Genomic DNA, 71182 nt, shown 5'->3' on the forward strand with positions numbered 1-71182 from the left:
GCCACCGTTTGGGCAACCCTAAACCAAAGAGGAATTGTCATCCATTTTACCTTAGGAGCTAGGTGTATTTGCCTGAGATCAGCTTAAGGTAAGAACGATTTTCTGTTGACTGATTTAGATTAAATTGGATGATAGTAAGAAACCCAGTTGCCAATTAAGCAATCCATCCCCATCCTGGGCATCATCTGAGTTTTCTAAACTTTGATGAGTAATGTCATCAACTCTAATTTCATTCATTTCTACCTCTACATTAAGATATGTCATGAAATTAATGTCAGCCATTATAAAAAACATAAATTTTCTTTTACCTTATAATCATCCAAAAACAGTAAATTTTCATACAGTCATGCTGAGATGTTTATTAATTATATTTCTAGATAAGGATTATACAACAATCTTGGAGGCTAATTTACAATCCTTAAGAGTGCAGCATGGATTAATTTTGAGTATACTTTTAGTTGGAACATGGCATTTTCTATGACAATTACATTAGCAGTATAATATAATGTAGCATGTTTTACATTTAATTTTTGGGATTTTTTAAAATAAATTAATCATTATTTTGGTTGCTAAACCCTTGGGATGACAATGCACAGAATAAATAATTGAACAAACAAATCATGCAATTAAGTTTATTAATTTTAAAAAAAATATAATTTCTTAGGTAGCAATTTTTCTGTAAAAGTAAATGTAACTTTTGTAGTTTTTATACAGTTTTCTTCATTTTTTGTATTCTTTTTACATGAGTTTAATCTATAAATACTTCTGTATTTTCATCTTCTTCATGTTGATCTTCATCATTATTAGAATTCTCAAGTTTTTCACGTATAGCATTAATATCTTCTTCTAGTTCTTTATTATTGGGACATAATTTGAATGCCATTTCTAATTCTGCTAGACCTGCTGTTAGCATGTTTAATTGGCAGAGTGCTGTACCACGTCTTGCATGGCATAATGATCTTGAATTTGAATTCATCTCTACACATGGGGTCAGTAGTTCTAATGCCTGTAACATTTATAAAACAAATATTTTTATGATAATAATGTGAAGTATTTAAACATACACACACTTTGTGTTATAGTTTTTCTTTAATAAAGTTGGGTTATAGAAAATTATGGGCAAGATAGGTATCAGAAATATCAACCAATGCACACAAGTAAAAAATTTAGCTTCAGTTTAAAATTTGTAGTGTTGTGAAAATGACACTAAGTTTCCTCTGAAGTACAAGTAGTAATGACCACAGTTGCCCAGTCTGGTTGCAGTCTTCCTTCAAATTACTCAGGTTGAACCATGGCCATGAAGCATATAATGCATGCAATTTTATATGTTGCACAACAAAAAATTACCACACCTTGAATCTTGCTTAATTATTCTCCCACCTACAAATGCTAGCAATAAATTATAAACAGGGTAGAATTGCTGATTTTTTTTCTCTAATTCAAAAGGCCAAAAATAAAGTGAGGCTGATATGACCTAGTACTGATGAGGTGTTACATTCTCCAGCCTGACCAGTCTGTTTGGAAATGTGATAGAAAGTGGTATGTATAGGGAGGTTGGGGTCTAATTCTATCAACACACTTTTTGAATGTTGGGTATGCGATCCAGTGAATTACTATATGTAGGAGGCAAATGGAGATAATTAGGATATGTTTTTGGGCTGGTGGTGAAAGTTTTGATATTAAGATAGCTGGTAAACAAAAATTAAATTTTACTTAATAAAATTTGATCTGAATTCCACCACCCAGACTTGTCCAACATTAGAAATAATATTGAAAACAGTTATCTCTATTATTAAACATATAATGTTAGTGACAGTCTCTCAAAAAGGTTTTTTCTTATAAAATTAATAAATTTCAGTTAATAAGTTAAATTCTGCAGTTTTTGTTTAAAATACAAAAGGTAATGCTACCACATATTAAAACTGACTAATGAGGATTTTTATCCAGTTATTGTCAGTTCGCACAAATCCTTGTAATTTTTTTCTATTACATTGTGGAGCTTCCAAACCAAGAGGGTTTGTTCTGTAAATAAAGGTTAAGCTGTAACTAATGACATATACAAAATCTCAGGTTTTATAAGTACAAGACCGTAGAAGTGTTTGTTTAGAATGTGGCAGTGTTCTAGCTGCCTAGATATTATGTTTAAATAAAGTTAATCCAATCAGTTAATTAATATTCTATCTCAAACAAAGTTTAATACAATTAAATTTAAGTTTTTCTGAAGACCTTTTCCTGAGTAGCCTCCATCTTCTCAGTATCATTACAGGTTTTTTCAACATCTATTGAAAACTTTGCTAAATTCTATAATAAGAGTTTTTACTTTTAAGAAGTAATTACTAAAGATTGTTAGTTAGTACATGGTTGGCTTTCAGTCACAAAACATGATTCAAATATGCATTTGAGAAAAGTACTTTAGTGAATGATTTGTTCAGTAAGTATGATGTAATAGACTTAGAGTATTTTTTCCTTTGTATAAGTTTTCTTTTCCTGCTGTATTATTCAGTTTCCATATTTAATAACTTGGTGTTATTTGCACCTTATCATATTGATTGCCGTATGACTTATTTATGTGACAGAACACTAGATCAGTTATGTTTATCTAGATCAGTGTTCTGATCTAGATTTTATTTGATTATACTTTTTTATATTATAGTAGCTGTCAGTATAATTTTTACAAAATTGAAAATTATCTATATGCTATTATTTATTTTCTACAAATAATTGATTTCATATATTTACAATAGATGCTGGTTCACTTTATGATTCAGTATTAAATTTTTGGAAAGATGGATTCTACAGGAAAATATCAACATTGGCAGTACTGGCAGACCTGAAGGCCGCTTATGACACTGTCTGGTGGCCCATGTTCATACATAAGCTTGCTGGACAGGGAATCTCTGGAAACCTATTTAGTTGGGTAAAGTCATTCCTGTCCCAAAGACAGATCTGGGATCTGGAATACTGTAGGTATTCCAACTGCACATCAAGATTCGCATTCAACAGCAAGGACTAGCACAGGGAGTTGTCTTGAGCTGTTCTCTATTTAATATCATGATAAATGATATCCTGGGTGTGGTAGGAAGCGTGCCTGGCATCTAGGCACTCCTTTATGCAGATGACTGTATTTCTGGGGAAACAGTGGATCCATCTCTTCATTTGAGGTCTGTTTAAATGAGGCTCTGATAAAACTAGAACAGTGGGCGAGACAAAATGCAATGACAGGGAATGCATCAAAAACCATCTTTCAGCTTTTCTCTCTGTCAACAAAAATACCACCAATCGACCTCCAGTACAATGGAATAGCGCTGGAGGAAAGCAATGCATCTGAATATTTAGGGGTTCAACTGGACAGATGTTTATTGTGGAAGTCCCATATCGACCACTGTGAGGAAAAGGCGGTAAACAGAACTCTCCTACTAGGAAGACTGACACCACAGAGTGGGGTACAAATCAGGATGTTCTCAAGACTGTCTACAAGTCATAAATAAGACCTGTACTAGTATATGGGAGTGAAGTGATGGTCACAGCCAGCACTAGCACACTACACTAAGCAACCTTGACCTTGTTCGAAATACAGCCTTAAGGGTAAATCACAGGTGCTGCTAAGTCCACCCCTATTGTAGCCATGGAGGCACAGACTCAGTTTGAGCTCCTACAATCATACTGAGAAAGGGTAACATTGAGATTCTGGGAGCATTTCAGGTGAGTCTATAAGCATCAATGGACCAACTACCAGCAAGCTACTTCTAGGCTGAGGCATGAACCAGGACTTTTTCAACCACTTACCTTGAGCTTGCTACAAACTCGAGAACCATTTGTGGCCAAAACACGCCTCATACAACATGAATTGAAGCAGCTAAACCTATAAACTATCCACGAGGAATTTCCGGAGGACGGGTGGATTTACATCTACACTGATGGATCTTCAATTTCAGACTGTGGAGAAATAGGGGCTGGGTACTACTGCCGTCTTTTTCAGGAACATATAGCAATAGGTGTCTCCCTTAGCAACTATGATGTCGAAGTTGAAGGAGTGCACACCGCTGCGACAAAACTGGAAAAAGCTAGTTTCTCCTTTGAAAGCAGTGTTTCTGGTCGAATCCTAAGCCACTATACATAATCTAAAATGCAACACCCAAACGGACTGCCAGAGGATGGTTGAGTGTGGAAGAAGAGTGAAAGCCTGGGAAATCGTGGGTGGACACTGATGTTTCAGTGGAAAACTAGACATGTCAACATACGTGGAAATGAGGAGGCCGATAAACTAGCCAAGTTAGGGACGACTCTACCCCATCCTAGTTGCCTTGTATCCTTGCGTTCATCCAGGACACTGGTTGATGTGGTGGTCAACAGATGGAATGAACAGTGCCTCTCTGAGACAGCTGCTGTTAGGAGATGGGATGCTTTGGTCACTGATGGTCCTATCAACCCTGGCTTCTCGCATGCGGTCAGCGTAGCTGCCTTCCGACTAAAAACTGGCCACGACTATCTTGCTTGTCACCTACATTGCATCAATGTGCTGCCATCTCCTGACTGTCTGCTTTGTGGTTGCAGGACAATGAATGCTGATGACCTGAGATATTGTCCGGGCTTGGAACACACCCAGCTGGATGAGAGCCCAGAGAAGCCCATCTTTATTGGTCAGTGCTTTGCCAGACGGCTCAACAGCCAAAAGTGGCCATTGGCTAGTAAGTGTTAATTTTTAATATGAAAAATTTAATTACAGTATGAATAAATTTTTATAAAATATCAAGATCTCTTGCCATATGAAAATTTTATCACTTGGAAAAGCTACTGTCACATTGTTTCTGTGTAAAACCACATAAAAAAACTGTGTTCTTTCATGAAATAAAAAGTGTTGTTGGTCTTATAATGGTGGTTTTTGGTATTTTTAAATACGATAGTTGCTTTCAATTAAAAGAATATTTAAAGTTAAATAAAAACTGTCAACAAAGTTTTTGTACTTTCTTGGCACTAGTTATTTATTCTTATATAGTAGAAAAATAATGATATTGAAAAAAATTTAAAAGATTCAAAAAATTAATATTTTTTACTATTTTCTGCTTCCATCCTCAAAATCACCATCCAAAAATTTTTTTGTTGATTTTTCTACATCTTCCATTAAATTAGAGAAACAAAAAATCCATTAAAAATGTATAACCAATAAAAAGTTATCTTAGATTTATTTTTTGTGGGTGGAGGTGAATTATGCCTGAACTTTATTGTAATATTATTTCTAAAAGTTTATTATTCGAATTTAAATTTTTAATATGATTAAAAGCTTAAATAAACCCAAAACATTTTAAAAAATGCAAAAAACATTTTTAAATTTTGATCGGCTCGCCACTTCCAATATTGTCCTCACAATATTTTTTTGTATCACTTTCAGTACTACTTTGCCCAGGAAGATGTTAAAAAGAATTTGTTAAAATATATGCCATAAACAGAAAGATTTTTGGGTAAGGGGGAAAAATTTTAGGGCAATTTTTTTTTTAAATTGGTAAAATAAGCATGCATGCATGTACTGAGCTTAAATAACGTGGGGTTATATTAGCAAAATTTTGAGAAAATTGACCACCAATCCCTTCTCCACCATCTCAGAAATAGCAACCCCAAAATTTTACCAATAAATTTCCCCATATACTTGAATCTCTATACAAAATTTGATCAGATAGGTGTATCCAGTCAGAAGTTATTAAGCTTCAAACATGCCTACACACGTTCGTATGACGTATGTACTAACATTACCCCAATTTTTTTTTGTGTTTTAAGGTCCTTGGTTTATGAAATGTTAAGAAATCAAAAAAACCCATACCCCATTTTTTGACTGATTACTATATTTCCTTCTTGCAGCATAGTTCTAGAGCTATGATGCCAGGAAAGTAAGATGGATGCCGCAGTATAATGGCCTGCATCTGTTAGCATTCCAGAGAATATCAATTTCGTCAGAATAGTGTTGGAAAGGAAACCTGGTAAAAAATAGAAAAGCAGCAGTAGGAATATTGATATCTTGATAATACATATATATGCAACAAATTTTAAAGAGAACTGAATTTTTTTCTGTACAAAACATCTTTTGCCTAAATCTACTAATCAACCAAACATCAAAATATTTGCTGATTGGACTTCAAATGGAGAGGTTACATTGAACAGTGTTTGGTTTTCTGAAAAGCACACTGTTAGATAAAATGACAGATTTATAATAAAAAGTAAATTTTTAGAGGGATTACATAATCTACATGTGCTTTTTGAGAAGATGCACCATCTCATGGTTTCTGAATGATTGGGCAAATGTTTTTTGAACAGGTTTTTTTTGCAAAATGAACAGACTGCACTGTGAGGATCAATTCTGGTTTTCATCTGCAAGTTAATTGTAAAACCGCAAGGTAATTGAACATATTTGCTGGCTTTCTTGCATTATAGTTTGTATTGAAGACGTTACCAGATGTAATAGTGATCATATTGAATGCATGATTCAGTAAATCTTCTGGTAATTTGTTGCATTTTATATTTTCTTACCTATGTTGTGATAAAAATATTCTATAATTTTGTACACAACTCAATACATTAACTTCTGTTACTGTTTTTATTTTAGTATTTTTACACAAATTGAAATATAATTTTCTATCAGCTAAATCATTTCTATAAACAAACCAATTAATTTAATGTTAAAATTGGGCTTCAACAGAATCAAATGGCCAAAAGTAAATAGAATATTCCTTTAGGAATGAATGTGAAAAATATATTGTCCCTTTTATTATGAAATTGATAAAAGTAAAATACATGAATCTATTTTATGTTTAAAATGAAAAACATATGATGACTTAATTAATTAATGGAGGTAGTTTGCAAATATTGCATGAAGTTAATATTCTGTGAATTTTTTATTACCTTTGTTGTATCTTGTACGACTCTGCGTAGGTTACCTGCTGCCAAATGTGCTGCTGCTCTGTTTGAATAAAGGGCTGGTAGTTTTGGATTCAGTTTTATCCCGTGACTATAAGCGCTGATAGCTCCAAGATAATTACCGACTTTATAAAATGAACTGTAACAGATTATTCAAAGTTTTATTTTAAATAATGATACAAAATGGTCATTTTATCGTAATATTCTTAATATTAATATACTGCCAAGATCAGTCGGTTTATATTTGTTAATATTTAACTGGTTAGTAGTCTTGATTATATCTAGGTTTTTTTGTAAAACAACAAAATTTATTAAGAATTATGGATGCAAGAAGGAGTTAGGGGATGCATGAAAGAAAACTAATTTTCATTTTTTCTTTAGAAAATTTTTTTCTTTATTTAATCTTTAGATGTACAATTTCTCAAAAACTATTAAGTTGTTTTTTCCTACTATCTAGATCAGCTAATGAATTTGAGAAAGTTATTAAAAAAATGTCTTTACCCAAAAAATTGTTAAACCTTAACCATTGCAGATTTGCAAACTAGCCCGTTCATCATCATAAAAGTCTACGTACTGATACATCTATTATCAGGAATAATAAGGCAATGAAATTAATTAATAAGGCTATTAATTAATAGGTAATTCATTAATTTCATCATGTGATTAATAAACACATGCAACAAAAAAAAAATTACCTTCATACTGAAATTCTTGTGTCCAAAACTAATTTCAGTAACAAATTCTTAGTATCACCATAGATTTTAGATAAACCAGCACCGTTATTCAATTAATAAGTTCATTTTTTATTTGTACTGTGATATTTAATTAGTTTTGAAATTAAAGAAATTATTTTTACTTGAATAATATATTGATACTGTATAGAAAAAAATTCATACGTCACTAACTCTACAATCTTTTATTATATTTTTTATGAAACAATTCCCAAAAAACGTAAATGCATATAAATATATGTAAAAAAAAATAAATTAAATGAAAGGTTCTGATTAGTTTTTATATTTATTCAAACATAAGTTCACTTGACATCTTTCACAAGGTATAAACATATAGCTCTTACACTAAGTTTTTCCTTATATGCTGGCCAAAGTGCAATCTACCTTTACATCTTTTATGGGAATTAATGATCCCTTAATTTCTTTCTAGCGTCTTCTAAATAATTATTTTGCTAGGCCTTCCCCACATCAATGTTTTTATACAAATGCGACAGAGTGCTTTTGCTAATTCCCTCTGGGCCATATTTTTATTTTCTTCCTTGTTGTTGGTAGTTTCAATTATCCTTCTACATAAAACCCAAGAATCTATTATAGTCAGGTCTAGTAAATGATAAAATAACCGAAAATACCATTTCATTGATTTCATTTTTATTCTACATTGCTTGATGTTATTCTCCAGCAAGTTAACATTTCTGACATTCTGATTGTATTTAACTGACAACATGGTATGGTAATATGTTGACCTTTTTGTAATTGTGTGGTTAATCGGAACTCTGTGTGGGAATTGGAAGCTCTCTAACATGGGTAGAAAAAAATAACACATTCTTATATTTGAGTAGCTCAGAAGATACCTTACATCATCAACGTATGAATACTCTTGTGAATAACCTCTTAGTTTTTTTCATTGTCTCATCGGTGGAGAATTTACAACTGGGAATTCTATTCCGCATAACTATGCCAACAGCCCAAACATTTTCAAATGCACAATCAAATTCAATGAAGTACAATATCGATCAAAATAAATCTTATAATTTTTATACCTGAGAACTTCCCTTACTAACCTTATCATAAAATTTCTACTAGCTTCAATGCCTGGTTCATCAACAGCATGAAATCTAGATTCATTCTCCTGACTGCTGTATATCTCTACACTTATGAGGTTTATCTTTCATGTGAATTTTCATCTATTATGATAACTGATTTTAGTTGTGCAGACTTGTTTATCAATAGAAAGTTAATCACTAAAAGGAATAGTAAGAAATTTATTGTTTAAATAATCTAATGCTGGCCTCAACTTGAACAGCTCATGATATGAATGTCAGATTTCAGTTGTTTTGAATTATCATTGGAGGGAGTCTACCCTTGATACAGAAAAAAATTTTTTAATTTTTTTTTGTAATTTTTATTCTACAGAATGTACTCTTTTAAACTGTGCAGTTATTTCGTTCTCCGTTGATCACAAAAATTTAAATAAAATATAAGCCTGTTTCCATGGCAATATTTTGTATTTTCTCCGTGTAAAATACAAAATTCAATAGCTTGTACCTCACGAATCAAAAATGATAGAAATATGGATATTTTGCCATTTTAAACCTTGTTCTTTATTCTATTTTCTTTCATCCTGTAAGTTATGCCACTTTGAATTTCATAAGACATTGCTAAAACCAAGTGATACAATTGGCAGGTGCTGTGGTAGATTGCAGTCTTTAATCTCTGTTTTCCGAAAACTTTAATTTATCTGTTTTGTTAACACTAAAAATATCATAACTTTAGTTGTATTGAGATAACTGCATGAATTTTTTTTACGTTGTACAGAAAATATTTGTGTAGATGCATGTGATAATCTTCTTGTATATACAATTATGAGAAGGGGTTGAAATTAAAATGGTGATGATTTTTTGTTTAAAAAATTTATAACAAAAATTCTGCAAGATGTATTTTTTGTGTATACACAAGGCACTAGACACTTACTTTCTCTTTTGGTGTTTTTTCTAACCTTTTATCTTTAGTAAAAAATGAGATACATTTATTCTTTTAAACAGATTCATACATTTATTCTTGGGAACTGTTTCTACACCTCAATCCCTATTTTAGGGGTTGAGGTGAAAATTAAATTAGTACTCTTCACTGTAAGTTAAATAAACTACCAAGAATAAACTTCTATTCCCAGTTCTAAAGAAAAAAATCTTTTTGGGTAGACTCACCCCTTAAAATGCAAAATGTCTAATTTTTTTCAAATTGTTTAATTGACAGTGTTTCTGTCATAGTATCTACTACTGTATCAACACAAAAGTCTCTAATGTTTGTTTGAGAACAAACTGAATTTAAAATACAAATATCTATAAACTTTTGAAAATCAGCAATAAGCAAATTGATTCTTTTTTCAATATTAGTTTGACAATTATATAAATATGTCTCATCAACTAGTTTTGTTATTATCTATCAAAAAATATTTGAAGCAGTGATATAGAGCCTAATTGACTGATACAGTCCAGTAAGTTTATGGAACCTTTAAATTAATTTTCCTCCATGGAAAAATTAGGAGGTATATTTTTCCAACCAACTTGTCTCTTAGTGTAGTTTGTTTTAGATCTTTTCTTCATATTCTTATTACTAGTATTTCCACTACCACTGTTAGTTTCATTGATTGCAACAGTATTTGTAATTGATTCATTTATTATATCAGGTGGTTCAAAAGTAGGAGCTACAGATTGCTGTGTAGAGTTTGTCAAGTTTGATTTAAATTGTCCACTCATATTATTATTATTACTAATAATTACATAATTAATATTAAGTTTCATTTATTGCATCAGACATCAAATATTCAAATGTAGAAACCAAAGCTAGAGACTCTTGTGCAGAAGGACCAGATATGTGATATTATGCGACATAGTGTTATATAAATCCTTACCTTTCTAGCAGAAAGATTTTATACCACCTTGATATAATATGTGATATCATCATTTTCTCAATTCTGTACCATTTAACACAACGTTAATGTCCAAATGATATGTAAAATAAACAAATTTTGCCACCACTGCAAAAACTGACACACAATAAATCACAACGTAACCTAGAATAACACATCCACCTTACAAATACCTAACTCGGAAGCACACCTGTGTAGATATACAAAGTCCAATTATTATCAGAGTATATTATGAAATATTCTCAACTAATCATAGTTCTAATAAAAAAAAAACAAACATTTTCATGTTAAAAGATATTTTCTTCAAACAAAACTTAATATATATATTAAATAAACAGTATCCAAAAATCACCTACATTTGTTGTATACACACTTATGAAAAACTAAGAAAAACCATGTGTTTTTGTAACACAGAGGCATTTAACGATGATGTTAGATGCCTCTTATGTTTTCTTATCGTTAGATGCCAATGATGATGTTTTATACCAGATCCATTCCTTTGCAGAAGTGCAAAGCATAAATAAAGTGTACAACGTAATTTAACAAAAAAATGTCTTTTTTAAAAAAATTGATGACATATTTTAATATAAAATTGATTTTATTTCTGTTAATGTTCAATATTTGTTTCGTTAAGTAGAAATTTTTCAGCCTATTGATTTGTAGTTACAAACCATCAGGCCAGAGCTCTGTGTTCATTGAGAAAAAATTACCACTGTTGGAGAGAGCCTGGGCCATCACATTATATTAACATTTAAGGTACAGCATTCTCTAAATCTTGCATAAATTCGTATATACATATATACTTTGTGCAAGTTGTCCAGCTCATAATTGCCATGCTTGCAAAATGAAAGTGTGTACCTTAATACACACCCTTTTCTTCAAAGGATAAAATCCATGAATTTTCTTTGGAATAATGTGTGTAATTTTTCTGTGATCAAAAGTTGTGTACTAAATGCTTCTTATCTCCTACTGCTATGCAGTTCTTACATGGAACCCGTATCTTAGTTACTAATCTGTAGAGAGAGAGCCCTTCCTAATTGTTGGTTCTCTAATATGAGCATGTTTTAAGTACATAAGTACACATATAAGCAAAGATTTGTGCCTGACATTGCAAAATGTGATAAGTCTATCTAGTGATTCCATACTTTTAAGATTCATCATTTTAGACTGCCTGGAGTTAGGTCTCATTCTTGAAAAGTTAGTCATGTACATCACCGTGCTTATATTTGTTAGTAACTCTACCTAACAAAGAGTATGTTCTGTTGAAGCGTTTAATTATGAACTCTTGTTTCTATAAATTGTGGCCAACTCTATGCTAGGGTTCTGTTGATGTAACTTTGATGTGCTTTTAGAAAACATATACTTCTTTAACAGATGGCTAGTACTGTCCTTTTTTATTCTCTCATTGCTCTCTAAAGAATATAAATAGTCTTAACAGCTTGAGAGAAGTAGTTAGATGTGTTACTTTTTGTAAATATGCATTTGAGTAGATTATTATGTTCTCCTGGAGACAGATGTTTGCTAAAATTTATTTTTTAATACCTTCGCCATAATTATCTCCATCTGCTAATTTACTCAAAGACTGTCTTGTCTGATTGCTTCTTAAAATATTAAAATTTTAGTTTTGCAAAATGTAATTACTGATGATTGAAAATTGTATGATTCAGATATATTTTGATTTAATAAGGTTTACTGGCTTTTGTATCTACGGCATGTGGATTTTTTAATAACCAAGACATGTGTTGATCTTTTCAAAAAATTAAGTTTTACGTTAGTAAGAATACAACAAATAGAAAATATTTTCAAATTAAAATCATGTTAAAAGAAGCTAAGAAATCAGGTGAAATTATAAACCCTTTTTTCTTAATCAGTAGACAATATAAAAGACAACAATGATATTTATAGATTATGTAAATTATACAAACAAACGTCCATTCATTGTAATAAAATATAAATAGCCTAACTAATAGAACATAAAGGATCATGTTTAATTACCATTGGAAATTATTTTAAAAAAAAGATTTCTAATATTGCTGAGAGACTTTAAAAACAAAATATTATTATTAATATAAAGAAAATTTGCATATTGGAAATAAATATTATTCATTCTTATCGATTACAGTACACTTAAATTTAAGTGTGACACTCGATTTATGTCACACTTTACCTAAGCCTAACCCAGGTTTCATTCTAAAGGGTTGTTTAGATGCTGAGATTAGATTAGTCTTTCCATGCTCAGGTTTGTCTGTTCATTGGACTGCATGGGTTCAGTCTTCCTTCACATTTTCAGACTTCAGCGCAGCTAACACAGACTGAAATTAATATTTTTATTAAGCTTTCTTTCTTTCTTTCTTCAGCTCCCTTCAGTATATAATCCAAATATTATTAAATCTTTTTACTACAGTTTTGAAATCTATTATAAACTGCTGTTTTCTTATTTCAGTCTCTGTTGTCTTTTTCCTTTTTACCTTTCTAGCTGGTTGAACTGTTGCTTTAGTTATATATATGTTGTAAAGTATGCATATAAGAACGAGAAACTTAGAAGTTATCCAAGTAAGTTAAACTTTTGTCATGCAGTTTGAGGTATGAATACAGAATAAACACACTATCAAGAGAAGAATGCGCTATCCATCTGCAGAGTAGCTATTATTTGTATTGCCTATTCATGAACTTTCTGTAGATCATTTGTATAAATTTGAGCTCCACAGACCAATTATTTTTTGTCGACCATTAACATGCAATGACATTCACTTTGGTTTGTCTTCATAAACACAGTTTGTGCAGACGGACCGACGCATTTATCTGTATGTATAAAGGGCCCTTAGATCAAGCTTTTTCAGATATTGTAATTATGAAATTTTGAATGTTATTGTTTTGATAGGTTTTGAAGGATATTTGTGTTTGTAATGCATAAGAGTAGTAGTGTAATGAGTAAGAGCAATTATTGTGTCGGTTCATTTAGAATATTGTTTTTATGTATCTAATTATTTTGTATTGCTAAAGTGTGTTTAGTTTTCATACTGCATCACTTATGTGCAATATTTTTATTTTGTTTATCTGTAAATATGCATGAGGTGAATTTGTGAAAGTGGATTCATGTGACGTGCTTTTATGTATTCTTTATATCATTATAAAAATCTGTCCTCTGATTGCTATTCTAGAAAGAATTTCATTGCAGTCAAATTTGTAGATTCCAATAATTAAAATTGTTTACTGATTGTGCCGGTTTTTGTTTACCAGTGTGTATATAGTTTTATTAGTGGTATGTGATTCTGTACACTGCTTTTTAGAGTTCAAGGTCAGTTTTCTCAAAGTTAGTGTGAATTTAATGAGTTTATCATTTGCCTTACTCTGTATTTGTTCTGAAATCTATTTTTGAGTTCATCTGTTTGTGTTCTGTTATTCTGCAACATAAGCTGGTAGAGGTACATCAGATTGATTGGCTTTAACTAAATATTTTTCTGTTTTATTCATCGTGATATTTTTTTGAAAGTTGATTTTTTAGTAGTCTTTATATCTTGTTTGTTGAAAGGCTGAAAGTTTATCTTGTGCATGATGATTGTAAGAGTTGTGTCAGTTTAGTAGGTGTTCTGTGTAAACAATGAATTTGTTTCTGTGTTCAAAGATTGTAATTGTGAGAAACAAAAAATTTATGCTTTTATTTTATATTCAAAAAAATCACTGTAATAACAAATATGTTAAGTATACTCACAAAATAAAAACTTCTTAAATTTCAACAACAAATTCTACATGTTAGTGAAGCCCTGTATGGGTTCATCTATTAAAGCTTATTAGGTAAGATATTTTATATGCACTTAAATAAGAATCTTCACAAACACTGATTTGTACAAAACAATAATCTGTTTTAGTATTGGTGCACAGATGACATAATTTTCCTATATTGAGAACACCAGACAGTTGAACAACTCCCTTATGCTTACCAACAAAATTAGCAAACATGTTAACTTCATCACTGAATTAACTGTAATGTTGTATATTGGACAGACAAACAATTAATAACTTCTCAGAGATACAAGCATATAAAAAAATCTAACAATAAAGATCTTTCTGAAGATAATCCAAATACCACAATGTCATGAAAACACACAGCTTTGTTGGCTATAGTCACTGAAGAAGCTTGATCTAGATTTAAAAACTTTCTCAAATATGGGTAAATTTAAAAACCTGCTAAATTTATAGCCGTGTAATAGTCAAATTAAAATATAATATTCTTTTTTTTAAGTGAGTGTTTTATGAATACCTGAATTCAAATTAAAATACGAATACAGTAATGACTTTAAACTTATGTATCAGCACTGTTTTACAAGATCATTTTTATCAGTTTGTTGATAAAACTGTCTTCCATCTTAACCATGCTTGAAGTATTTATACAAAAATAATTTATTTAATTGAATGATTTTATGTACTTTTTAAAATAATTGTTGACAAACACAAAATGATGATTAACATGAAAAAGCTGTCAAAATGAGTATTGTTTAATTTATTTGGTGGATAAAATATTGTATTATTTATTCAATTATTTGATAAAATAATAAAGTTTTTAGTGAATTTCCAAAGAATTTGGAAATCACTGTTTTGCCCAGTCATTTTTATATACATATGTATGTATGTATACAAATGTTTCATCAGCTCTACCAAACGCAAATCTTGATTTTGTTGATACTTGGTGGGGTGTTGGGAAAACAGCTTTATTGATTTTCAAGCAAATGAGTTTGCAAGAACTGCAGTTAGAGCCAAAAAGTGGAGTTTTTGGGAACATTTTCAAATCCACTTGGTGCAATTTTTAACTAATTTTGATGAAATTTGATAGATGATTAAACCTTGTAAAATAGAACCCTGTTGATTTTCGAGCGAATCAATTCACAGGAATTGGAGTTTAGAAGCATAACACTGGACTTGGGTATGATTTCAAGGTTAAATAAAACCAGAAATCTGTCCTGACACACTTGCTGCAACAGAGCTTTTAAAGTTACTAAAATATGTTTAAAAATTGATATAATTTATTTTTTAAGGTTATTAAATTTTTTTTTATTTAAAAAAATGTAATTAATTATTCTGATACATAAGTTTTATCTATTTATTTTATATGTATTTCAAAATATGTATTTATTAAAATTTTATGTAACTAGAATTTTGATTTTAACTAGAAACATCACTAAAAAACAAACATTTTATGTCTTTAAACATAGTGTTTATTCTTTTTCATTAATTTTCAAACTATTATGATGTTTTTCACTATCTAGAGCTCTGCTTTAAAAAAAATGTTATTCAGCTTTTGTTCAGATATAGAAATAATTAAAAATAGTAGTTGAGGATGATCTAAGAACCATCTTTTGTGCATATACAAAAACAAAATGTTGTAAAATTACATACTCTCCTTTATCTTTTAACCAAACAGGATCATGTTCTTCTGGTCGAAGATCCTCAATTACAAAACCGATTTTTCTTCTGGCTTCTGCCTGTTTTTGTAGCCACTAAAGAAAAAAAACTGGTTTGTTAGTTTTCCATTCATCTATCCATATTCTTAAAATGTATGGGTGAATACAATATTTTAGTGATTTTCTACTGTAACTCATGTTAAAGTTATTTATGAAAATAATAAAAATGATCATTCATAACAAACAAAAATGAGAGATTACTGTGTGTAAATTATTCACATAAAAAGCTGGCAAAGAGTTGCACAGTTTTCCTAGCTTTGAATAACTTTGTGTCCATAGTCCTATAACTTTGAATAAATTATGTTTTTTGGTCTTGTAACGTCAAGATCTACAAAAAACCCTATCACATAAAATTTGATTTGATTAGTATACTTTCCTTTGTACAACTATAGAGTATAACTAAGTAGGCAGTAGAATAAAAGTTTGTTTGACTCAAAAACGTTACAGTTACATTTTTAACACTACATACTATTGAGAAATTTAATTATCCATGCACTACTCACTTTTAACTGACCGACTCTGAAACAAAATCACACAGATTTTTTTAAATATGTGATCTATTTTAGCCAATAAATTTTTTTTTTTTTTGTCTTCAGTCATTTGACTGGTTTGATGCAGCTCTCCAAGATTCCCTATCTAGTGCTAGTCGTTTCATTTCAGTATACCCTCTACATCCTACATCCCTAACAATTTGTTTTACATATTCCAAACGTGGCCTGCCTACACAATTTTTCCCTTCTACCTGTCCTTCCAATATTAAAGCGACTATTCCAGGATGCCTTAGTATGTGACCTATAAATCTGTCTTCTTTTAACTATATTTTTCCAAAATGCTTCTTTCTTAATCTATTTGCCGCAATACCTCTTCATTTGTCACTTTATCCACCCATCTGATTTTTAACATTCTCCTATAGCACCACATTTCAAAAGGTTCTAATCTTTTCTTCTCAGATACTCCGATTGTCCAAGTTTCACTTCCATATAAAGCGACACTCCAAACATACACTTTCAAAAATCTTTTCCTGACATTTAAATTAATTTTTGATGTAAACAAATTATATTTCTTACTGAAGGCTCGTTTAGCTTGTGCTATTCGGCATTTTATATCGCTCCTGCTTCGTCCATCTTTAGTAATTTTACTTCCCAAATAACAAAATTCTTCTACCTCCATAATCTTTTCTCCCCCTATTTTCACATCCAGTGGTCCATCTTTGTTATTTCTACTACATTTCATTACTTCTGTTTTGTTCTTGTTTATTTTCATGCGATAGTTCTTGCGCAGGACTTCATCTATGCCGTTCATTGTTTCTTCTAAATCCTTTTTACTCTCGGTTAGAATTACTATATCATCAGCAAATCGTAGCATCTTTATCTTTTCACCTTGTACTGTTACTCCGAATCTAAATTGTTCTTTAACATCATTAACTGCTAGTTCCATGTAAAGATTAAAAAGTAACGGAGATAGGGAACATCCTTGTCGGACTCCCTTTCTTATTACGGCTTCTTTCTTATGTTCTTCAATTGTTACTGTTGCTGTTTGGTTCCTGTACATGTTAGCAATTGTTCTTCTATCTCTGTATTTGAACCCTAATTTTTTTTAAATGCTGAACATTTTATTCCAGTCTACGTTATCGAATGCCTTTTCTAGGTTTATAAACGCCAAGTATTTTGGCTTGTTTTTCTTTAATCTTCCTTCTACTATTAATCTGAGGCCTAAAATTGCTTCCCTTGTCCCTATACTTTTCCTGAAACCAAATTGGTCTTCTCCTAACACAATTCTACAGGTATCTAATTCTACAGGTATTCCGTCTATTCCAGGAGCCTTTCTGCCATTTAAATCTTTTAATGCTCTCTTAAATTCAGATCTCAGTATTGTTTCTCCCATTTCATCCTCCTCAACTTCCTCTTCTTCCTCTGTAACACCATTTTCTAATTCATTTCCTCCGTATAACTCTTCAATATATTCCACTCATCTATCTACTTTACCTTTCATATTATATATTGGTGTACCATCTTTGTTTAACACATTATTAGATTTTAATTTATGTACAAAATTTTCCTTAACTTTTCTGTATGCTCCATCTATTTTACCAATGTTCATTTCTCTTTCCACTTCTGAACACTTTTCTTTAGTCCACTCTTCTTTCGCCAGTTTGCATTTCCTGTTTATAGCATTTCTTAATTGCCGATAGTTCCTTTTATTTTCTTCATCACTAGCATTCTTATATTTTCTACGTTCATCCATCAGCTGGAATATATCGTCTGAAACCCAAGGTTTTCTACCAGTTCTCTTTATTCCGCCGAAGTTTGCTTCTGCTGATTTAAGAATTTCCTTTTTAATATTCTCCCATTCTTCTTCTACATTTTCTACCTTATCGTTTTTACTCAGACCTCTTGCGATGTCCTCCTCAAAAATCTTCTTTACCTCCGCTTCCTCAAGCTTTTCTAAATTCCACCGATTCATCTGACACCTTTTCTTCAGGTTTTTAAACCCCAATCTACATTTCATTATCACCAAATTATGGTCGCTATCAATGTCTGCTCCAGGGTAAGTTTTGCAGTCAACGAGTTGATTTCTAAATCTTTGCTTAACCATGATATAATCTATCTGATACCTTGCAGTATCGCCTGGCTTTTTCCAAGTGTATATTCTTCTATTATGATTTTTAAATTGGGTGTTGGCAATTAATAAATTATACTTCGTGCAAAACTCTATAAGTCGGTCCCCTCTTTCATTCCTTTTGCCCAGCCCGTATTCACCCACTATATTTCCTTCCTTGCCTTTTCCAATGCTTGCATTCCAATCTCCAACTATTATTAAATTTTCATCTCCTTTTACGTGCTTAATTGCTTCATCAATCTCTTCGTATACACACTCTACCTCATCATCATCATGGGCGCTTGTAGGCATATAGACGTTAACAATCGTTGTCGGTTTAGGTTTTGATTTTATCCTTATTACAATGATTCTATCGCTATGCGTCTTGAAATATTCCACTCTCCTTCCTATCTTCTTGTTCATCACGAAACCTACTCTTGCCTGCCCATTATTTGACGCTGAGTTAATTACTCTAAAATTACCTGACGAAAAGTCGCCTTCCTCTTCCCACCGAACCTCACTAATTCCTACTATATCCACCTTCATCCTACCCATTTCCCTTTTTAAATTTTCTAGCCTACCAACCTTTTTCAAGCTTCTAACATTCCACGCTCCGACTCGTAGAATGTTATTTTTTTTAGTTTTCTGGTGACCCCTTCCTTAGTAGTCCCCTATTTTACCAAGGAAGGTGCCTCCATTATTGTTGTGTAAAAATGCAGAGAGCTACATTTTCTTGGAAAAAAAAAAGCTGTAGTTTTCCATTGCTTTCAGCTGCGCAGTACTCAGAGGACTGAGTGATGTTGATATGGCCGTTTAAGCCAATAAATAAGGAAATTATATAAGAAATCTTTTTTTACCCTCAACCTGTTAATTTAGGGTCCAATGGGACTTTCACAAACCAAAAGTATGAGTGTAAGGGATTATGAATTATGAAAAAAATTATTCTGAATTATTTTGAGATACAGGACCCTTGGTGGGCCTATCTCCCCATTCCCTTACTCAATTGTAGCCAAAATTGGCATTTTAGTAACCTGTAATCACAGTCATCATATGAAATTTCATAAAAGTTGGTTAATCCAGTCTGAAAATATCAAGCAAAACAATAACTGACAAAAAAAGCAAAAACATAAGCGCATTCATATCCAAATGAAATGACCCAAATTCATAAGTGTCATACTAATGTAACAGAAGTTCCAATTTGTAAAAGTATGTAATTTTGAGTCCAGAAATGATGGAAAAGAAAAAAGTGATGGAAATGGGTTTTTTGCTGTTACCCTTTCAAGGTTTGAATAAGACCACACTATCAGAAAGTATCTAAGCTACATAATTGGCATTAAGTTATGTGAAAAAGTTTACATACTCTTTCAGTAAAATTTTGCCCACTTAGTTACATAGTTATATAATGTTTCCCTGCCTCTTGGCCAGTTTTGACTGAAATTAAATGGCATCAATCCCTCATACAGAAATTGTGCCAGTTTCATTCAAATCGGTCCATCCAGTCTGGAGATACCGAGCAAAAAACAGATCAACATAGAAGTGTACATAATTCTAGAATTTTTCATTTTTAAAATTAGGTTTTTTTTTAGTTGGAGGAGGTCTTGGAACATCAAGATCTGAAAAAAACTTGACTTACAAAATTTTACCTGCATATTTTCTTTTATTTAGTATACTGTACAGCTGAACAATATAACTAAAGCCTTGAAACTAAAAATTATTATGTTTAAATCATAAAGTATATTTTATAATGTTAAATGTTATTGTGAGAAAATTATTACTTAATTTGATGCTAATTTACAATATTAGAATTAACAATAAATAAAGCAATTAATATTTAATAGAATTGATCATAAAGTGGAGGACGTGAAAAGATACAAAATTACATCAATTTTCTGCCGTAACTTAGGTATTTGTTAATAGATTTAAAAAATATAATTGTTTATATTTAAAAAATATAATTAATTTTGTTCAAAATAAAAGGCTTACTATTTTAGCATAACATACATTTTTATAAAACTTATATTTATAGAGATATAATGGATTGAAAAATAAAAATGGCTGCCATTTTGTAATTTGCGAAGTTAATTTAAGTCCTGATTTTTTGCTAATTTAAAAATTTTATTACAAAGATTCTCACAAAATATTAATGTGATTTCTCTATCTGAACTTGAGATATAAATTTTTATATAAAAATAAAATGGCGGACAGGGGGAGAACGAAGGAAAAATTCCCATTTTTCTTAAGGATATCTTTTGTTTAGTTTTACAAATAGAATCTGAAAATGTTTAGATAGCCAGCTCACCATTTTAGAAACACTCTGTATACATTTATTTTCATTTTTTTAATACATATTGCATTTCTTCTTTATGAAATAAAGTTCTTCTAACTAATAATCTTGTTATAATAATTAATATAATTATTGAAAGAGGATATCAAAATAATTAAGTTAATGTTTGGAAATTAAGCAATTTAATCCAGAATTAACCACCTTTTTCCCTGAATAAGCTTGAAGCTTATTCTTAAGAATATGGATTTGAAATTAAATATTATATGAAAAACTCCAAACCTAACTAACATTTAAACCTAAAAATTACCGATTTAAAATGTTATTACTGATTTGAATGTTATTGGGAGAATGGTTGTGATGGTACCATTCTGCCACAGAGATTGCCGCTAATTTATTTATGTTTGCTTGAAATAAAAATTATTTATTACAAACTCTTCAGTATGCCATGGGCCAATTACTTTGTGATTCAACCCAGCTGTTAAAAATCTATCAAATACCGTATTAAATAATTTTAAAATTAGTAAATGATTTGATGTAGCAATATGTTGAATTTGTGAAAGGATAGCAAAATTGACTGCAGTAATAAAGAGGAAGTTGAATAGAAAGGAAGAAGAAAAAGAGACTGACAAAACTGATGTATGCTACTTATATCAGGGCAGTTTGAAAATAAATAATTATGAATTTTTCTAATAATACGACAATCATTCAATAAGTAAAGAGACAAATGGCAACTATGTAAAAACTACTTAACAAAATAAACTGAAACTATCTGATGTTCAAGTTGGCACCCTGACACAGAAAATATCTGCTGTTCAAAAAGAAATCAATTATAACAACTACTCTTATTTATGTCAACATGTTGGCTCCACTTTGAAACATGTAGTGTGGAAGTGTGCTGTGATAAGATTTTTATTTTCAAAGGTGTAAAACTAGCTGAAATTCAGTTACTGATGTTAAAGCAGTAAAAATTATAACCTTGCAAATTTACAAAAGTTTGTTGAACTGTATTAATGGGGCAGAACAAGTTCCAGATTTTCATCATTGTGGAAAACCAGTGGAAGTTCTGACTGATGTTTTGCAAAATCGCTTTAATGATATTTGCAAGCACTGAGATTAATCTCAGTGGAGGAATAGTAGTGCATCTTAGGCTTTCGTCCAGAGGTCCTGTGTTCAAATCCCAGTCAGGTATGTAATTTTTCATATGCTACTAAAATTCCATTTCCATATCCCACAAACAAGCTTCAGCTTATATGGTGAGATCAAGTAACAAATAATTGTAGTATGAGTATTGGTGCTGTTTGTTCCTTTATCCATGATAAGCTGAATTTTCACAAAATCTTTTCAAGGTGGATTCCAAGACCATACTATGATTTTGGGATGCAAATTAATATTTATATGGGACTTAGTTTTCAGCAGAAGGAAAGCGATGGAATAACCATACAAATAAGATGCATAATGATAAAACAAAATAATTCAGAATTTGATACCAGATGGAAACAGAGGGATGTCATCCACAGTAGAAAATTTTTTCTTCTACACAAAATTTCAAATTTTTATATTGCATAATAATTTGTGATGAAACTTGAATTCATTTTGAGCCGGAATCCAAATGTCAGAGTAAGAAATTTAAAATCTGAATTCGCCCACCAGTAAAAAATTCAAACCTATGCATCAGCCAGTAATGTCACTAACTGTGTTTTGGGTCTATAAAGCCCCAAGTTAAGGAAGATATTTGAAAGAACAATGTAGAATCAACAGCGAGAACTATTATTACATGCTAGAAAATAAATTCTGCAATAGGTAGGAAATGTTTTAGGTTTAGAATGTTTGATCCTCTTAAACAGTTTTTATGTTGCACCAAGTTCTGTAACAATGAGGGGATCAAAATGCAATAAAAAAATGGCTTGGACACTGAGATGAACAATTCTTTACTACTATAATAAGGAAACTTATAGAACAATGGGAAGAGGTGCCTAAATGTAACTACGGATTATGCTGAAAACTAACATTATTTTCATTGTCATTGAAAAAATAAAATAAATAAATAAAAGATAACATGTCTTAACTCTTTTGAGAAGTCAAAATTGTGGATAAAACTACAATCCACAACAAATACCAGTATTTTTTATTTATCTTAATTTTTATTAAATTTATTACATATAGTATCATTGAGAAGTTACAGACTGGATTATTAGAGTGCTTAATGTCTCGTGAATGCTTGGGTAGTAAAATAAAATAATAATATACTCACTTCATTTTCATCTTCTAGTTTTGATTCTCGACTAGGTGTTGGAAACATACGAGGTGTAAATGAAACTCCAATTCTTACGGAATTTCGTAGTGAAGGTATTTCATTATTTATTTTTTTTTCCTTATATTTTATTCTGTTTGAGTATTTAGATTTTTCATTTAATTCATGAGATGAAGTTTCGTGTTCTTTTTTTATTTCTTTTTGTTGTAAATTTTCTTTCTTTATTTCACTACAAAAATCTTTTTTGAGAGAGAAATTTGTTGAATTCCCCTGTTTTTCATCAGATATTTCAAATATATTTTTGTTTTTATTTGTGATTTTTATATCACCTACAAAAAAAGAAATATATATATATATTGGCAGTAAATTATTAAAGAAATATTGCACATATGGAATTTACTTAAAGAAGTTTTTAAGCAAGGTCAGTTTTTAATTTATCTCCAGTCCCTGGGTTAAAGAAGGGCATTATTTATTTAGTTTTTTTATCAAGAACTTTTAGGTTAACAAACCAAAAAGCACCTAAAATAGTATGACTCCTCTTACTATTAGATGCTGCTTTATGTGACTTATAATGAGTACTAATATTAATAAATAATCCTGCCAGTTATGAAGTTTGAATTGTAGTTTAGTTTTCAATTACAAAAACAATTGCTTTAAAATTCATATAAAAATTTGTTATAAGCCAAGTGGTACTAAAGTTAAACTATTTGTTTGTTTTGAGAAGGATGAATGAATTCATACCAAAAAAAGGTGTTGCTCCTCAGTTATGATTGATAGAAAAACTGATTGATTAAAATTTCATGTGTTTGTTGTTGCCAATAATTCCATGTTTCTTATTATTTCTTATATTATTATTATATATTATTTCTTATATTCCTTATTATTATAATTATAATAATTAATTATTATATTAAAACAAAAAAATCAATTAAAAATTATTTATATTTCTTTAAATATCTTGAAATTCAAAACCCAACTAAGAATAAAAAAACCTGTTCATATTCATCATTGATAATGGACTGCTAAACGAAATCCCAATTTGTGATTTACTTATTCTGAACACTGTCTTTCTCTACATTGTGATTGTGTATTTAAAGTCTAATTTGTAAATTTCATCCAAAGAAATATTGAAACATGATGCTGCATTACTGATAAATTTGTCATTATAAAATTATGTTAAAAATACTAAATTAAAAATTAATTAACACGATTACCAAAAATAAATATTGTGTGTGTGCGTCAATTTTATTAATTTTTTTTTTCAAACTTACACATAACATTTATATAGCATATGACACACCCAGTAATGTAAGGATTCCAATGTGTGGTGGCGATACACCTTTTTTTTTTTTACCTTTGGGTCCACAGTCAAGCAATTCATTTCACAAAGGATGAGATGAATGTTCTGTAGCGTGTATGAAAAATGCCATGCCTGACCGGGATTTAATCCTAGTACATATTGTACATAAACAATAACAATTACACCCCTTTTTGGGCAGTAATATAAAAACACTAGTTACATGAATAAAATTGATAATTTGATCTATCAAATGATAGATTTGAAAAAAGTCTCTCAGATGAATGAGTTATTTTTGAATAACTCTCATTTTAATACTTCATTCTGAATGATTCTTCTTTTTTTATTTGTAATGTTTTTGATTATACTTATGATTTCAATTAATGTTGATTAGTTGAAAAAGTGTTCCATGTATAAACTTAGATATCGATTTCATATTAGTAGCAACAAAATAAGAAAATTTACATATCAGTAAAGGACAATATTAAAAGATGGATATCTGATTAGATAAAAAATTATTTTTTTTGGTGGTTGTATACTCTACAATAGAGAGCGACATATCTCTTCATTAAGAATGAGTTTAGTGGATCTGAAATAAAATTTTGGAAATTCTTACATTTGTAATTAAAATTTTGTTAATTCTCCACACAATTAAGTGAAAGTATATTTGTTTATTGATTGCTTATTGATACAAAACAATTTCTTTTACTGTAATGAAGTATTTTACAGTTTTTAGAGTATATTTTTCTTAGGGTATGCTCTACCATGTAGATCTAGTTAACAATCTCCTACCTTAAATACATTATTCTGATGAATTGGAAACTAAATGACATAAACAAAACATAACTGAAGAAAAAAATCGAAATGCCAACCAGCAACTAGAAGATTAGTGTTATAATAGTTCTCTATAAACTGAGACTGCTTTCATAGAACATGCTTTGTTTTGAACATTGCTCTGAGCATGTGGAACAACCTCTCTATACCACTTAAGGCTGCTTTCATGCCTCTTTGGATGAGTTTGGTGGCTAAGTCCAGCAAAATTGCAGGGGTGAAAGCACATAAAGTAAATTAAAAGATTACCTCGTGAATTAAGTGTGGAAACGACTATCAAATATTTATATAAATCAATTGAAAGTGTTGTGTGACAATTTGTTTGTAGTTATGACAATTTAATATCCTGTACAGAAATCTTGGATCTGCATCAAAACGTTATGTGTACTTAAAAAATATAACAAACACTGGAATGAAATGTTTATAAATTTAAATAATTTTATAGATTTGATTGAATAATTTTTTTTAAGCTGTAAATTTTAAACAAATAAACAACAAAATTTTTATGAAAAAATTATTTTAAAACATATTTCATAAATTTTTCTGTCAGCTGCTCTTGGTGTCGTCTTCAGTGACTGGTGCTGATATTGCAATGGTTTTTATGAGTAAGAAAGACAAACATTCAAATCATAGTTAAAATGTGTTGGATTTAAATTGTTCCTGTTCATTTATGTTGTATGTTTTTGTATGTTTATAAATTTCATTTTGTTCAAGAGTATTAACATATGTTCTTTTTTTGTATATAAAGGGTATCAAGGTTGTCAGTGTTTGTAGATTTCTTAATGGTTGGGAAATGCTGACTCTGCTGCTGTGACAGGCTTTCTTGTATTCATTTTAAACTTGTTTGAAGCTGCATCTTGTTTAACCCTGCGTTACATGCGTATAATTACATGCATGTTTACACCACATATAGTTAAAACATGATGTAAATACTTTTTAGGTTTTGTGTACTCGTCTTTTGAGCCTGTGCATTCATTAGTTATGTGATTAGCCACCATAATGTGCTATAATGCAAGCTGTTTGGAATTTACTTTTCAAGAGGGAAGTGAATGTGATACACGCTCCTGACCAACGGTGTTTACACAGCTCCAAGGGCAGTCATGTAAGTAACTTTCCATCTTGTTTTTACCTAGTATCTTCATTCTCTTTCCTTATTTTCTTATATTAGTTTGTAAATTCCTGCCTATCTCTTTACAATTTTGTGTTTAACAGTTTCGTTTCTTTAAATATTCTATATTCCTTCATTCAACTGTGAATTTAACTCGTTGAAGAGTTTATTCTGTTGATTTATTATTTTTTATTCCTGTTTGATTCTTGTTTTCATTCTACTCCTTTTTTCAAGGTTGTTAATTACTTCCATTCTATTTTTAGGAATGAGATCGTCATTATTGCACCGATTTTGATATCGAACGCATTCTGAATGAATTAGATGAAGAAAAGCAAGAAGTTTTTGATGACACAAATGATCCCGACTACGCTACTGAAGAAGTGATTGAAGAACATAATTATAATAGCGACTCTGAATAATCACTGATAGAAGAGGAGGATAATCAACCTTCAGCCAATTAGCAAAATTTCACTGTATTTTAGGTAAAGTTCTAGAAACTATAAGGGTAAATAATAATCATGTGGCTGTTTCATCAAGAACCAAAAATATAAATACTGTTACTGGCCAACCTGAAATGGCAGAAATGTCAGAACTGAACAAGCTATGTTTCTGAAATCTATTTCTCCTGAATATATTAACAAAATTTTGAATATACAAATAAATACATTTAGATAAAGGCTGTAGACACTGAGGCTTGTAGATGAGAAAGAGATTGTATGTTTACTGATAATGCTGAAATTTTAGTTTTAGGAGCTCTTTTCTTAATTTCAACAAAAGAATCCTGGCGTGCACGTGTTCATAAACTGTGGGCTACCGATTGTACCGGCATGACTTTGTACTGCGATGAGTTTGAACAGATTTTTATTTTTACTCCGGTTGTTGCGTTTTGATGACAAACTAGAAAACAGCATGAACAAACTGATAAACTGGTAGCAATTTGTGAACTTCATGAACATTTTCTTGAAAACTGCAAAAAAATTATAGTTTAGGAGTATTTGTTAGTGTAGATGAGATGCTGGTCCCGAGGCTGTTGTTTGTTTATACAATACATACCTAACAAACCTGCAAAATATGAGATTAAAATTTACACAATGTGCAACGGCAAATCCTTCTACACATGGAATCTGGAGATTTACTGTGATACACAGAATGAAGGTTGTTATGCAGTTTCTAACAATCCAATAGACGTCCCGAAAAGGTTAGTGAGCCCCTATCGAGAATTCAAAGAGAAACATTACCGCTGATAATTACTATACCAGCTATCCATTATCAAGATATCTCCTTGAAAAGGGATTTACATTGCTAGGTACTATGAAAGCCAATAAAAAAGAGATTCCTCCCAGTTTCTCAATTCTAACAATTATCAGAAAGTTGGAACGTCAATGTTTGGTTTTCAAGATGAATTCATACTGGTTTCTTACATGAGCAAGAAAGAAAGGCAGTGGTAATTCTTTCAACCATGCATGATGACGATAAATTGGCCCTACAACTGGTGGAAGAGATAACTTGGCCCTACAACTGATGGAAGAACACCTTCGATCACAAGCAAAACTAACAAATCTATCTGAAGTATTAGGATTTTTAGAAAGATATAGTGAAAATAATGAGTGAACTGATAAAAATACACCCATGAATTTCTTTTATTTGTGGTTCTCATAAAAAACATCAAAACTGGCATAAAGTGCAATGAGTGCAACAACAGTGTTTGCAAAAATCAGAGTCTGCAAGAAGTGAAATGTAATGGCTGTGCAGAGAAGTTACTTCACATGGATTGTGAAGATGACTGTTAGATTTATTTTCACAATAAACACTGAAAATAATAAAATAAATTATGTTGTTTATAATTATTAGGATACAATTATATATAACCAAGCAGGATGTAACACGAGTATAACTTACAAATGTTTGTTTCATAATATTTTTGTTGGGCAATTATTTTTCATTATATTATAGTTATGATAATTCTTAGATGTATCTATGTTTATTTTAATTTTTTTTATTGACTTTTGTTATAAATATCAGTTGCTAATATCTGTATAATCTGAAATTAACTTGTCACATATCATTTTTTTATTTGCAAGCATTTAATTTGATAAGCCTTTTCTTTCTTTTTCCTGTTTAGCCTCTGGTAACTACCATTTAGATAATTCTTCAGAGGATGAATGAGGATGATATGTATGAGTGTAAATGAAGTGTAGTCTTGTACATTCTCAGTTCAACCATTCCTGAGATGTGTGGTTAATTGAAACCCAACCACCAAAGAACACCGGTATCCACGATCTAGTATTCAAATCCGTGTAAAAATAACTGGCTTTACTAGGACTTGAACGCTGTAACTCTCGACTTCCAAATCAGCTGATTTGGGAAGACGCGTTAACCACTAGACCAACCTGGTGGGTTTAATTTGATAAGCCTAATAAACATTTAATTCACTATGTTTTAAATTGTATTTAAATTCATTCATATTATGTAAACAACATTCATATTATGAATAACAAAGCAAGCTTTGATTGAATTTTAATTCCTTACGCATTAATATTTTGAACAAAAAAAAAATCGTTTTAGTAGTTAACATTTTTTGTATTTGATAAAATAAAGGTTTGTAATTTATAACATACTGAACATGTAGATTGAAATAAATTTATTTTATAAACTAACTAAGTTTTAACTTTATTATATTCAGTCATTCCGCACAGGTTCTGTAAATAAAATTGTAAAATGATGGAATGCGGTGTAAACATGGCAAGGTGGTAACTTAAGTAACAGTACAAGGTGTACTTATGTAACAGGGATGAACGTGTGTACTACAGGGTTAATCAGTACAGAACATTCATTCAGCAGTTAAAGCAGTTCATTAATAAATTTCATGAGCATTGTATTTTGTGAGTGGGGGTTTGTTTTGTTTTATGTGTATTGTTCTGAAACCTACATTCTAAACAGTTTTTAAATTTGTGAAAAATTTTCTCAAGAATCTTTTTGTATGTTAATGTGATGTACATTATTGTTTTATTATTACTTTTTATTTGTATTTTGTGTAAGAGTGTGTAAGAAATCTGTGTGTGAGAAGCTAGTTTTATTTTAGTGTTGTTTTCAGATTGAAAACCTGGATCATACTTTGAAAAGCAGATATTTTATGTAAGGTTGGATGGTTTGAGGTATTTTGAATGGGGGTGGTCTTTTGTTGTTAGGTCAGTGTATTTTTAAAATGAAATAAAAAGAAAAAAGAAATAGGCAAATAATGATATTGTACTATTATCAGGTCTTACATACCAGCATGCTGCTGATAACCCAGTCGATTGTCTTTAATAGAACAGAGTAAAAATGTTCTATATTAATTGCAAAGAGATGTATTTTTTATGAAAGTTGATATAATTTATTATGTTAACTAAAAGTTTTAAGTTCCTACACCAACCTACAGTAGTAGTGTGTTAGTAGACTTTTATTAGCAGTTGTAACTTTTTTTAGTCGCAAAAGTGAAGTTTCCAAAAAAACTAAGTCTATTATATTATTAATTTGAATGCCTGCTGCACTCACTTATAGATTCTGTTGTATTTGTATTCCTTGACAGTTTAATTTGTTTTTGCTTCCATAACTCTAATTCTGTCATAGCAATTTGTTTTTCATGTTCTTTTAAGGCATCTATTTTTTCTCTCTCTTTCGTATCAAGTGATATTTGTTCTTTTACTGCCAATCTTGTTATTTCCTGTCTCTTTTCTGAAAACATCAAAGAAGAAATTATAGTTTTAAGATAATTTTTTTTATATGTATTGCACTATATTGATGACCAAAAGTCCTTTTTATAGTATCGATAAGATCAATCAATAAAGTTTAAAGTACTGCATCATTAGCTACCTTAACCTACCAATCTGTTACATTAATTACTCACTGATAATGCATGCGGAAGAAATTTTTAAAAAATCCAAATAATTGAGATTTTCATTAACATAATCTCCTTCATATATTACTTTCCGGTCTAGATAGCGCTGTAGCAGAGCTATAGCTCTAGAAGGGAAAGAATTGTAATCAATCCAATTTTTGCACAACTATCTTAAATCCAAAAAGTCAACATACTACAGCTAATTGTTTTTGAGTTATGCGAGATACATATGTACAGACGTCACATCAAAACTAGTCAAAATGGATTCAGGGATGGTCAAAATGGATATTTCTGTTGAAATATGAAAACCAAAATTTTTCACGATCGCAATACTTCCTTTACTTTGTACAAGGAAGTAAAAAGTATATTGCCAAAAACCCAGTTATATTTAAAAAATAGTTTTTTTAAATATTGAAATTAATTAGACCCTTTCAATGAAACATTATTACTTTGGCTTGCTAGTAACCAGATTTATATCCATGTTTGACCTGGAATGGACTGACTGAATTTTTATTACACCAGGGAATAATTATTATATAGTTGATGGTTGAAATATGTTGTTAACTGTTTAGTAAAGGTTTTCCCTTGGATATTTTTACTGACAAGATTGGTGTTATATATAGACAATAAAATATATTATAATTGTATGCCGTAAATGTAAGTTACTGAATAATAATTTATTATTATTATGGTTGGGGGAAACTGCTGATTGTATGGTATGAGATGATTGCTAGTTGAAGTTAATTGTGATCATTTATCTTTTTACTGAAATTATTTTTTTCTATTATGTATTTATTTTTATATATCTTATGGCTTACAAATTTAATGCAGAACTGTAAACAACAGTGAAATAATTTATTAAAATAAAGGTGGCACAATCTATCCCCATAAGTTCTACATCCTTTTAAAAAATTTAGAAAGTAAGAAAACTTATTCAACATTTATTTAATTATAAATATCACCATTGATATAAACTTACGGTTGTTTTTTTTTCTTTATACTTTGAAGCTTAAAAATATATTCAATGTCAAAAATAGCATTGAATTAGGAAAAAATGAATTAATTTAATAAATAGAATCAAACTTTGGATACAAGAAAAACAATTTTATGACTGTAGCATTTGCAAATGATCTGGATTTCTTATCAGATTCAACAGAGACAGTGAACACGCAGATAGCCTACTAAATTAACAAGTAGAAAAAGCAGGACTGTTGATCTTCCTTGTGATAACAGCACAAGAAAAATTTAGAAAATTCAAATACTTAGGGCAGATAATTGTAATCAACATCTCTGAAAAGGAAGCAATTAGGTTAAGAATCAATAAAATGGAACTAGCCTATCAATTAACTAAGAACAGCTACACTTTAAAATTCTTTAGGTTTTTAGATTTTTTAAGTATGTAAATAACCTGCTTGCCAAACTGTAAGGTGTTCTTTCTTTGTTGGTGACTGCAGAAGGCAATCCTTTTTTTGTGATTACATCTTTTCCTGTAGTCATTCATTATTGTGTCTTCTGTCTTTGATGGGCCCTAGGACCCTTGTGAGTATTCTTCATATATTTGTTTATCGATTAGAAGTCACCTTTTAAAGTAACTTAACCGTTCTCAAAAAACAATCCATTCATGCAAATGTTACCCAAGTAAGGAATGAAGTTGTTTCCCATTGCTTTTTTTACTGAGTTGAACATACTGTTCAACTTTACAAATAACACCTTCACTGTGCATCTATAGAAAACTATTCTTAAAAGTTGCTTTGACTAGTGTTTCTTGTACTTCAGGTATTTTTCATATGTAATAGTCAAAAGAAAGGTCCTGGGCAACAAAAGTGTAGACACTTGGATTACCTGATGGATAGAGTGACCCTTTTTCACCACCCATTCTGTTTCAGTATCCTTATCCCTTTTTCCTATTATAGGTTCTACGGTTAATGTTCTGTCTGCTTAGTACACCAGAATCTGAATAGCCAATGCATTATTGGTATTTGTTATGGATAGGCTGTGTGTGGACATCTCTGTTTTGTGTCATTGCCTGCACAACAAGCCTAATGATAGAATGCATGTACATCCTTCACCTAAATGCAGTGGTGTATAGATTTCATCTTCAGTAAATTTTGCTGAAATAGCTTACTATGAAAACTACTGAGCTATTGTAAAATTCAGGGTTCATTGTTAGGATAATTAAATGAAAAACTAATGAGATTTTCTGATCTATTTTTCAGATAGTGCATCACTAAATATTGCTCTGTAAAAGCTACACTTATCAGTTGCTGACACAGTTCTACTCGCCTTTACTGGATTATATAAAAATGAAAATGTAAGTTATAAAATCATTATTTGTGTATTCAAAATTATAATTTGTACTGTTTTTATTATAATAATTAATAATTGTTCTTAATTTTCATATTTATTGTTGATCTTAAATATTGTTTCTTTTCTTTTTTATTTTTAATCGACATTATCATATAAATGAAAGTGTTTGTAGTTATGGGTCCTTGTTATTTCTGAACTAGGAGTGCTCTCCATCAAAGGAAATAAAGATATTAATAATGTAATACTTTATTACATCTATTCTAACTTGTATGAATTCGGTTGTTTATTTTACCTCAAATAAATATACATACCAGACCTTTTCTTCTTTTTTGTTTCACATCTCTGTTGAGACAACTCTATTGCTCTTTGTTTTACAGCCAATATTTCTGCTTTTGTTAGAGGAGCTTCCAAAACATCCCAAGGTCCTTCTTCTTGTTTAATCAATTCAAATATTATTTCTCCTTTCACTATTCTACATTTACTTGCTTCTTCATTTATTATGTCTCTTAAACACAGTTCAAATAGAAACGGTGGATAGTGAACCTAAAACATAAATCTACATATTTATGAAATTGTTTGTATAATTTTTATTTAGAATTGTTTATATCGCTAACATTTTTTGAATACACTTTCTATGAAAAAGTGTTTATTTTAGAGAAGGTGACTTAATATGTAAATTTATTTTCGTATTATTTATCATTTTATCAGAAAGTCATTTTCAGAAATTTTATCATTTTATCAGAAAGTATAAAATGTTGATAAAAATCTGGGAACAAGATAATTAAGTAAAACATTTTGAACAAAGCAATTTTTTATACAAAATTTTTTCTTCTAAGCTCATTGAAATCTAATTTCCCATTAATTTTGGTTAAATTTTTCTTGTAGAAAATGCGACATTTTAATTTACTAAAATATTTTTTACTCTGACATTAGATATTAAATTTAAATTAGAAGAGGCTCAATTAAAAAAAAAAAAAAAAAAATTGAACCCAGTATTTAGTATTTGTGATTGTGTGTAAAACAGATTCACTGAGGATTTTTTTAATAGATGACTGAAATGGTAGAAAACTTCTAGAAACAATATAATTAAACAAAATCTTTGAATAAGACTACAGTAATTGATGATAGCATACCAGATAAATTTGAAGAAGTGAATGGATTGGGAATTGTAATAGTTTGTATTAATTGCAGTGAAAATTATTATGAGAATAATGGTATTGAAAAGTGGTAGCGTTAGTAATATTATTAATAACTGTAATGTAGTTACTGGGATTTGTGCTTACATCTGACCAGTTACAGTAATATAAATCTAGAAATTTTTAAGAGTTATTTTTTGCAAAAGCTTTGTTAACAATTTAATATTGTATTATGAGGGAATCCAAAAAGAAACTTGTGTGCGCCGAAGAAAATTTGGAGCAATTTTTTATTTCAAATAAAAATAATATTTAAGAGTGATTTTATGAAATGGCCTAGAAATTCACATGGATATTGACATTGCCAGTGAGGATTGGCTCTAATCTATTAAACCTCATACTAGAACAGCCAGCTGAATGTTATTAAATTGATGTTTTTGAATTCATGTATGCTTGGATACATTTTCAGCTGTAGCCTCCCACCTCTGTTTTCCTTCCATCATCAAAACATCCTAGTTTCCAATTAGCTCATAAAACGTGGACTGTCCATAACAGGATAAAAACTAAAGATTAGGTGTGTGGATTAATCCAGTTTATAACAAGTGTTACTTCTTCTACGGTTGTTTTTATTGAGTTTATTCTGTTGTATTGAGCTGAATATACTGTTGCATATCAATTTAATCTCATTGAAATCTAAGCAAAATTCTACTTGACAACAACATGATGCGCGCCAGAGGCCTGCCATGTTAAAACATCTAAAGAATTTCTACACAGAATCGCAGACTTATTGTCATGTCCAACAAAGAACCTATTCTAATCTCTGAAATCTGGCATATCACCCTTAACCACATACAGGTGCTGTATGTGGTTAAGGGTGGTTAAGTAAAAAAATTTGGGTCTGATTTTTACCCCTTAATCAAATGACATTTTTACCTAAAAATTTATGAGGTATTACAGGTATTAAGAAAAAAATGTAAATTCTTTGTAAATAAAGTTAACCCCCCTCACATATGACACCCTCGAATAGTGATTTTTTTTATAATCATAATTTTACTGTATTAGAGTATAGTCGCTAAAGATAAATCAAAAGTTTAGTACAAAATTTAAGTCCCTTTTGACGCCCTGCTAGATATCATTTATGTCATTTAATAATAGCCACGACTTGAAATTCAGATAAATTATTAGAAATTATAAAAAATTACAATTTAAAAAAAAATTTAAGTTAGGTTCCATGGGATGCACTTTAAAAAAAAATCCCATTACGTCTACATTAATATTACATATAGTTGAATTTTCTATCCTGAAAATTAAAGGTTAAACAATTTTTTTTTATTACGGTTTCGTTCGGGCACCTTGCGTTTTTAAATTTTTTAATTTATTTGTACGAGTAATTTACTTCAGTTTTACGGCCCGATAGTCCAATGTTATCCAGCAAGGTTTAAAAAGCTATTTTTATTTAAAAAAAACAAAAAACAGCGATAGCGAATAGTGTACAGCGATACCCCCTTGTACAATGAAGTCGAAAATCATACAGTGCAGAGAATGATTTTTACACAGAAATTTTGCTGTAAGTCCCATCAAAAAGGAAGATTAATTGACCGGTTGATTTTTTCCCCTCAAACCAAACATAACTAATGTTGTTACAAATAACATAAGTATATCTAAACTGATTCAGTTGTTCTTTAAGAGAAAAAAATTAATAAAATTATCAACTGCCTTAACGATTTATATTTCCCTTTTTGATTACGGATGAAATTGTTCTCAGCCATTAGCCCTAAAACCAATTCAGAAGTATATTATTCAGAATTGATGAACGCTAATAACCTGCAAAGGTTTCAACACGATCCGTCCTGTCTTCAGTTTTATATTTGAGGTAGACTTAAGTATTTCTGTAATCGGTAAAACCGAGAATAACTGCCTACTGCAACGTAAAAAAAATAACACATAATGATTCCCATGTAAAAATTTATAAATTCTCAGAAACTTTTATGCTGATCGTCGGTTCTCAAAATAATTTGGGGATACTAATACATAATACATTAACCTAACTTTAAAATTTTGAAATCTTTAATAAAGAACTAAGTCGTAAATACATAATTAATCGTAACAATATTTGGAATAGGTTTTATAAAAGTAATAAAAAAGAATCGTTTAACAGTTTACGAACCTTTATGAAATTGTCGCACGTAAAAATATCTGCTTTTGATGGATCCATTCCTTTTAATGGTACGCGAATTATTATCAAGTCATCGGTTTGTTTCCACGTATAATCTTTTATTAAAACTGGCATATTTAACGATAAAGTAATTCAAATTAAAAATAAATATCGTTGAGATTTTGTTTAGCTAATATTACACGACATAATCGTGTGAGCTGTATATTTTATCGATAAAACATCTGGCTAGAAGCTTAGCAACTCAAACGATGTATTTGTAGTCTGTATACGACAGTAAGTAATATTATAATGGCAGTGACTTTTATTCTTTTTATTTTTTTCTCGATTGCAACGATATGTTCTTGCCGCCTCCGTGGCGCGAGTGGTAGCGTCTCAGCCTCTCATCCGAAGGTCCTGAGTTCGAATCCCGGTCAGGCATTGCATTTTCACACGCGCTACATCTCATTCTCTGAAACAATATCTAACGGTGGTCCTGGAGGTTAAAAAAAAACCGATTTTTTAACGATAAATTAGATATTTGAAGATGATTTTTTCCAAGTCTTTGATATAAATATGGATAAAACCGTTTCGTTGTACTTCGCAGGTAGATCTATCCCGTTGGTGATCGCGTGGATAGAATTCTTATTAATGGTGATAATAATATTTCTGTTGCCCGTAAAACGAGATTTGTGGTTGTTTTGATTAGGCAACAAATTTTCTTGCGAGTAATTTCGTTTTCAACATCAAACGTACTGTTTTGCTTTACAGATCCTTAATAAAACTCTAGGCTTGTCATCGTTACCGATTATTTATTACGCTTACTTATATTCCCTTCTGAGATGTATTTCTTCTCTTAGGATTCCCCTAAAAAGTCAGAATTAATTTTCAACATACAAAAATGGGCCGTCAGATCATTGGTCGCGAAAAAATCCCGTACACTGGAAAAAGAAATTTATATATAACATCATCTACTTCTATTAAATAAGTGAATAGAATTGAAATCCAACCACCAAAGAACACCGGTATCCATTATCTAGTATTCAAATCCGTGTAAAAATAACTGATTTTACCAGGACTGGAACTCTCGACTTCCAATTCAGCTGTTTTGGGAAGACGCGTTCACCAGTAGACCAACTCGGTGGGTTGAAAGTGAACAACTGTTCGTGTGTAACTAAACGCTATACTTCGGGTGATTATTATTAGAAAGGGTTTAATTATGCTTTTAATAACATTTTTAATTTTCACAGTTTTTTAAATACAGTTAAAAAAATTTGTTTTACATAAACAGCAGTTTTTTGTCGATGAATTTTTAAATAATACTAATTGAAAATAAAAATTTAAAAAACCAAATAAGTTTTTTCCATCCTGTTCGACGTGTACATAAATTATTTAGTAGTTAATTTTTTATATTTAGTATTTTCACGTATATATCTTAATATTATTTCACGTGTTTATATTTTAAATAATTAATAAGGAGATATCACATCTTATATTTAATTGGGTATATTTTGTAACGCCGCCTTAATCAAGGTTTCCCTTGATTCATCCAGGTAATTTCTGAGGTAGTTGCCTTTTTTTATCCGTTGAGTAGTATATCCATTACTGATTATCTGTATAATTTATTTTATCGTCTGATTACATTATGGCTTTTAAAGTACGAATATTTCTTGCTAATATTCAAGAAAATTAGATTTCAGAAAATAATTTTTATTTTCACAACCAAGGAATCTTTTCTTAGTTTTGGTTTCTTTGTCAAAACGTTAAAATTTAAAGAGGACTTTGCAATTTTTAATGCGGATTTTTTTAATTCGGTTGTTATTAAAGCTTGTGTTATTCTTAAATAAATAATTAGCAGATTAATGTTTTACAGCCCTACAACCTTATGAATATTGTTCGTATTGTATTGAGTTCTTAACACTTAATTTTTTAATTTCACTACATTACTTCAGTAAGTGATAAAGAGGATATGCATGTTTGTACATCGAAAGTTTTCTTAATCTTTTACAAAAAAATGTTTCCCTGACTGTTATTTAGTAACTCTAGAAATATTTTATCAAATTTCAACAAAATCATGATCGTTATAAAACTCGATTATGAGATAAATTATTTGGTTATAGCTCACAACAAATTAAAGATATTCCTGGAAGGATGAGACTTCTTCCCTTTTAATTATTTAAAAAAAAAAACGATTTCTGCCTTTTTCTCATTTTGATTTTAATCAAAAAATTGTGAGATATAATTTTCTAAAACTTTTGTGTAAAATTGTATATTTACCTTTTAGCCAGGACTCGACCTTGCTCCTGCTGTAAAGATACTATAAAGATAGCTTTCTGCCATTTTCCTACGTAGGAACAGATTTAAAGATCTTATATTTTACTTTGCCTTTTCTTTCATTTTTTCCAAATCTTTGTGTGTAAAATACACAACCAAAATTTAAGGAAGTGTTCTAATGGGTCGAAATTTTAGATTTGCAGTGGATTTTTCCATGATTTTTTGAATACCTGAATCCAAAAAATGAAGAAAAAAGACAAGACGCAATTCTGTTTGTGTGTGCTTTTGACGGGTGAGCACACAACCAAATAATTTAATTTGCTGTGTATGAGGTATTAATGTATTTAGGCGAATAATATTTATGGGGCGTTGATGCTAATAAATATTTATGGAAATCGGACAGCGGGCAGGATTGTTCACGAAACCAAAAAATGAATTTAAAAAAAATCGGACCTATAATTACTACTTCAATTAAATTTTTCGGGGAAATTTTGTGAATTGTTTACTACGGGACACATTAAAGACTATTTATGGGGTAGTATTTATAAATGAAAATGTTTCCCACATCCCTCATGTAAAAAAAATTTGACAACAAAGTTTTACTTTTTGGCATTGGTTATTTCTGCTTATACAGTGAAAAAAAAAGATTAAAAATGTCAAAAATCCATATTTTTTACATTCTTATGGGCTTCCTCTCCCTCAACATATTCACAAAAATATTTTTTGGGCTACTTGCACTATTAGTATGCTTAAGAAGACGTAAAATATAAATAGACTCAAGATTATCTTGAATATTCGATTTTGGGAGAAGGGGAAAATTTGGGGCAAACGGTTTTTAAAAACAAGTAAAATAAGCATTTATGCATGTACTGTGCTGAATATAAAGTGGGGTTAGGTTTGCAAAATTTGAGAAATTGATCCCGAAGAAACTCTCTATTCAACTTCCTGGAGATGTTAACCCCAAAATTTTACCATCCAAGCCCCGTAGGGAGAAGACACCCACCTTGTGACGTTAACGGTCGCTACACCACCCCCTCCATTCCAAGGCTTTACCGGAGGTCGGCTTTAGACCGCCTAACTGATTACATCTCACAGTCATCAGCCAGCCTCGGTCGGGATGCCACCGATGTAAATGCCTCGGCAAGACATTTGCATCAGTAAAATACAAATCAAATCTCGCCTTCACGTAGGCCTCAAACGGACATCTTTACATCCAACCTAACGCGATTCCCTCAAACTGACCGAAACCGCGGAAGCGCGAACCCCGCGCCTAGTAAAGATTTGAGAACACCATTCGTGACTGTGAATGCCTCAGAGAACGAACGAGTTTAAAGTTAAATCAGTGCTACACTCGTATAAGGGGAACGCAACCTCATTCCACATTTAATGACCACCCTATCTTTCGGTACGTTCTTCGTTATAATTTCCTGTTTAATATTCAGGTTTCCTCCATTCACTCCTTCATGCTCTTGTATTTGTCAAAACTCTGCCGTATCTGTTATTTAGAAGGGATGGAAAGGTCAATTTTACCCGATAAATACTTCAGTCTCAAGTTGGACTTTATGTAGGAAAAATAGGCTGACAGATCCACTCTTTTACCGAATTGTACAAACACCAAGCATTTTTTGTTTTTATATATACATTCGAATATATTACAGAATATCCGATGTTCTGTCGGTTCTAAGAAGCGGTTTTCAAGTATAACGGAGAAATTTTGTAGTGGTAAAATCTTCACTGAGGGATCGCGAAACTAGACGAGCAGCGCTTCACTCAAAATAGTACTTCAAAGTTTCTTCTAGGAAATGAGCATCCGTTTCTACAGATCCCTCGATAAATGGGGGATTTTACCCTCGGTCAAGAGTAATCATTACGGATAAATAATTAAGTTGACCGGTTTCAAAAAAATGCTTTTCTTCCAAAATAAGGCCATTCTAGAACAGGTTCAGGATCTTTTAAGGAGAATTCTTACTCGTCCCGGGATTATGTGTTGTGCGGTAAGATTTAATTACAGATCACGAGATTTAATTTTTCTATACATCTTACGGATCTTAGACTATAAATCTAATTTTTATCGTGGATTTAAGCTTTTTCGCAGTGTTGCTGTTATCACACCGTAATTCTTCTGGAACGTGGAATTAATAGCAAAATTCCATCATTATGTTTAACAGTTTTCTTGTTGCGTTGCCTTAAAATGTTTTAATGTATTATCGTTTCAGAAAATGTTATACTAGATTACGATATCGTTAAATTAATTAATTTCGTGCCGATTTTTTGGTGTTTTATTAATTTCCAAATTTGTTTTGTTTAAAATCCTAATTTTGATAATTCGATTTATTATAATTAAATAATGATTTCGTGATTAAACGATAAAGTTAATAGAAAATAAACGGTAATTCATGTATTTTTAAAATTACACGATAATCTTATCGCTTTATTTATTATTACTGTAGACTTTTTATTCAGTCCCTGATATATACAGAAGGCGAGCGAGCGAGCCCTAAAGAGAAAGGAGAATGAGTAAGCAAATGATCTTTTTAAATGCGGTATATTATTATTATGTTATGTCGTGTGTGTTTTATATTCAATTATACATTACGCCTGTAAGACAAAAACACATACGACACCGCAGGTAGGCTGGATGACTTGCAGCCCCCCTGGTGTATATTTTAACAAGGACCTGTCACTGGAAACTATTCTAGTTATCTAATTGTATCGCTATTAAAAATATCGTTCGTATACGCGTACACATTCATACCTTGTGTACAAGAATATAGTATTATGTAGCCCTTTCTGCCAGGTAAGCCAGTGGGCCCTCCTATTACACAGTATTTTGATTAATAGATTTCAATACTTCTGTCATAAATATAATTTCTAATGAAAAATTGTCGCTCGTATAATTTTAATCGTTATTATACTGATATTGTAGCCGGACTTTATATATTTAAAGGGTTGCTTTAAAGATTACCGATAGGTCTCCAACTGCTGTTGATTTATAAGGGTTGTTACTTGATAACAGGATACCGAGGTAGAATGTAGCAATATAAATTTCAAATACGAGACTCGTATAAACATTATCGGAAACTTACGAATACCACTGTTAATTAAGTTTATTTGTAAAAGAATAACCAGCAATCATAATAAACCCTATAATTTACGGTGATGAACCTATTGACGGTTAAATTCATAGTGAAGTAAAGAAAAATTATCGTGGCTTGCTTTAAATACAGTGAAATCGTAGAAAAAATTAAATTTAGTAAATATAACTTCCAAATGATTTATTACTCGGTACTACATACACATCACATCCCCAAGTGGCTACTGGAGTTAAGTAAAATTTAAATGAAAAGTGTAGGATTGAATTACATCAATTTAAAGGGCATTAGAAAAACAATAGTTTTAACAAAAAACTTTAGATAAAATAATTCTCACCAGAACTGCGGCCATGTAATTTTTTTCACAGCTAGTTTCAAAGGTAGCCTGCATTACACCGCGAGAAATGGTCTAATATCAAAAAATAGATTGTTTCGAGGTACCTAAATTTTTTTTTAGTATTTCACTGTTTAGCATTTTTTTAAGAGGTATGTAGACCACTTAAGAATAACTATAAAAAAAATTAAATATCAGTAATCTGAGTACCTTTCTTAGCTTCATTCTTTTACCGTTTGTTGACGCGTTTTGGAACTATTCCGTTGTGAAAAATTACTGTACTGGTAGTTTAAAATTTTTTTTTAATCTTTATATAGCGTTTAGTCATTGACGCCATGCCTTATCTGGCCTTCTTGTTTATTTGTTATTAATGGTTATATTTATTTTTTATTTTTATTTCTCTATCCTGTTTTCAATAAATTGAGCTTCTTTGAAAAGGACGCTTGATTGTTGATCTGTTCATTTATGATCGTTTTATTGTTACTTTTTAATTTAAAGATTTCTAGATTTTCTAAAATGTTCATTGTTCTTCCTTTACCACATTTGTGAATTAATTTCATTGATTCTTCGTATATACTTTTTTTATTAAATCCGTTACATAATTAGAATCTTCTCTTTTTATTTTTAAAAGTCTCATGCGTTCGGTATATCTTAATTTTAATTTTCTTTCCGTTTGACCCATGTACGTTGCATTCCATTGCATTTACATTTTATTTTGTATATAACTATTGATATATATATATATATATTTTTCTTTTGCGTTATTATTAAAAATCTTTTTTAATGTATTATTTGTATTTATAGATATTTTTATATTATATTTACTAAAGAATTGTTTAATTGGATAAATTTTTTTCCCAGTTAATGTTAATTTATTCAACAAATAGGCAAGAATAAACAACAAAAAGAAGATAAGGCATGAAGTCAAATATAGGGAGGAGCGTTGACTAAACGGTATAAAAAATTAACAGAAATTTAAAAGTACCAGTACAATAAGTTTAGACAACGGAGTGGCTCCAAAACGCGTCAACATATAATAAAAGAATGAAACTAAGAAACGAAACTGTATTTTACATAGAAATCATAGTGTTCTTAGCAGAACATCCTGACCCCGTAGGGAAAGAAACCCACCACGTGACAGTTGCGGTCGCCACGCTACCCCCTCAGTACCTAGCCCTTTAGGGAAAGCCCTAAAGGGGAGATTTTGAAAATCTCGGCAAAAGGCTTCTCCCAGCCTTGTTCCTGCCTCAGTCAGGATAACACATGTGATGTTCCCATCCCTAAAAAAAGAACAAAACCAAAAACAAAACACATCTTACGTTAGTCTCAAATAAGACTAAGTAAACACATTAAGGAAAGGAAGTGAAATCCACTACCTATCCGAAATAAAAAAAGAAATAAGTAAAAGAAATGAGTTCAACACGCAATCACAATAAAATAAACCTACAACAAAAACTTAGCAACTACAAAACAAAAGAAGAACGCGGGAAAGCCCAGGCGGCACCATAAATACCCTCGAATCGGCAATCGTTTCTTTTGCCAATAGTGTGTGAAATTCTCAACTATTATCCGTTCGGCCTGGTTTTACTAATTGACACAGGTCCAGCGCCGACCCGATAATATCGAGTCTCCCTGCGCATCAACTCATCTTTGAACAAAGGTATAGAACATGATGTACATCGTCCAGTTGTCCGCATTACGGACACATTCCTGAGCTCACCAGGCCGAACCTCTTCAACCTGTCCCGGAAAGCGCCAGACTCAGAATTATATTGCGTCACGTACTTATTCGGGTGTATCCAAGCGGCGCCCTGCAAACTAACATCAGGAAAGAGACCATGCGTGTAAAACGTGCCCTCTGCCTCATCCCACCTGGCCTGCCACAAAGCATTACCATGTTGTTCAATTTCCCGAACTTTGTCAGAAGTTAATTCACCTAACTTGGCGACAACGCTGTTGCCACTCAGAGGCAATCAAATCTATCGGTTTCAAGCCCACAGTCACCAAGATCGCCTCCTGTGAAATCGTACGGTAGCCACCCGCTACCGTTAAAAATATAAGCCCCTCAACAATATGTCCCGATAGCTTTTATACTTCAGCCTATTCGCCCAAACAGGTGCCGCATATAGCATAATTGTCTCGCAGACCTCCTCCGTATACAGGATAGATAATACCAGTAGTAATTATCTTAATAACAATTGAAGCAGTAATTTTAGAAAATAGATTTTTACATCAAACTCTTTATTTTTCAATCGCCTGTAATAAAATGGTATTTCACAACTTTATCCTTTCTATTAAAAGTTTTAAAACTTCCCCGTTGGGTCTCCCTGGAAACTTGCAGTTTGGTGGTCGGTAGATTTTTTTTTAAGAATAAGTGACTATTCTTTTTAACAAAGATTGCACTTATATACGGATAATATAACACTTTTAATTTTCTGTATATCATTTTACATGATTCATATTTATGGGCGGCAAACAATGATCTGATAGCCCATTTTTTATCATAAAACTTGATATGATTTTTTGAAGAAGCTCCAAACGATGATATATTTCAATCGGAATATACTGGTATAATAAACATTTAACAATGATGAAAAGCTTAGCGTTTTATTAAAGCGTTTCAGAGGAAAACAGTAAGGTTTGATTTTATTGCAGAAGTTGAATCCTAACTAAAAGAGTAAATTCGTGTAATAGATTATCAAAAGCACTTTCTAGTTACATAAATGTAAAAATGTCAACAGTATTTATCGGTATATTGTAAAAAATCTCGTGTCATTCGATTCTATTTAGATCGAAGTAAGTTCAGAGACAGCTATCCATTATATTTAACTTCCTTGTATAATCTTAAATCTGTTAGCGCCTGTTATTCAACTAAAGTTTTTAAGAAAGTATATTGGTAGTTGTTATTTAAACTTAATGTAACTAAACAGTAAATAACATTCACATCCGGTTTGATTTGGTTGAAAAAAGAATAACGATATTATCCGAGTCCTTCTAACTCTTCATTTTTAAAACCTTTCGGCATTTACAAAAGTAAACAAATTATTAAATAGTCACAATTTCTTAGATTTTCACCAAATTTAGCTGAAGTATAGATTTGGTACAACCGTTTCCGTCTCGATAAAAAAAAGAGAATAGAAATTAATGACATCGCTTTAAACGTAGATCGGCGACCTTCTGACCCCAGTTTCGTAAAATTTCTCTTACTTTAAAATCGCCAACGAATTATAGTAATTTATTAGATTATCACTAAATCTGTTAAAAAAAAGTATAGTGTAGGTCAGTTTCAATTTCGACGACTAAAATAGTGTGGAATTATTTTACATCAATTTGTTGGACCTATTTCGATCTAGGTTTAAAAGATAAAGTAGGTTTTGAAAAACTACTTTGTAAAATTTCTCATCGATTTTGTAACTGAAAAAACATTAACGGATGTATACGACATTATTATTATTAATCGTTTTGTTAGAATTAGTGAAAATTTATCCAATAAATTACAGTGATTATGTTTCCTGAGAATTTTTATAGTCTTCGTCGGCAAGGGGATTTCCATTATTGTGTTAGATCGTCGATTTACTCTTGTAACATTACTTCATTTTTGTTGCTGATTCCTTTTAGCATTTTTTTTTTTTTTTGCTGTTGTCAAGAATTATTTTCTATCCGTAGGAGAAAAGATAGGATTGATGCTTGTTATTCTCGAATATGGATATTCAACTTTTTTCCAGGTCTAATATGAATCCCGTTTCGAGTGACTTAAAAGTTTAAACGGATAGGTCACTATCTGATATTTTCTATGAACTATATATTAAAATAGCATAAAAGCTTTGGTTTTTTGATCTTAATAAACTGTACTAATTCCAATAATTACCGTAGACAACTGAAATACTTTACGACACAAAAACCCGGAAGTGAATAAATTTAATATTGTTTAAAATGTGTAGCCTAAAAGAAAAAAGAAAATAAAGGTAAACAAAGATACTGGGTGCTAATTATGATAGGACCGTCACATTTTTACCTTGTTGCTTATAGCTCTAATACTACTGCAGCAGCAAAGCTATAAGGGAAAGTATAGCGATCGGCCAAAATTTTGGGCATCGGAGGTTTTGAAAATTTCTACATTTTAAGATCCTCGTAGTCCAAAAAACTAAGTTATAGAAATTTCCGAAAGACGAATGTATCTATGTCGGCCGGTATATCGATTAATATCGCCGGACTGGTTTAACATAAATTATTCGAAAAAAGCTCAAAAAACTTTAATATCTTAAAAACTTAATACTATAATAGTTTTATAAAACTTTATAAACTTTTTTAAAAATTTTATTAAAACTTTATCTGGTATTGATTGCATTCAATTTTAGACAAAATCAAAAATGGGAAAAGTGTAGTTTTCGCCGTTTTGAAAATTTTACTTTTCGAATAGGGACAGTAGGGAATTCAGCTTTAGCCCGATGAAAGTTCGTATTAATTTATTTAAAATTAAAAACTCGGTCAGATTTAGGAGTTGGGGAATGCTCAACATTATGAATAGTTTTCCCCTCATCTTTCCAAATCCCCGTCGGGCAAAAAAGTTGAGATTTTGGATATATAATTCCAGTTTTAGCTTGATTTTCAACCCCACGAGAAGGAACATCACGGCACACATATTTTGTTTTTTTAGCAAATTATAATTTTGTTTATCCTTTGTTCAATAACATTGCATCCAATCGGGACAACTTTTTTTCTTTTTTTTTGAGTTCATCAGCTTTTATCCTTTCCTTGGTGCCAGACCCGAAACAAAGCATGAACACACCCCCAGGGGGTGCCATCGTCTCAAACTGCGTAGTCAAGAACTGACTTTCCCCCCAGACAGCCGGGAGTCGGTCTTTAATTAGTTGCCATGCCTTTAATGAAAGGACCTCGTAGAGATCCTCCCACCGGGACTCCGGCCTTGACGCCAGGCTTCAAATGAGGAACCCCAAAGGGATCCTCCACCGGGACAACGCTCTTACTTCACCCTCTCATTGAAGTCAGATCGGAACACTAAGGGGGTCCTTTTCCGGGACACCTAACTGGGCTACCCTTCCTGGATAGGGTTGTTCCAACCCAGGTCTTCCCCAAAACACAGAAAAGCACCTCATTATTTGGTTTTGGTCCTGCAGCCCCGTCCCCCGACAATTACAAAGGGTAATTTGGCCTCCGTTGGGTAATCCTTACATAGATGCCCCGCAATCCCTCATCCCAACCCCGTAGGAGAAGATACCCGCCTTGTAACGCTTCCAGTCGCCACACCACCCCCACCGTTCCTAGCCCTGTTGGGGTTTAACGGGAGTCATATATCGCCCTCTGCCTTTTTACATCTCACAGTAATAAGCCTGACCTCGTTGGGATGCCATCGATGTAAATGCCTTGGTAGACATTTGCATCGGTGATTTAATAACTCGGCTTATTGTCTTCGCTGTAGGCCTCGTCCGGACTCGGAATCCCACAGTTGAAACAATGCCCTCGCCTAACAGGACCGCCATAGGACTTAGTTCAGTGCCCAATCTCCCAACATCTATAGCAACGCTCCTCAGCTGACCTCCGTGAAACCCGGAAAGACACCACCCAATGCGGATGCGGCTGTTCTTCAGCAATTTATCCGCGAGCAGAGGCGGAACCGCCACCGTTGCTACTTTTTTATCTCTAAATGAAGGCCGCAGGGAGAGGACATCTATCGTCACTGAGTTTCCAGCCGTTTTGCGGATATCACGCACTAAATCCACCTCAGAGCGTAGGGCGTCTACGTCTTTTATCAGCAAGTGAACACATCGAACGCCCCTACCGGCCGTAACTGTCGTGCTCTCACCTTGTCCAATATTTGCCGGCGTAGCTGCTCAGCAGCGTCTCCAGGGTCCGTAACTCTGATATGAAGGTCGTCTCCCTAACCTCGACGCGCTGAGAGTATACCTATCTCCTCCGGCTACACGGAGTCCTTTACAGTGCGAAGGAGAAAGATTCGCATATGTGCGGCCTATCGCCTTCACCACCACCGTCGCGGTTTAGGGCCCTGCTGTTTTTCACCGAGACCCTATCCACTATGGTACCCAGTTATATCATATCTGTGTGCGCCCGGAGCTTACAAGAGCGCCTTCGAGCCACATACTCAGTTACTCGATGCAAAAGAAGCCTCACACTCCCGTAAGGCTCACAAAAACAGGCACTGGCATTTTCATTCATCCCAACCCCGTAGGTGGAAGACACCCATCTTGTGACTTTACCGGTCGCATTACTACCCCCTCCGTTCCAAGCCCTGAGGAGCTTTACCGGAGGTCGTCTTTAGACCCTCTAACTGATTACATCGCACAGTCATCAGCCAGGCCTCGGTCGGGATGCCACCGATGTAAATGCCTCGGCAGACATTTGCATCAGTAAAATACAATTCAAATCTCGCCTTCACGTAGGCCTCAAACGGACATCTTTACATCCAACCTAACGCGATTCCCTCAAACTGACCGAAACCGCGGAAGCGCGAACCCCGCGCCTAGTAAAGATTTGACAACACCGTTCGTGACTGTGAATGCCTCAGAGAACGAACGAGTTTAAAGTTAAATCAGTGCTACACTGGTATAAGGGGAACGCAACCTCATTCCGGTCCGCGCAGGAGCCGGGGATAAACCCCTCACCACCATCCGGTCGTATCACGGTGTCTCGCGTGGCATTACCAAGTCACGATCAGTATCGCCTCCACTCGCATGGGTACCATACCCAGGCGGCGCGGCCACCTACACCGGCGGGACCCCCAAAGCGAATCACACATAATACCAATATAACCGTGGCACGATGCCAGTGCCCCTACCTCCAACCGATCCAATGCCTAAGCCGGAACCCTAGCCACCCGGGATCCTACCGCGATCGAGTACCTCGATTAAAGGCCTACACATCGCAAGGGCACGAACAAAACCAGCCACTGTAGACCATTCCTCGCGGATCATGGAATTGGTACCGGGAAACAATGAACAAAAAAAATCGTGAAAACGAAGACGCAGTGGGCATCCAAACACAGAGCAAAAATAACACGTCTGTACTCTCACAGATCTCAATCTAACCTCTAATCGGGGCAACTGATTGAAACAAATGATTACTCCAATAAATACATTTTTAAGGCCCCTAAAAAACGAGGAACTGAGTGCTATCCGTACTTGAAACGTCATTGTTTTTTTAGATGTTAATATTCAATATTGAAATCCATCCGTATTTAATGTTTATGTAGACGACATGGGAACATTTTTTTATAAAAAGTGGGTCGTATGTGATCAGATTTAAGAATTTTTTATAATATCTGATACTAGTATACTCTTTTTTACTAAGTGTTTTGATTGTTTTCTCAATTACATTTTAATTTGGATAAGTTTAAGGTAAAAACGTCATTTGGCCAAGGAGTAAAATAAAAAATCCAAGTTTTTTTACTGATCATTTTGATTTGTTTTGCAATTGTACTGTAAATGTTGCGTAATTAAGTAATAAATATTTAAAAAGCGCATGGCGTGTTTGAAATAGAAATCTATCAAGAGCAAATGTGGGAAAATTATATTATCCTTTACCGGCATCATTATATATATATATTTTTTTTTTTTATAATAAACCTTCGGGACCACCGTTAGGTATTTCTTCAGAGGATGAGATGAACGATTTATACCTTGTGTGAAAATGCACACACGTGCATTCAATAACAATCAACTTAACCTACAAATTTAAATTGTCAGTTCTCATTTGATTCTATGCAACTTATGAAGTATTGAACGGCTCTTTGAAAATAAAAATTTAAGTTTGTAAAATAAATTATAACATTTATAAAATTAAAATATAAGTTACTTATAATATAGTTTAAAGTATATTTAAAAAATTGAATTTATAATGTTTTAGCTGATTAATTTTATAAAAAGTTTTCTAAAATTATTTTTAATTTACAATTATCTAAAATTTGGTAAAATAGATGTTAAAATAAAGAACGAGAAAAATGATAAAAATTTCTACTAAAATTTTAACTACGTTGCTTTTTTACAGTGCTTTAATTTTTTTATTAATTGATTAATTAAGCTGTTACATGGTTATGAAACATCAAAATAAATAAATAAAAAAAAAAATTTGTAGGAGGTACTTTTTTAGAATGATGTTAAGTGAAAATTAGTAGTAATGTGGATGAAAATTTATTAATTACACTAATTATTAATTTTACGACGTTTCGATTTTTTAATTCAATTTCATCGGACATCTCAATATTTAGTGAAAATAAATATTAACCATACTACACATAATTAATCAATAAACCCATTACAATAATACAACAGTCACAAAATGATAATATCAATAGTCAATACTAATAGTCATTTTAATGAAATTTAGAACACATTCCTGCTAATTTTAACTTAATTAAGTTACTTATATTTATGTGTGTGCATTTATTACAGAATAATGTCGCGTCAGGACAACGTCTGTCGGGTCCGCTAGTATATACATATAAAATATATTATATTTAAACGGTGCTTTTTATTACATAACTAATATAAATGTTTGCCTTTTAAAAATGTGTGGTCAAATCTACGGTTGTGCTTTTATTTCATCGAAATCGAAATGGATATTTATAATAATTGTTTATGTTTTTAGATAAATTTTTTCCTTATGTGTACGTTTGAGTCTGTTCAACTAGTGAGTAATAAACAACCCTTTTATTTTGTTTAAACAACCCTTTTATTTTGTTCATCCCGTTCATTATATCTTCTAGTTATACAATCACCTACGGTAATGTTTTTATTTTTTTAAACGACATTGTTTTAGCCATGCCTGGTATTGAAAGATTACCTAAAAATACATTTTGTTATAAATACCTAATAATTATAAAAATTTTACATAACGTTTTTGTTCTACCTTACGAGGTGGAAGAAAAACGTTTTTTCCTTATCTTTCCAGCTGAGTTTTCTTAGAATTTTAAACATTTTATTTTGTAGGTCAATTTTGAGTAGTCAAATTCCTTTTGAGTAGAGTATAAATAATATTATAATAATCTTTATTTTCTACTTATCTTCTCATATTAACTTAATTAAAATATTTCTCATAGTCGTACTTGGATTTTTCTTAAAACCCAATTAAATCATTTAGTTCATCGTCATAATTTAGATCAATTTTTTTATGAAGTATTTTCAGTTATTCTTTCAGATGTGCGAGGAGTAAAACTTATAAGGATATTATTTAATTGTAATCATACTGTACATCATTATTTATACAATCAATGAATGTTTCTTCGGAGTAATGTAAAAAACTATTTAACTGTATAAAAAAATTCCCAAATGGCACACGTATAATAATTACATTACCCTCTCTTAGACGCCTTAGTTTCATTCCTTTATGGTAATATGAACAATAATAACATATGTACTTAAAAAAATTAATTCTGATTCTTAAAAAAAAATGTTTTTTTTATCTTGTTTTAAAATCCACGAAATACCGTAATTTAGGTCTAATGAACCAAATCCTTACCATCAGTAGGTTGAAAAAGATTTAATATTTCCGTAACTTCCTCCCAGATTTATGCTGTAAAAAATTACATTACTGCGATATTCAAATTTTTAACAAAATGAGTTTTTTTACCTCCAAAATAATAAATAGAAACAACTTATAGAAAGAGAGGTTCAAGTCATTTCTCCTTCCACTAACTAGACTTCCAGCCTTAACAGAATTAGAATATACCAGTAATCGAACAGTTTTTTTTAAATGTGTTCTACATTAAAAAAAAAAAATTTATTAAATAACACACATACAAGAGATTCAGATTTTCTTGGGCACCTTTCCAAGAAAGTCTAGATTCCTAATATCCCTTCTGATAGGAAAAAATTATATATTCCTTAGAACGTTTATTTTACAAATTGTCTTTTAATTTTATAAATAAAGAATAAGTGGCAAAAAAATTTTAAATTACTTCGTCCTTCACAAGGGTTTTGCTTTTTCGTCCACTCGATTATAAATTTAAATATAGCTCCAATATTGGTACGTCTCTATTTTAAAAGTATCTACCTCCAAAATAAATTTAAGTAGTAATATTATCCAAGTAGTTCTTTCCTCTTGTCCATAAGGTGCTCTTTAATTCAAAAAAAAATGAGTGCTATTACAAAAATTAATGTTCTCGAAATAATCAGGAAACGTTTGCTATCATTTAATTAAAATTTAAATTAATTATTTATTTATTCCTTTTGAATGTATTAAAATTGAAGAATTATAATTATGACTTTGAAATTTTACATTTTTTAAGGCGAATGAAGAAATCAGTAATGTCGAGTATAATTAAGACTCCTTGACTACCTCCTCAGACCCTTCAGTTGTGAAAAGTTTATTGGCCACATGATTTAAAATAAATTTCTCTAATCTGTCTGTCTCTCTCACTCTCTCTCTCTCTACACACATATATATATATATATATATATATATATATATATCTTTCCATATTTTTTAAAGTCGAACTTTTATACCATTTAAAGCAGTAAATCTTTCGTTCGTCATATAACTGCTGTTCCGATTTTTATAAGCGTTGTTTAGGAAATTATTATTAAATGTGATTATAATTTGTTTTGCCTTTAAAATAAAACATGTACAGGAAACCTTTTCTCCATCTAAAAATGTTGAAGTAATCCCTCTTTTGCATAATAAAGGTTATATTTTATAATTATTTGAGCTTACAAAGTTTTTTGTGGATGAAATATTTACGGTTTTCGATAATAAGTAATGATAGTAATACATGACCATCACCCAAGTGAAATCGAATACAAAAAAAAAAAAAATAAGCGAAACAAACAAGATATGTTTAATAATGTGTTTAATGTTCTATTATTTTCGATGTGATCGATTAATCGGGTTATACATTTAGGTCAGAAGAAATTAGGCATACAGCATCGGCAAAATAGCTTGTTTAATATTATTTCTATACGTTAAGGTCGCGGTTAAAGAATTTAGCAGATTATAGTGTATTCAAATTATTTTATTTTAGTTTCGATGTTCCGACTCGTTTTCTGATTTGGAAGGAGTGGGAGATGGTTCCTCTTTACCTTTTTTCCTCTCTTCTTTTTGTTGAAAGTATTATTTACGGGTTACCTTTACAGAAAAAGAGCTATGACTTCAGCGAACAAAGACTGTACTACGAACAATCAGTTTAGTTTTTACTTATGTTTCGTAAACAAGATATAATCGGCTCGGACCTATTGTTCTTTTTTTTAAGATAGGTGTATAATATCAAATTCAAAACTTCCTTAGTTATTGGCAATTTATATCTTTGCATGGATATTCTTTCAAAATCTGCGGGAAGTTTTTTACGACTACAAGTTCCATTTTTTCTTTGTTCTGTATTTTTTTTTATTGCCTTGTGTATCTTAGTAATACACTTAAAATAATCTTAATGTTAATATGCTTTTTCTTTAATTCATTTCATAAATATATTCGGATTTGGTTTGAGAGAATTACCACAATTTGGCTCGTTCTTTACTGCGTTATACGTAATAATAGAATACACTATCTTAAAACAGCTTTCGTTGTAAAATTTATTTTTTTCTAAAATAAATAAACAATAATAATAATAATAAACAAACATTTTAAGTAAAAAATGACGTGCGTTAAAATATTGTATTTCACAATTTGTTAACCTGCGTATTACGAATTAAATATTATAACTGGTCCGCAAAAATAACGGTGGAATTTCAAAAGGTCATAATTTTGGAACAAATCGTGACAAAGAGATGAAGAAAAAGCCAAAATGAAGAGAAATTTCCAAAGAATCTTACCCTTTCAATAAATTTCAATATTCGCTCCTTTAGTTTATTTCCATATATCAAGGTTATGTTAAACGTCTTATCAAACACGTCAGAGAACATGCAGTATTATTGACGAAACAGCTTCAGAGATCCACTCTTTTAAATCGCCTATATATCTTATTTGGACAGAGAACACATGTTTCTTTACATAACTTAATCTGGAGATCGTGGAGGGCAGACTGTCCACTTGTCTCGTCCCATACATCGTTTAGGAAATGGTTTTTTTAGACGATCCCCTTAGACTTTTAACGCACCGGGTTGGTATAGTAGTGAACGCGTCTTTGCAAATCAGCTGATTTGGAAGTCGAGAGTGCCAGCGTAAAGGCAATTACTTTTATACTTTTATTTGAATACTAGATCGTGGATACCGGTGTTCTTTGGTGGTTGGGTTTCAATTAACCATACATCTCACAAATTGTCGACCTGAGACTGTACAAGACTACACTTCACTTACGCTCATACGTATCATCCTCTGAAGTATTATCTGACGGTAATTCCCGGAGGCTAAACTAAATAGGATCCTCATAAGACTACGGTTAGCTGTGGAGGAGTTCCGTCTAACTGGAGAATGTAATTTTTCAACATTTGGAGCACTGCATATCCTTCTATCAGGAAGTTGTTTCGTGTTATAATTTTTTAGCAAATAAGAAAGTATTTAAATCTTTAATTTTGTTCTACGGTTAAGTTTTACGTAACACCTAAATTTTATAACAAGTTATGAGTAATTATTTTTTTTTTTTAAACGACGTGAAATTTTTTTAGGAACGTTCAACTCTATAGAAAATTTCCGCACAGATTATTTTTTCGGGCTACTTAAATAATTTGTTCGCTCAGCTCAACGGTATTGTCACATACAGTCGTTCTGGACCTTAATGCTTCCTCTACAGTGAATTTTCCTGTACATCATTTTCAAACGAGCTTCTTGTGCGTATACATCTTTGTAATACAGCGCACATTCACTGGTACAGAACTTGTTTACGAATCGTAAATTTGGATTGCTTTTCTTCATTCAACTTTGTTCCAATACAATGGTTGTTTGAAACCCTACGATTATTTCAGAATAGTGTTGTTAGGTAAATAAAAAACCGGCGGTTTTATACCTAAACTTGTTTATTTAATTCTGACGATACTTATACGTCTTCTCGTGGTAAATAAATCATTCAAGATGTTTTTGTACGTAACACCTTTCAATAAAATTCAACTATTTCTAATTTCATTATTTATTACTCAATATTCGTTGTTATTTTTAAAGAATACACTCGTATATTAATTTTATTGTTTTAAAATCACTGTAATACACGAAAAATGTATTGTTATTATTTTATAGTAATAGTTACAAATTATTACTCATAAGTTTGATTTAATAAAAACTTGATGTCGTTACAGCGTATAAATCGATTTTACGTAATAAATATAGATTTCTATTTATTAGAATAATTTTGGTAATGTGAGGTGTAAATTAATGATTAACACAAAATCTGGTTGTGTTTGGAGTAAAAACTGACTATACCACTCTTGATGAGACAATCTTTCCTGGTTCGATTACCAGCCTTCCGGGTCAGTCTAGTGGTGAACCCGTCATCAAAAATCAGCTGATTTCGAAGTCGAGAGTTCTAAGGTTCAAATCGCAGTAAAGGCGTCTTATAAGGATACTTTTTACGGATTTGAATACTAGATCGTGGATACCGGTGTTCTTTGGCGTTCGGGTTTCAATTAATCACACATCTCAGGAACGGTCAACCTGAGACTATGTCATCCTCATTGACTGATACGTATCATCCTCTCAAGTAATACCTTACGGTGATTCCGGAGTTTAAAGAGAGAGAAAAAGCTCGCGTGTACTTATGTATGCACGTAAGAAGTTATACTTCTTTGAGGTAAATAAAAAAAAATTACGCATTCAAACAGATTTGAACTGAGTCAAACGATCGATAGACGACATTAAATACCACGAATAAAAGTTTGAATAAATAACAGTTAAATTAAATAAAATAAAAAAGTATTGAAGTATCGTTGTCATATAAAACAAAGTTCATCGAATATATTTCGATTAGTTTAGTTCTATTAATTCTTCGGATGACGATTGAATAGGTACGAGGGTTATCAGCGGCTTTTCTGATATGGAAAATATGATACAAATAGTTTATTTTTTTTACTTTTAAGACCATAATGGATCACTTTAATTCATTTTTTTGGCAAGTTCTTTCTTTTCTTGCTGATTTGTTGTTTTTCAGCTTTTCTTTTTTGCCAGTAATTTCTAGGGTTTCAGATTTTCTTGTTCAGAGTACACCCGGCTTATTGTTTTCTTGGGTTTTGATAGGAATCTTGTTACTTTATTTTTTAATTTCTCATAGATTCCGGTTTTCGTTTTTAGGTTTCCACGGGTTGTGTCTAATTCCACCATGTCTTTCTGTACTTCGTATAACCAGTTCGGTCTGCTTTTCTCGTTCCAGAAAAGTTCGATTATCCGTCTGATAAGTCTGGTCTCTTCCATTCTGAAAATATGTCCTAGAAAGGAAATTCTCTTCTTTCTAAATTTATTAGTTATCGGGATGATCGTTTTGTAAATCTCATCGTTTGGAATAATTCTCCAAATCCCGTCTTTTTTAATGTTTTTCCCGATGCATCGTCGTAGAACCTGTCTTTCAATCTTTTCCAGTTTGTCGGTAAACCTTGTCTGGTACGGTCCAAATATGGTTTCGCATCCGTAAAATATTTCTGGTCGGATAACTGAGTTATAATGTCTTATTTTTTTTGTTTATGGACATGCATTTTTTGTTATAGATGTTTTGTGTTTTTATTGTGGCTTTGATGAGTTTATTTATTCTTTCATTCCAGTTTGGATTTTCTTGGAGGTTGTGTGTGATGTTTTCCCCCAAATATTTAAAGTTTTCTACTAGTTCTGTCATTATTGTTTATTTTTATTTTGCTTATGCGTAGTGGGTCTCTCACCATAATTTTGTTTTTTTCATATGAAATTTTAAGACCAATTTTTCCTGCAATCTCTTCCAGTATTGACAGTTGGTATCTGGCCTCTTCTATATTTTGGGCTAGTAGGGCTAAATCGTCCGCAAAGCCTAGGAAATTTACTGAGATATCTTTTCCTATTTTAACGTTATCTTTATTTAATTTTTTCCAATCCCGTATTATAAATTCAAGGGCACAGTTGAATAAAAGCGGTGACAGTCCATCTCCTTGTCTCAGTCCTGTTTTGATGTCGAATGGATCAGATATTTCTCCCCTGAATTTAACCTTGGATTTGGTATCCGTTAGTGTTAGTCCGATGATTTTGACTAGTTTTGGGTGAAGCCCTAAATTTCTCAGGATTTTTAGCAGGGATTCTCGATGTAGTTTTATTTTATAATAGTGTATTTTATAAAAAAATTTGTTTTTGGTAAATTTAAAACCATCACGCAAAATCAAGAATTTATCTGATGTGTGCTATTTTCTGTGTCATTAAAAAATATAATATTCCTCATAAAAAATAATACTTACATAAATATAACCTCAAATCTTGATACGCAATTTTTACATAAATATACGCTGCAATATAAATAAAGTTTTATGAATATGAACAATAATATCCACAGTTTAAAATATCCGTCTTTAGAAATCCGTGTATATAAATTTATATTTATTACGACTCAATATCTGTTATGTTTACAACACGTGGGAATCACTTTATTGCATCGAACGACTGACTGAATTAGACACTACACGAAAGTGCGTGCAAACTGATCCACTTGGGCCTGCGCAAATCTTAATGCTGTGTTACATCGGCGCGCGCAACTTCCGTAACTTGCTGAAAATACACTCTGATCAGTTTTTCCTAACGCCCCAAAAGAAGTATAACTTCAAAAAGAATCTTTCCTGGCTCGGTGTAAAAAGGCCACAGTGGCGCCCTGGTTTAGATGTAATAAACACTACGTTTAGTGCATATTAAAATATGGTTTGAACATAGATAAGTAATCTCATCGTAATTGGTTTGATACGTTGAAATGTTAAGTACTTAATATTTATTTTTTAAATTGTTTCGTTTCAGTAGAAAAATTATTTTAAAAAATATCAAAACGTAATAAAAAATTGTATCATTTATACCAATCACGATTAATTTTCCTGTAATATTTAAATAATTTACTTAGTAATAATAAAATGCAGCACGATTTTTATACGTACTATATTCGTTTTATTTATTTCAAAATAACTCGATATAAAACATTATTTATCAAACATCACCTGCAATATAATTTATAATGCGTTTTATCTCTTCAAAAAATGTAACAGTAAGATTTTCTTTCGAGACGTGATTCGAGTACTGCATTAAATATCAGAAATAGCTTCTTCTTTTCTTTCACCTCAGTTTCACTAAGTTAAAAATTTTTAAGTAAAAACGTGAAAAACTTCCGCTTTATTAAGGGACTTGTATTATGGCGCTATCGGAAGTTGTTTTTCTTATTTTAATTTCTCTCGATGTCTCAATTTTCCGTTTTATTTTAAATGGAATCTTGAAAAAATTAAATTAGTAACTAGTTTTATTAATATAAGAGTCCTATTATGGTTGAAGCTGGTGATTTCAATGCTGAACTTTGACGCATAATTGTAAAAATTCTAATTGAAAGGTTCATTTACATTTTCAGCGTAAAGTAAGGCTATCTATTAATGAAAAAGATACAATTTCTTTGTAATTCCATAGGATCGCGCAAACAAAATTTATCGTATTATCTCCTTTAAATTCCCCCTCAAAAAACTATAAGCTTTGATCCCTAAATTAGCGATTGTGTTATGGATGTGAGTGTCATTAAATTTTCTATTTCTTTAAATCTTGGCGTAACAGTAATGATTAATACGATGATTAGTTATTATTTATTAAGAATATTAACAGGGTATAGAAATAACTAAACATACAAACGAAAGCAGCTCAAATGATTCTACTAAAATACTTCTTATATCGCTTTAATTCTTCAAATTAATTCTAATTATTAATTTGTGTTTTTCAATTTACGTTATTTCAGGGTAAAAGTTAAATATTACTAATAAATTACGCTTAGTAATGAGTTTACAGAGATATAAAAATTTATAAGTAATTTTTTCTAATTCATTTTTACTTCCTTGTACGAAACATAAATACATATATGTACCTCGCATAATTCAAAAACGATTTGCCATAGAATGTTGAAATTTTGGATATACGACGGTTGTAACACCTAGTTGTGCGCTTCCCCCTTTGATTACAATCGACTGAACCAAAAATGTCCAAAAGAAAGCTCAAAATTAAAAAAATATGGATTTTGGATTTTTTCTTAACAGCAATAATAAGCCTTCATCGAGAGTTTTTCAACGATATCACATAAGCGGTACTTATTTTCATCGGTTCCAGAGTTATAGCCAAATAACATTTTAATTAATGAAATATTTGGATCTTACAAGGGGAAGGCACATCGATTCAAATCAGACCTCATCTCACTTTTGTTTTTTTAATTTAGATATATTGATTCGTTAATAATTATTAACCTGTGATTGTAAAAAAATGTTTACATTAGATAATAATTCAGTAATAACAATAAAAAAAATTATGAAAAAAATCTGAAGTTATTGGTGAAATAAAATTTTAGGCACTTTTAAAAATGTGTATATGTAATTTAATAGGCGTACAAGGAAGACTTGGAAGGTGTCCACGTCAGATTTTTTATAATTAGAAAAGGCACAGAAAAAGTAAATAATTTCATAAATTACAAGTTAAATAATTCGTTTAAAAGAATAGCGGAAGACATGTTTTTGAAAAGTTAGAAAAACGTTATACAGTAAAAAATGTAAAGGGCATACGTACATAATATAGTTAATTGTAACAATTATCCTTCGTTTTTATGACAACAAACAATTTTCTCTACACTTCGCTACACACGGTTATATAAAGCTTTATGTATGGAAATAATCTATGCTTAATTAATGGGCAAAGAAATCGAGATAAGCAATTGGATATGCATTAACATTTCAACCTAGAAATTAATAAGCAATCTATGTGTTTATAATAGCTGTAATAAAATACTCTGTGTAGTGATATCCAGTATAAAGTTGTTACAATAGGTTTGGGGGTTTACTCACTTTAAAAAAAGGGAAGAAACTTTATATGGGAATTTCTTTATATATAAAGTTACATAATATATAACTCCATTCCTTGAAAATCTTAAACATACTAATATGCGCGCGCGTAGGTTATCATATTTCAATTATAAGGAATTTGCTACGCCAGTTCCACTGTTTTGTGACAACGCTTCAGTATGTGCAAAAATTTGTAAGCAATGCTTTACTAAATGTCGTATATTACTTGGTGGTGGTAACAGTCGTGTTACTGAAACATCAAAAAAAAAAAAAAAAATCCTAGAAAGAGTTTAAATTACACCATTGATTAATCAATCTTTTCTGGATAAAATGTTTAAAATAAAACTTGCGATTCGTTTTCTTTTTATTGGCGTGAAAATCGAAAAAATAACGCCTTTTCAGGAAATTTTCGGAAAAGTGAGATCTAATCGTATTAATTAGCGATTCTGGTTTACAATAAAAATACAAGGAGGTGCCATTATATGATTTCAGGGAAAATTTATTCCCAGCGTATCAAAATTAACCACTCATATTTTACAGTGACGTATTTGTGCCAGACTTGATTTCCATATTATTTTGCAAACAAATCAAAATCCTGGAACAGTCGTCGTCGCTACACTGGATATGAAAATTCAGTTTTCTAATATTGTGTCCGATATAAAAAGAAGATTTTATCCAAATGTAACTGTACTGTAACTTTTGATCCAAATGAAACTGTACGGTAGTGTTTATAAACATTTAGGTTATTATATTCAAATAGAAACGATAGAAACAGGAATAATACTGACTACAATGAATTTTTATCTACCGTAAATTCTTAAAATAGTTACCGTTTGCCTCCGGGCATGCCTGAACACGTTTAAACGTGTTTGAAAAGACATCAAACACCAAAAGTGTGCTATATCATGTAAATGGATAACCGTTCAATTTTTTCAGAACATAGTAAATTCAGAATATTATTGCGATGAAACCGTTAATTCTTTCATCGACCGACTAAATGAGGAAGAAATTGTTCGAGCGTACCTCGAACAAGGTGGAATAAACGGCTCGTACCACCAGCGTTCCGCTAATTTTGCTGCGAGAAGTTTTCGGTGGTGGGGGAAGGATTTTTTCAAAGAAAGTCTGATTACCGACAATTTGACACCTATAAATTTGTTTATGAGAGAAATGAAAGGATTTATGTATAAGAATAATCCTTATAACTTGAATGAGCTAAAAAATAACATAACTGGATTTGTAAATACATTCACTTCTTTGGTGATTCAGCGTTATTATGGATATTTGAAACGTATTTAGGCAAGCCTGGAGCCAAATAGTAACCATATTGAGCATTTTATTTAAATAAAAATGCGTTTAGTAAGTGTTGTTTCTGTTTCTATAATTTTTATTTGAGTATAATAAATTAAATGTTTGTAAACATAGGTACATAGTTTCATTTGGGATATCCTTTTCAAACAGGCTGTTCAAGAAGTGACGCAACCATATGGGAAAATGAGTAAGTTACAATAGCTGTTGAAACTGGCGTCCGTTAAAGGATTCATATAATTGAATACGACGTTGCATGCTCTTAAACACATATTGTAACGTTTTTTGAGGAATTGCAGCGACACATCGTTCAATTTCGCTCTGCAATTGGGGAATGATGTTAGGATGAGTTTTGTAAGCGGTATCCTTAAGGTATCCTTACCTTAAGGAGAAGACCGAGGGCGCCACAACCCTTTCGAAATCACTTTTCCATGAAAACGCAGATCCATGAAAGTCATAGTGTTGGCTATACTAGCCGTAGCATCGTCCTGTTGAAACCACGTGTACTCTAGCCGGTCTGCAGGTATAATGTTTAGAAATTGTTGCACCATCCGTATGTAGCGCTTACTGTTCATTATGCCGTGAAAGAATGTCATGAAGATTCGCCTGCGTGACATCGCACACCAATCCCCCACTTTTTGTCCGTGCAGAGAAGACTTGTGCAGCTGATGTGGATTTTCCGTACAAAAAATGCTTGAAGTCTGAGCATTCACGTATCCATCAAGGTAGAAACGTGCCTCGTCAGACCGAAACCGATGATCGAGTTCTTCCCCGTCTGACGTAACAGATGACATGAACCGCTGACAGAAAACTACTTGTTTTCCAGTGTCTCCAGGTAACAAATCTCGAAGAACACGATTCCTCTACGAATGCATCTTTAAACACTTGCGCAATGCCGTGCGGGCGCTACCGACGGTGAGACCAGACCGGCTAGATAGGCGTCGTACAGGCATCTTGGGACTAACTGAATATGCAGCTGGAACGTCGATTAACTTTTCTGGTGTTAGCAGTTTCGGTGACTACTTTTGGCTGCATCTGCAGCACTTTCTGTCTCTTGGAAATTGTCGTACAGCCGCTTAATGAAGGACTTGTTTGGTGCGTCTACACGATACGTTTATGCCAAGGCTGGACAGGGTATAACTGGCGCATCTAATGTATCGGGAGACAATGATTCTCTGTTGCACTGTGTAACCCATTTTTCTCCAATTGTACTCATTAAACCTGAAAAAATAAGGAAACATTCTTCTGTAATTTTGCGTCTCTTTTTGAACACTGTGTGTATAGATAATATTTTGTTACTTTATTTTACGATTTTTATGTGTTTTCTTTTAAATAATTACGATCTGTGAAAAAAATATTTGTTATTATCTTTACGCTTTGATTTACTCGTGTTGTTTATTATTTATAATTATATATAGCTCCCCTATAAAATAACTAAGGTATTTCGTTAAAATTTGTGAAATATTTTACTTTAAGAAAAGTTTGATAAACGCTAGACTGTAAAAATTAAATGAATTTAAAACCATATAAATTGAAGTGTTCCCCTTCCCCCTGTCAGTCGTTATGTTTTTAGCCTTGTATACACAGGTGTTCTCCACATGATAAATATTAATCGAAATTTAAACAATTTTGATATTTCCTCATAGTTATAATAATTACTAGTTTAATATAAAATTTTAAATTTAAGACTTTACACATCCATAGATTTTTTTAGAGCTTTTGAATAGTTTGTTTATTTAGGCGATTAATTTATATATACGTATACAGCTAATGTATATTAATTTTTTACTTATAATTAGGTAACGACCTTGAATGTTAAACTGGAGCCACGTTTTAATCATGTTCGACGAGAAGAAGGGTTTAGTTAGATGTGACGTGAGTTCTGTAAAATCTATTCACGGTCATCACGAACGATGTCTGATCTGATGTTATTAAAATTATATACGGAGCCGAAGTAATATGAATATTTTTTCTTACTATAATTAATTCAATCGCATCATTCTGCACAATGATTAATATTTTTCCATTAATCGAAAGGATATTTCACGAATACGTATCTAAAGTAAGCGTAAGAAGAATATAGTGTTTCTTTACGTAAATAAGCCGTGTAAATTACGACTGTGTGAGTTAGTGCAGTCGTGAAATGAATATTAATAATATAGATAATTCAACAACTTATCGTTAAGTTCGCCGTTTAATCGATAGTACGGTGTTTTGTCCGTGTGTATTTGTATATTTATATGTAAACCCTAATACCTTGACTTTTATTGAAGCTACTATTGCGCCACCGTTTCGACCGAGTCGATCACCACCAGCTGCGCTTTCAGTGTTCCTCTTAAGTCACGCGGTCGGTTAGTCGTCGATACCGTACGATAATATAAAAGTGAAACATAGTTTCAATGGGACACGAATCTAGATGAAGATATGTTGACGACTATAACTTTGAATTAACCCTCTCTCGTTTACTGATTTTTTAACGCGAAGGAATATTTATAATATTAATTACCCGTTTATTATCTTTTTTATATTTTTGTTCTAACATTTAATTAAACGGTATTTTTTTTGGGTCTAGTTTGTTTAATGAAAATAGGAAATTAAAGAGGAAAATAATCGACCTTAAATATTTATTTAGATTTTTACATATTCTTTCAGTTATAAAAAACCATTTTTGGGTTTGTTTTTTTAGAAATCTGCGGCAGGATCGATGCCGCCGGTAGTTTTATACGTAAGAAGAAAAGAAAAATATAGTATCTGCAAATATCCAAAAACAATTATAATTCTATTTTTAAAAACAGTTATTTCCTTTAATTTAGTTTTTATTTGGTTTACTCTTTTTCGACCTCCTTCTGATAAACCTTAACCTTCTATTTTTGCGATACACTCAAATTAACGGTATAGGATTACACGATGAGCTTAATTTAGTCGAGGTAATTTCTAAAAATACTTCAAATAAAACTCTATGCTGCAATAACGGTGCAAACAAACTTTATGCTTCATTAACATCGCTCTTTCACGTAACGTTTTAGCTAGTTACCCTAAAAAAAAAACTTTGGTTAGCGTAATCCCCGATCAGCTTTACATCCATTCTAGATCTCTTAAGAATCCCGATTTTAGTCTGGTTTTCTTAAAGTTTTAGTTAAATTTCCGTATTACCAGCAAAGTTTGGTCGTTGGGGTTTAATTAAAAGCATCGAATCGGTATTTGTTGATATGAGTTCGGAAAAGAACATTGACAAATTGTAATTATATTTGTAGGTTATTGCAGTGCGATACGGTCTTAGAACTTGCTTTAAAAAAAATTTAATTACCATTTTATTTAATTCGTGAGTAGTTTTTGTCTTTTTGTCTTGGGAGACACGCAAAAGGACTGCATGCTCCGCAGATCGATGTAATTAAAATTATTGCCTAATGGGATACGCGAAATTAATAACTGTAAACGTATTCTCATTTGGTTGGACCGATTCGTTTTTAAATGCCAAAAGACTTTTAATTATATTCTTATCTATAAGCGGTTTATAAAATAGTTTACAAAACTAAACAGATTGTTCGTTTTAATTATCGTACCGTTAATTGGACGGATTTTTTAAATCTTGGTAGACAATGGGATCTCTTAAACCAAAGAAGCTACAAAGAACTTCAAACGTGAAACTTTTCTTCAGTTTTTTTAACGAATTAAAATTCTAAAATAAATAGCCGCCGTTTTTACAACATGGTGGCCGACGTAATTTTTTTTTTTTAATGGAATTCCCAATTTTTAACCATTTTCGGATACAATACATAATTCTAAAAAATTTCTTTTTATTGGACATTTTCCTCCTAGAATAACCGTTCAGAAACTACGCTTCATCTTCAGTTGTATTTATCAACAGTGTGTAACCATCTTGTAAGTCGAATATAAGTTCAACTCTTATTGCAAAAATACGTAAATTTTTTCTTTTGTTTCTGTGGAGGCATGTTTTCGTAATAGCTGATTATTTTGACCGAGTTTGATAACCTGTTTGCAAGTATCGTAATCGCGAAAAATGTCGGTTTTCAGATTTCAACAGAAATGTCCATTTTGACTATCCCTGAATCCATTTTGACTAATTTCGGCGTGACGTCTGTATGTACGAACGTACAGTGTTTGTAACTCGCATAACTCAAAAACGATTAGCCGTAGAACGTTGAAATTTTGGATTTAGGACTGTTGTAACATCTAGTTGTGCACCTCCCCTTTTGATTACAATCGACTGAACCAAAAGTGTCCAAAAAGCTCATAAAAAAATTGTATTTTGGACTTATTCTTAACTGCAGTAATAAGCCTTCATTGAGAGCTTTTAAACTATGTTTATTATAAGAGGTATTTATTCTGATTGGTTCCAGAGTTGAAGCCCAATAAAATATTGATTAATGAATATTTCGATCTTACAAGGGAAAGGCACATCGGCTCAAATGCGATTTCATTTCCTTTTTTATTTTAACTTTATTTTAATCTAAATGTATTGATTTATTAATAATTATTAACCTCTGATTTTATAAAAAAAAACTTTTACAATAAATAATAATTCAGTTACAAAAAAAAAAAAAAAATATATAAAAAAATATGTACTTTAATAGTCGTACAAGAAAGTCATATGTTGACCACAACGGATTTTTTCGTCTTACAACAGTTTAAATTAATGGTGGAAATTCTGCGATATTATTGTTAGGAAATAAATGCAATAAAATAAACAAAATCGGAAAAAAATAATCGCTTTATTTTAATTTATGATAATACATTAATTTAATGATATTGACAAGTTGTATTTATTACAGTTACGAAAATAAATATTAATATTTAAAGAAAAACAACAATATCGGTAAATAATCTTTTATTACAGTTCAGGAAAGACAAATAATATTACTTTTTACTTCCTTGTACGAAGTAAAAAAAGTATTGTGATCGCGAAAAATTTCGGTTTTCAGACTTCAATGGAAATATCCATTTTGACCATCCCTGAATCCATTTTGACTAGTTTCGGCTTGATGTCTATTCGTACATGCGTATGTATGTATCTCGCATAACTCAAAAACAATTAGCTGTAGAACATTGAAACTATGGATTTAGAACTGTTTAACACCTAGTTGTGCTCCTCTCAAATTGATTGCAATCGACTGAACTAAAAGTGTCCAAAAAGCTCAAAATCAAAATTTTTGGATTTTGGACTTTTTCTTAACTGCAGTAATAAGCCCTCATTGAGAGCTTTTCAACGATGTGACTTAAGTGGTAGTTATTTTCATTTCTAGAGTTATAACTCTAGAACCAATGAAACTTTATTAGGCTATAGCCTAATAAAAGTTTAATTAATGCAATATTTGGATCTTATAAGGAGGAGGCACATCGATTCGAATCAGACTTCATCTCTTTTTTTTTTAACTCTTTTTATTTTAATTTAAATATATTGATTTATTAATAATTATTAACTTCTGATTATAAAAAAATATCTTTACAATAAATAAAAATTCAGTAAATTTTAAGTAGTTTTCATTTAAAAATAATGTGTATATTAATTTAATAGGCGTACAAGGAAGTCATGTACACACATCATGTACACATCAGATTTTAAAAGAATTAAATTAGAAAATTAATTTATATTAAATTATCCGTAAAGTTCTGGGCGAGTCTCACTTTTTGAAAAAGTATGTTAAACAGTATCACATATATTCGATAGATACAACTGATTATGAAGTGTAGCTCCATGACGGTTGTGCTTTAGGGGAAAATGATCTGCAATATAAACGTCTCAGAATTTTTCGATGCATTCAAAAACGCTATAGAAATGGGAGCTTCCATTTAAAAAGATTAAATTCACCGCCATATTAGAAAAATAGCGAAGGTTTTAAACATGACAATACGGTATTTTTAACGCACTCAAATTTCGAGGAAAAATTTCCCGTTTGAAGATCGACGTAGTTATACGCTGCAGTTTACGAGATTCCGATGATGACACAATTAGAACGAGCTCTCTGTAGTATATCGGTACGATGTAGATCCTACAAGACAGTTGGGTAACATCAATTATATTTGAAAAAGAAAGTTACTAGACCGCATAAGAGAGTACAGAAGGCGCTACTTATGTTAAGCGATTAACTAATCAGAGAACACAGTTTAAGTCAAATACTATATTAAAATTGTTAAAGACATCGATTTCACGCTAATGAGATTTTAATTTGACTTATTAGTAGTTGGACCGTCAGTCTACGAGCGATTGAAAATAACGGGTCAAGTAATCAACCGATATTGATTGTCTGTATAAGCAATTCAGCTTTGACAGTTTAATTACTGAAGAATTCAAAGGACCGATCGATATATACATTCTGTCTAATTTTTTAAATATTTTGTCTGTAAAAATTGTATGTCGATAAACAATTTGAAACATAGATATAAAATTCTTAGTTAATTTGATAATGGAAATCCATATCACATTAAAGAAAAATTCCTTATTTATGATTTTTACTAAATTAATATCAGCAAATATGTTAAAAAAGTATATATATAATATATATGCTCAGAATATTATACTGTCTAATAGAAGCTCTTAGTTTTAGACGTTTTAAAAACCTATTAGCCTAATCACCAGCAGACCAATTTATATTCTCCCTTAGTGCTTTGAATTTTTACTTTCTCGTAGCAATACTGTGTAGTTATAAAGTATGCTACATAAAGAAAAAAAGGAAAGTATACAGATCCGGTTAGACTGCATGTTGTACTTTTTGCAGATCTTGACTTTTATCATTTTCTCTATCCAAAAAAAAAAAAGAAAACGTAATTTCAACATTAAAAAATTCCGAAGGATATATGTATGTTGGCCTGGAATTTTGCTTAGTATCTCCAGACTGGATGGATCGATTAGGATAAAATTTGATATGATGATTTCTATATATAAGGCACTGAAGTCATTTAATTTTGATGTAGGGAGCAAAGAGATACATACAATATTGGTTTCGTATCAGAGATACGCTCAATGTTTTTACATAATTTAATGCTCTTTAGGTAGCCAAGATAATTTGTTGATGATCTTCTGTCTTATTCAAACCTCTGTAAAGGGGTGTGGGTGAAAAATCCGTTTTTTTTTTATTTTGATCGTTTCTGAACTCAAAGTCCTATTCTTTTACCGATTAGATGATTCCATTGAATTAATAAATCACGCATACGTATTTTGATAATTTTTTATTCAGAGGTAAGTGGCTATAAGCGAAATGTTTTTTTTCCGGTTATCACAAGCGATTGGGGCAAGTTACTTTTTTGTTCACTCTTTTCTCAATCAAAGCTTGCCTTTTTTCATCTCCTACTCGTTACTGCTACCCACTTAGTTTACATATAGCATATAATTTTTTTCCTATATTTCAGACTAATGTTTTAGGTAGATTTCATAAGAAAGCTGCCTATTGAAATGGATACTAGGATTCGACTTCCGGAAAATTTCGACATATCTTCGCGTTTCACATCCCCCAGACCCAAAAGGCCAATGTCACTTCAAAAGTTTATACATATATATATATATCACTTTCTTTTGGACACAATAACTGCCGTAATTTTGAGTCTATCACTTTCAAATTGTTCCCTAAAAAAACTCGACCCAAAATCTCGGTCGAGTTTGTTAACGGCCAAAATCGGACCATGGGAGTGGAAATGAGGTGGCTTTTTCGGAAAAAAACAAAATATTGCTATAACTTTCTTACTAAGTAAAATATCGAATTAAATTTAAGTTCCTACTATTCTTTGGATATGGGTCTAAAACTTATCTAAGTAAAGTTTTTTGATGCGCCAACCATTGGCCCAGGGGGTGGAAAAAATGGGGTCTTGAAAACAAAAAACTATACCTACCTTAATAGGTACAGTATCGAATCGGTTTATAGTAGTCGTTAGTCCTCTAAAATATTATCTAAAACTTTTGTCTGACACAGTTTCTGATATAATCAACTCTTACTGTAAGAGATAACCAAAATATTGCTGAATTGTAAGATAGGGCTTGTATGCTAAAAATCTGAAACTTTTTTACTTACAGCCATTGCCGTATTGAGTAAGTTTGAAGTTTTTCTTAACTTTAAGGTGGAAATTTTTTTTATTCCCTCCTTTGCACCGGTGAAATCTTTTTTTTCTAAATTTAATTAAATTGATTTATTAATACCATTAACCTGTGATTGTAAAAAAAGTTTTACATTAAATAATAATCCTAATAACTAAAAAAAAAAAAATATGAAAAAAATCAGAAGTTATTAGTGAAATAAAATTAATTTTGTAATATGTCGACATATTACAAAATAGAATTATAAACAAGTGTTCTGGTCTAAAGTAATAATATTAATACATTTGCTATTTAAAAATTAAATTATGTAAAATTTAAAGAGGTAAAACATTTAATTTAATGTAATGTAATAATATTAAAAATCCCTATCTTATAAAAACAAAATTTTAAAAAAAATACGAATAATACACTTGTAATGATATTACACGCTTGCAATAAGTTATTGTATGAAAAAGAAATTTAAATTTAATGTTATATTATTATACAATACGAATACGATAGGGCAGCTTACACTTTTAATATCAACGCATCACTTTATATTTAAATGATTTGAAAATAATGACGTGATATTTAATAATTAAAGGTCCGATGTTTAATATAACGAGGTCATGGTTTTAAATGGACATTTATTCAAAATCAGTAAACGATCTTTAATAATTATAATTAAATTATTGTTTATTTCTATGTAAAATATCTATTTTTCAAATCGAATGAATTATTCAATTTTAAGGGGTTGTAAATGGGCAAACCCCTCCCCCCCAAATTACAAAATAGTTTATTTTATTATATTTTTAGACAATCTAATGTTTTAGGTAGTTTTCTTAAGAAAGCTACCTATTATAAAGGGTACCATGACTCAACTTTCCGAAAATTTCGACATAACTTCGCGTTTCACATCCCCAGACCTCAAAACCACCGTCAACTCAAAAGTTTATATACATTTATATATATATATATATATATATATATATATCACTTTCTTTTGGACACGATAACTGCCGTAATTTTGCGCCACTCACTTTCAAATTGATACATAAAATATAACGACCCAAAATCTCTGTCACGTTCGTTAATGGGCAAAATCGCACAATAGGTGAGGAAATGGCGGGGGGGGGGGGGGTTCGAAAAAACAAAATATCGCTATAACTTTCTTATTAAAAATATAATATCAAATTCATTAAAGTTCCTACTATTTTTTGGCCTAAAAAAATGGGGTTTCGAAGACAAAAAATCATACCTTCCTTAATAGGCACAGTATCGAATCGGTTTAAAGTAGTCGTTAATCCTCTAAACATTTTCTAAATCTTTTGTCTGAAACAGTATTTGATATGACCAACCCTTACGGCAAGGGATGACCAAACTTTTGTTGGAATTGTAAGATGGGCTTGTCGTATGCTAAACACGAGAAATTTTTTTTCACATGCAACCATAGTCGTATTGAGTAAATTTGAAGTTTTTCTTAACTTTAAGGTGGAAATCTTTTTTATTCCATACTTAGCACCGGTGAAATCTACCTTCGCCTTCTGGCGTGTCGAAAGAAATTTTTTTAAAATCTTAAATCATTTGTTCCATTCTTTTTCATAAGAAAAGGATGGTGCTTTGGTTTATTTGTCGTATGTGCTCACATTTTTATTTTAGCTGCTATTGGCGCAGAACGAACCAATGGCGGTGCGCTGGGCGGCTTCGCACGGTGCCGCCCAGCGCCGGGCGCAGTGACTCTCTCCCGTTAGAAGCAGTCCGTTGTCAATTAATTTACAGATTATTTAATTTAATTTCTAAGCTAGATTATTTTTATTTATTTATTATTTATTAATAAAAGAAAGGGATTGTTGGTTAATACTTAGCAGCAAAAAAAGGATTCTTTATTTAGCTGGAAAGAGTCGTTTGCGCGCATCCAACCGACGTTCTAAGTGGTCCGTTCTGTGCCAATAGCAGCAGCTGGTCTGGGGCAACTAACACAACCTCACATGAACACACACAAGACTAAACGAAGAATACAGCGTCCTCAGCCGACTCCCTGTTATCAATATGGCTAGCGTTAAACATTTTATTTCTATTAAAAACTATTAAATTCTTTATCTACTCTCCTTTAAACCTGTTTTAAAAATAAAAGACACGAAATTGTTCAGAAATATATTGTCTACACACTAATCTTTCTTAAAATATTTCTATAAAATACTTAATATTCTCACAAACATGAGAATACGAACACGTCGAAGGTCCAAGGGACAGAGCCTCCTGGCTAGGGGTTGGGCGAACGAAGCTAGCCCTGACTGGATGGTACACATTATAAATGCCTTCTCTAAATCTATAGATACTGTTTACGTGGCTTTATTTTTCTGAACACTGCCTTCTATAA

The 71182-nt window shown here is 31.4% G+C and overlaps 1 protein-coding gene across 1 annotated transcript; it reads right to left on the bottom strand.

The window, feature by feature from the left end:
- Window positions 1-748: 748 nt before the first annotated feature.
- On the bottom strand, window positions 749-36001 carry Dnaaf4 (Dynein axonemal assembly factor 4). Its single transcript, XM_075369408.1, has 7 exons — window positions 35879-36001; window positions 32890-33121; window positions 29929-30108; window positions 23159-23487; window positions 15961-16061; window positions 6892-7045; window positions 749-1006 (listed from the first exon to the last, which is right to left on the bottom strand). The coding sequence occupies exons 1-7, from the start codon at window positions 35999-36001 to the stop codon at window positions 749-751; spliced, it is 1377 nt and encodes a 458-aa protein (XP_075225523.1).
- Window positions 36002-71182: the final 35181 nt, after the last annotated feature.

This window comes from Lycorma delicatula, chromosome 6 (assembly GCF_047948215.1).
Source record: "Lycorma delicatula isolate Av1 chromosome 6, ASM4794821v1, whole genome shotgun sequence".
Classification (NCBI taxonomy): domain Eukaryota; kingdom Metazoa; phylum Arthropoda; class Insecta; order Hemiptera; family Fulgoridae; genus Lycorma; species Lycorma delicatula.

Excerpts from the sequence above, each read along its gene's own strand:
- Dnaaf4 (XM_075369408.1), bottom strand. The coding sequence starts at position 36,001 with ATGCCAGTTTTAATAAAAGATTATACGTGGAAACAAACCGATGACTTG. Across the intron at positions 33,122-35,878 it reads CGTGCGACAATTTCATAAAG|GTTCACTATCCACCGTTTCT; the intron begins GTTCGTAAACTG and ends TTTATGTTTTAG. Across the intron at positions 7,046-15,960 it reads TGGTTAAAAGATAAAGGAGA|TTCATTTTATAAAGTCGGTA; the intron begins GTATGTAATTTT and ends AATCTGTTACAG.